Below are 72,089 nucleotides of genomic sequence, written 5' to 3' on the forward strand. Positions count from 1 at the left end.
CATTTCAATCCCAAAGAAAGGCAATGCAAAAGAATGCTCAAACTACCGCACAATTGCATTCATCTCACATGCTAGTAGCGTAATGCTCAAAATTCTCCAAGCCAGGCTTCAGCAATATGTGAACCGTGAACTCCCTGATGTTCAAGCTGGTTTTAGAAAAGGCAGAGGAACCAGAGATCAAATTGCCAACATCCGCTGGATCATGGAAAAAGCAAGAGAGTTCCAGAAAAACATCTATTTCTGCTTTATTGACTATGCCAAAGCCTTTGACTGTGTGGATCACAATAAACTGTGGAAAATTCTGAAAGAGATGGGAATACCAGACCACCTAACCTGCCTCTGGAGAAATCTGTATGCAGGTCAGGAAGCAACAGTTAGAACTGGACATGGAACAACAGACTGGTTCTGAATAGGAAAAGGAGTGCGTCAAGACTGTCTATTGTCACCCTGCTTATTTAACTTATATGCAGAGTACATCATGAGAAACACTGGGCTGGAAAAAGCACAAGCTGGAATCAAGATTGCCGGGAGAAATATCAATAACCTCAGATATGCAGATGATACCACCCTTATGGCAGACAGTGAAGAGGAACTAAAAAGCCTCTTGATGAAAGTGAAGGAGGAGAGTGAAAAAGCTGGCTTAAAGCTCAACATTCAGAAAATGAAGATCATGGCATCTGGTCCCATCACTTCATGGGAAATAGATGGGGAAACAGTGGAAACAGTGTCAGACTTTATTTTTGGGGGCTCCAAAATCACTGCAGATGGTGATTGTAGCCATGAAATTAAAAGATGCTTATTCCTTGGAAGGAAAGTTATGACCAACCTAGATAGCATAATCAAAAGCAGAGACATTACTTTGCCGACTAAGGTCCGTCTAGTCAAGGCTATGGTTTTTCCTGTGGTCATGTATGGATGTGAGAGTTGGACTGTGAAGAAGGCTGAGCGCCGAAGAATTGATGCGTTTGAACTGTGGTGTTGGAGAAGACTCTTGAGGGTTATTGGACTGCAAGGAGATCCAACCAGTCCATTCTGAAGGAGATCAGCCCTGGGATTTCTTTGGAAGGAATGATGCTAAAGCTGAAGCTCCAGTACTTTGGCCACTTCATGCGAAGAGTTGACTCATTGGAAAAGACTCTGATGCTGGGAGGGATTGGGAGCAGGAGAAGAAGGGGACGACAGAGGATGAGATGGCTGGATGGCATCATGGACTCGATGGACGTGAGTCTGAGTGAACTCTGGGAGTTGGTGATGGACAGGGAGGCCTGGCGTGCTGTGATTCATGGGGTCGCAAAGAGTCGGACAGGACTGAGCGACTGAACTGAACTGATACAAATTTTGACATATATAAGTTTCTGGGCTCTTAATTTTGTTTCGTTAATCTATCTGCCTAGTGTTTAAAAGCAAAATTCAACCAAGTAAATTTGAAGAATTACAATTGGCTTCATTGGGCGCTTCATGATTTTTGTAGAACCTCATTTAGCAACTAGAAGAACCTCCAAAGGTCTATACAAAATGGAAGGTTTTTATAGAAAGAAGGGTGGGGAAAGGGTTAAATGCTAAGTCGCTTCAGTCGTGTCCGACTCTTTGAGACCCCATGGACTGTAGTCCACCAGACTCCTCTGTCTATGGGATGGATTCTCCAGGCAAGAATACTGGAGTGGGTTGCCATTTCCTATTCCAGGGGTACTTCCCAACCCAGGGATCGAACCCTGTGCTCTTAAGTCTCCTGCTTTGGTAGGCAGGTTCTCTACCACTAACTAGCACCACCTGGAAGCCCCACGTTGGGGAAAGACAGCTATTAACAAAAGAAAAGACAGGATTATTTTTAGGCCAGGGCATCTATTTTAGAAGAAAAGGAATGGCAAAGGTTTTATCATGCAGACTGGCACTTCTTGAATGGAGGAAGAGGGGTGGAAAGGGAGAGGGCCAATGTGACAGATTACTTTACTGGTGCTGGATCTGAAAATTCCAGGCTGGTTGGTTCAGATTACATTTGTGGAAGAGGGTGAAACTTCAGTTTTCTTTTTGTTGTCCAGTCACTAATACATATCCAACTCTTTGCAACCCAATGAACTGCATCAAGCCAGGCTTCCCTGTCCTTCACTATCACCTAGAGTTTGCTCAAATTCATGTCCACTGAGTCAGTGATGCTATAAAACCATCTCATCCTCTGTTGACCTCTTCTCCTTTTGCTCTCAATCATTCCCAGTGTCAGGATCTTTATCCAGTGCGTCTGCTCTTCACATCAGGTGCCAAAGCATTGGAGCTTCAGCTTCAGCATCAGTCCTTCCAAAGAATACAGAATTAATTTTCTTTAGGATTGACTGGTTTGACTTCCTTGCTGTCCAAGGGACTCTCAAGAGTTTCCAGCACCACAATTTGCAAGCATCAAATCTTTGGCACACAGTCTTCTTTATGGTCTAACTCTCACATCTTCACATGACTTTTGAAAAATCCATAGTTTTGAGTAGACAGAACTTTGTAGGCAAAGTGATGTCTCTGCTTTTTAATACACTGTCTAGGTTGGTCATAGCTTTTCCTCCAAGGAGCAAGCATCTTTTAATTTCATGGCTGCTGTCACCATCTGCAGTGATTGTGGAGCCCAAGAAAATCAACTCTGTCACTGTTTTCACTTTTCCCCCACCTATTTGCATGAAGTGATGAGACCAGATGCCATGACCTTAGTGATTTGAGTTTTAAGCCATCTTTTTCACTCTCTTCTTTCACCCTCATCAAAAGGCTCTCTTGTTCCTCTTCCCTTTCTATCATTAAAGTGGTATATTATCTGCTTATCTGTGGTTATTGATATTTCTCCTGACAATCTTGATTCTAGCTTGTGAGTCATTCAGCCTGACATTTCACATGATGTGCTCTTCATAAAAGTTAAGTAAACAGGGTGATAATATATAGCCTTGATGTACTCCTTTCCCAATTTTGAACCAATCCATTGTTCCATATAAGGATATAACTGTTAATTCTTGTCCTGCATACAGGTTTCTCAGGAGACAAGTAAGGTAGTCTGGTATTTCCATCTCTTTTTAAGAATTTTCCAGTTTGTTGTGATCACCACAGTCAAAGGCTTTAGTGTAGTCAATGAAGCAAAAGTAGATGCTTTTCTGGAATTCCCTTGCTTTCTCTATGATCCAATGGATGTTGGCAATTTGATCTCTGGTTTCTCTGCCTTTTCTAAACTCAGCTTGTATGTCTGGAAGTTCTCAGTTCACATACTGTTGAAGCCTAGGTTGAAGGATTTTAAGTATAATCTTGCTAGCATTTGAAATAAGTCCAATTGTATGGTAATTTGAACATTCTTTGGTATTGCTTTTCTTTGGGATTGGAATGAAAACTGACCATTTCCAGTCCTGTGGCCACTGCAGAGTCTTTCAAATTTGCTGGCATATTGAGTGCAGCACTTTCACAGCATCATCTTTTAGGATTTGAAATAGCTCAGCTGGAATTCCATCACCTCCAATAGCTTTGTTTCTAGTAATACTTCCTAAGACCCACTTGACTTCACACTTGAGGATATCTGGCTCTAGGCACGTGACCCCACCACAGTGATTATCCAGGTCATTAAGATCATTTTTTGTAGAGTTCTTCTGTGTATTCTTGCCACCTCTTCTTAATCTCTTCTGTTTCTGTTGGGTCCTTGCTGTTTCTGTCCTTTACTATGACCATCTTTGCACAAAATGTTCCCTTGGTATCTCTAGTTTGCTTAAAGAGATCTTTAGTGTTTCTTATTCTATTGTTTTCCTCTGTTTCTTTGCATTGTTCACTTAAGAAGGTTTTTTTTTTTTAATCTCTTCTTGCTATTCTCTGGAACTCTGCATTCAGTTGGGTATATCTTTCCCTTTCTCCTTTGCCTTTTGATTCTCTTCTCTTTGCCTTTTCTCAGCTATTTGTAAGGCTTCCTCAGACAACCACTTTGCCTTCTTGCATTTTTTTTTCCTTTGGGATGGTTTTGGTCACCACCTCCTATACATTGTCATGAACCTCTGTCCGTAGTTCTTCAGGCAGTCTAACAGATATAATCCATTGAATCTGTTTGCCACTTCCACTGTATAATCACAAAGGATTTGGTTTAGCCCCTTCCTGAATGGTTTAGTGGTTTTCCCTACTTTCTTCAACTTAAGGCTGAATTAGGCAATAAGGAGCTCATCATCCGAGCCACAGTCAGCTTCTGGTCTTCTTTTTGCCGAATGTTTAGTGCTTCTCGGTCTTCAGCTACAAAGAATATAATCAATCTGATTTCAGTATTGACCATCGGGTGATGTCCACGTGTAGAGCTCTCTCATGTGTTGTTGGAATAGGCTGTTTGCTATGACCAGTGTTTTCTCTTGACAAAACTGTTAGCCTTTGCCCGGTTTCATTTTGTAGTCCAAAGCCAGTACTCCATGTATCTCTTCGCATCCTATTTTTTCATTCCAATACCCTATGATGAAAATGACATCTTTTTTTGCTTTTAGTTCTAGGTCTTGTAGGTCTTCATAGAACTGTTCACCTTCAGCTTCTTTGGCATTAATGGTTGGAGCATAGATATGCATTACTGTGATGTTGAATGGTTTGCCTTGGAAATGAACCAAGATCATTATGTCATTTTTGAGATTGCATGCAAATACTGCATTTTGGACTCTTGTTGACTGTGAGGGCTACTCCATTTCTTCTAAGGAACTCTTGCCCATAGTAGTAGATATATTGGTCATTTGAATTAAATTTGCCCATTCCTGTTCATTTTAGTTCACTGATTCCTAAACTGTCCATGTTCACTCTTGGCATCTCCTGCTTAACCGTATCCAATTTACCTTGACTCATGGACCTAACATTCCAGGTTACTATGCAATATTGTACAGCATCGGACTCTACTTTCACCATCAGCACACGTGCTAAGTCGCTTCAGTGGTGTCTGACTCTTTGTGACCCCATGGACTGCATCCTGCCAGGCTCTCTAGGCAAGAATACTGGAGTGGGTTTTCATGCCCTCCTCCAGGTATCTTCCCAACCTAGAGATTGGCAGGCGGGTTCTTTACTACTGTTGCCACCTGGGGACCAGACACATTCAGAACTCAGCAAGGTTTCCTCTTTAGCCTAGCCCCTTCATTCGTCATGGAGCTGTTTCTCCATTCTTCCTCAGTAGCATATTGGACACCTACCGATGTGGTCGGCTCATCTTCCAGTGTCATATCTTTTTCTTTTCATTGTGTCCATAGGGTTCTCAAGGCAAGAATATTGAAGTGATTTGCCATTCCCTTCTCTAGCGGACCACATTTTGTAAGGCCCTGATTAGCAGAGACATTAAATCAGGTATTAAATCTAGGCTTTGTATCATGGACTTTTAAGAGCAGTGATGCCGTTTTTAGGACTATGATTTTTCTTTTAACTTTCCTCATGTCACTTACCATACTGTTTTTGTTTTTCTATGCTTAACATGTTTAACTCCTAGAAGATATGGTCATCTTTTTTTCTCGGCTATTTTGTGGATTTTGTGCTATTTTTTGAGCAAAATAGCTTTGAGCTATTTTTTAGCACAATGGTTTTGAGCTATTTTGTGGATACGGAAACTGCCTCCAGGTGGGAGAAGTTAAGGTATGCTGCCCACAAGCATGTAGACCCTAGACCAGTTAAACCTGAAGGCTGACAATGTTGATTCCTACTTACCTCACCACCCATCCATCAGAAGAATGTCCACGAGCTGATCACGCCCTCTTTCACTATAAAACTTGTCACTATCTTCCCCAAGTTGGGACACATGGTTTTGAAGGCATTAGCCTGCTGTGTCCCCCTTTGCCTGGCAGAGCAACAAAGCTATCTTTTTCTACTCTTCCCCAAACTCTGTCTCTGAGATTTGATTTGACACAGATGTAACTTATACACTGAGCACATCATGAGAAATGCTGGGCTGGATGAGTTATAAGTTGGAATCAAGATAGGTGGGAGAAACATCAACAACCTCAGATATGTGGATGATACCACTTTAATGGGAGAAAGCAAAGAGGAACTGAAGAATCTCTCTATCAGGGTGAAGGAAGAGAGTGGAAAAGTCAGCATAAAACTAAATATTAAGAAAACTAAGATCATGACATCTGGCCCCATTACTTTATGGCAAATAGAAGGAGAAAGGTGGAAGTGGTGACAGATTTCCTCTTCTTGGGCACTAAAATCACTGCGAATAATGACTGTAGCCACAAAATCAGAAGACGATTGCTTCTTGGCAGGAAAGTTATGACAAACCTAGATGGTGTGTTGAAAAGCAGAGGCATCACTCTGCAACAAAGGTCCAGCTAGTCAAGGCTATGGTCTTCCAAGTGGTCACATATGGTTGTGAGAGCTGGACCTTAAAGAAGACAGAGTGCCAAAGTACTGATGCCTTCTAACTGTGGTGTCAGAGAAGACTCCTGAGAGTCCCTTAGAGACCAAACCAGTCAATCTTAAAGGAAATCAACCCTGAATACTCATTGGAAGGACTGATGCTGAAGTTGAAGCTCCAGTATTTTGGTCACCTGATGCGAACATCCAACTCATCGGAAAAGTCCCTGATGCTGGCAAAGATAGTGAGGGTAGAAAGAGAAGAGGGCATCGGAGGAAGAGATGGCTAGATGGTATCACCAATATAGTGAACATGAACTTGGGCAAACTCCAGGAGATGGGGAGCGACAGGGAGTCTTGGCATGCTGCAGGCCATGGGGTCACCAAGAGTCAGACACAACTGGCCCACTGAATGGCAACAGAGAAGCTAAGCTTTCAGCATCAAAAGGAATTCATAACATGTACATGGAACACTGGGTAAGTAGATGAGGCTTTTTCAGTCCAAGGTGATGGCAGTGGTAGGGAGCAAATCAGGCTACTCCAGGCCCTACTTCTGATGTGGGGGCTGAGGGAGCCACAGGTGGGACACAGTGAACCCCCACTGGGGCACATTATCTGGGAAGCTCTTCACTAGAAGGTCCACTCCTTTCCTCTCTCCACTTCTCCTTTCATTTCTGCTCCCCAGATTTGCTTTTCTTTCTAGACCTAAATATACCAAGCACATTCTCTTTCTTTCTTTATTGTGTGTGGCTGAGCTGGGTCTTTGTTGCTGTGAGCAGGCTTTCTCTTGTTGCAGCAAGGGGCGTCTACTCTCTAGTTTCAGTGCACTGGCTCCAGGGCTTGTGGGCTCAGTGCCTGTGGCCCACAGGCTTAGTTGCCCCTCACCATGTGGGATCTCTGACCAGGGATCGAACACTTGTCCCCTGAATTAGCAGGCAGATTTTTAACTACCGGACCACCAGGGAGGTCCCATATTCTCTTTGTAGGACCTTTGCATTTGCTCTTCCCTCTGCCTAGCTAGCTGTGGCCCCAGAAGTTCACACAGCTGGCTACTCATTCTCTAGCTCACTTGATGATCTTGCCTAAAGGACCACCCCTCTCCTGCCCCAAGTCATGTTGCTTTCTTGGTAACACATCTGTTTTAGAAACTCTCAGATGATATGTGTGTTTGTTGTCTTTCTCCCTACCACTAGAATGTAAGTTCCAAAAAGGCAGAAGTCAGATCTGCTTTGTTCTCTTCTATCGCCAGGGTCTTACTCAGTGCCCTGCCCGTGCACTCAATAAATATTTGGTATATGAACAAGGGAGTGGGCTTCCTACTCTAGATCTTGGAGGATATTTTTTATGACCACATCAGTTCTTATTCCCAGGTTGACCCCTCTGTATGCATCTACTTCCCACAACCAACCTCTCCTCAGTTTGATCAAAGGGCTGTTGGAGGTATTTGTCTAGCTATTTATGATTCCTGCTATCTACACTCTGTTTCATTTTTTGGGCATCTTGGCCACAGAGACACCACAGGACCTTATCATCCCCCTTGCAGAACCCAGATAATACTATGCCTGCAGTATTCTTAGAATCTATTCATTTAGTAACCTTATCAAAAACGGAAATGAGGTTAACTTGGCAGGAAATGAGGTCAGTTTGGCAACTGGTAGTGAAATACTGAACAATGTGAGAGCTAATAGTCTGAGTTAACAATGCAAGACACGCACAGCAGTGCAATAGAAAGATCAAATAGACTATAAGCCGTGCAGGGCAATTTGGGCTCAGAGAGAGAAGATCCCAGTAAACTGGTGATTGATGGCTTTCTCTGTACCTTGGGCAGGTGAGTATGTAGTGGAGCACTGCTGAGTCCTCCCAACCTGGGATAAAGATCTCTCAGGGTGTTGAGGAGGAATGGCTTCGGTTAAAATTGATAAGCACCACTTATTAAGCTTCCCATACCCTGTATTAAGCATCTGTTATCTCTACTTCTGCTTCTAATCCCTAAGTAGGTGATGTTAACCATTTCAGAGAGAATGAAATAGAATTTTAAATGACTAAAGGACCTAACTAGGGTCACTGGGTGCGTGAAAAGGCAGGGAGGGAATCCAGCCCACACCTCCACCCCAATTTGCTCCCCCCATTTTTTTTCTTTTTTTTATTATTTTCTTTTCATTTTTTTTTTCTATATTAAATGAGGTGGAAAATGCAAACATAGGGCTCTAATTTTTTTTTTTTTCTTTCTGGCAGCAATGTGCAGTATGTGGGATATTAGTTTCCTGACCAGGGATCTAACCCACACTCCCTGCAGAGGAAGTGTGGAGTTTTAACCAGTGAACTACCAGGGAAGTCCTCTAATGTATTTTTTAAAAATTAAAGTATGGTTGATTTACAATGTCATGCTAATTCCTGCCATATAGACTCAGTTATACACACACCTGCTGCTGCTGAATCGCTTCACTTGTGTCTAACTCTTTGTGACCCTCCGGATTGCAGGACTGTGAAGGCTGAGCGCTGAAGAATTGATGCTTTTGAACTGTGGTGTTGGAGAAGACTGCTGAGAGTCCCTCGGACTGCAAGGAGATCCAACCAGTCCATTCTGAAGGAGATCAGCCTTGGGATTTCTTTGGAAGGAATGATGCTAAAGCTGAAACTCCAGTACTCTGGCCACCTCATGCGAAAAGTTGACTCATTGGAAAAGACTCTGATGCTGGGAGGGATTGGGGGCAGGAGGAGAAGGGGACGACAGAGGATGAGATGGCTGGATTGCATCACGGACTCGATGGACGTGAGTCTGAGTGAACTCCGGGAGTTAGTGATGGACAGGGAGGCCTGGCGTGCTGCGATTCATGGGGTCGCAAAGAGTCGGACACGACTGAGTGACTGAACTGAACCGAAGGCTTCTCTATCCATGGGATTCTCCAGGCAAGAATACTAGAATGGGTTGCCATGCCCTCCTCCAGGGGATCTTCCCAAACCAGGAATCAAACCAGTGTCTCCTCCAGTATTAGTAGGCAGGTTCTTTACCATTAGGGCCACCTGGGAATCCACGAAAGTGAAAGTGAAAGTTGCTCAGTTGTATCTGACTCTTTCCAACCCCATGGACTATACATATACAGTTCATGGAATTCTCTAGGCCAGAATACTGGAGTGGCTAGCCTTTCCTTTCTCCAGGGGATCTTCCCAACCCAGGTCTCCCACATTGCAGGTGGATTCTTTACCAGCTGAGCCACAAGGGAAGCCCATACACACACATATATATCTTAAAATATTCTTTTCCATTATGGTTTATCCCAGAAGATTGGATATAGTTCCCTGTGCTATACAGTCTAATGAATTCTTTTGCAAGTAAATATTGGTTTGAATCTACCTACTTAAAAATGCTTAATTAATTCTGAAATGTATATTTAAGTCTTTGGAATTATTCTTGTTAATGGGCCAAATACTAAAATAGAAGTTAAGAGTCAAGAAAATCTACAGAAAAGTCTAAAATAGTTATTAAAGATGATCAACACACTCAAATTTCCAAATGTCACAGTCCATCAAAGCCAATAGCCATAAAAGCAATCAAAAAATATATACCCATAAATAAAAATAATGATGCTGCTAATGTAGATGAGGGATAACAGTTGAGCCCATTTACCTCTTGTTTCAGCCAAATCTTTTCTGAATTTGTGGGATCAATGAGGCATTTATAACCAGAAAGAAATGAGGCAGATTAGAATTATAACTCAATGCGGAGGACACTAAATGTTTTCATCGCAGAATCATATGTCCCCATTTCTTTTGTATTTTCATTGCCACTGGTTGCCTCCTCTTCCCCTCTGCTAACTAGCCCTCTATTTGAAAAGACCCTGATTCTGGGAAAGATTGAAGGCGGGAGGGAGGAGGACAACAAAGGATGAAACGGTTGGATGGCATCACTGACTCAATGGACATGAGTTTGAGTAAACTCCGGGAGTTGGTGATGGACAGGGCGGCCTGGTGTGCTACAGTCCACGGAGTTGCAAAGGGTCGGAAACCACTGAGTGACTGAAATGAACTGAACTGAACTGGCTCTCTGCACACCCCGCAACCTCACCTGCCCCACTCACTCTAGTTCTACACCAGGATGTTTTAATTGGCACTAGGGGAAGGAGTAATGTTCTTGGGTGGGGTAGCTGGAAGGTGTAGTCTGAAAACTGCCAACAGCTATTATTACATTCACTTGTAGTAACTTGTCTGCAAGAGAATGGTTAACATACAGAGAGTTGCACAGACAAGAAAAGGAAGGGGAGAGAGAGAGCCAGTCTTAGTTGTCATTGCCCTTGAGGCTCTTTCTGTGGTTATCTGAGCTAGTAGAACTGGGTTTCTTTCACTTGCAGCCAAGAGACTGACTGTTTACTTTTTCATTCCAAACACCTCAGCCATCAGCTTTCTATTGACTGTTTGAGGTTCATCCTCTCTGATGGGGGAGAATTCTGTTCTGTGTGTGTGTTCATGAGGCCCTACCATTCTCTCCTGGGAAATCTCCCTTCTAGGCTCTTCCCCTTCCAGCAATGTGTTTTCAGGGACTATATATAAGCTTTAATACTCATTTGCTTGAAATAAAATTAATTCTGCTTTTTGAGTCACCCTCATTTATTTAAAAATAATCTGTTGGTGTTTTTCTTTCATTTTATCCCTACAACTGGGTGTGGGCAAGCCTTGGCCTAACCTGTGTGGCATAGTAGATAAAGCACTAGAGTCAGAACTCAGGGCCAGAATCCTATGTGATCTTGAACAACTGTCTTGAAGGTTTTTGAATCTGTCTCCATTTGTTAAATGACATGAATATGTGTAAACCTCTAGTACAGTGCCTTGTACACACTGGGACGCTGAAAGTTCAGCTTCTCTGTAGGCAAAGGAAAGAAAGGAAAGTGAAGTCACTCAGTCGTGTCCGACTCTTTGGGGCCCCATGGACTGTAAGCATACCAGGCTCCTCCATCCATGGGATTTTCCAGGCAAGGGTACTGGGGTGGGTTGCCATTCCCTTCTCCAGGGGATCTTCCTGACCCAGGGATCAAACCCACGTCTCCTATATTGCAGACAGACGCTTATACTGTGCTTTGCCGGGCAAAGAAGGAGACAGCAGGCTTATGACCTCTACACCATGTGTTTTAACTTGGGGAAGATAGTGAAATTGGAGGAGGGATCACAGAAAAGCCTTGTGCCCAGGAGCCTCACAGGTCCCTGCATGGTGGCAATCACATGCTCAGTAAATGTCTGTGAAATGAATAATTTAAAGAGGGAATTGAATCCTAGTGTCCCCTTTTGAGTTTACTATATGGACAGTAAATTTCTTTTGGTTTTTAGAGCTCTACCCCTCTCTTAGTTCACTGAGACCAAAGGTTATACCCCTTCTCTCCTGTTTGTTCAAATAGCAATGCCCTGCGAGAGAGCATTTGATTGGCAGAGCTTCTGTCACATGCCCCAAGGGAACAGTAAGGGGAATTTCCTATTGAAAGTATCTTCTCCAGACACTTGCCACTTCCTGCTGATTAATTTATGCTTGGAATACCAGGGTGAACTTACCATAAAATTATCACACTACCAAATCAAATATATTCAGAGTCAATTATTTGTGCCTTTTCCCCACTCCTCTAAGAGAATAATCAGATTTGAATACAGAAAGTCAACAGCTTTCCCATCAACCAAAAACATTTATTAATATGAAGCTTCTCACTGTGGGAGAAGAACAGGGGATGTAAAGAGGTGGCAGGTCCAAACTTTAATCATGAAGACCTTGCCCATTCCAAAGAATATTTCTGCCGTAGTGTTCATTTGTAAATAAGCAAGTATGTTTCCTAAAGGAACATCTAAAATCTTCTAGGGTCTAGATTGGGATAGCAGAAGATTAGTTTTTTTTTTTGGGGGGGGTGCACACCAGGCAGCTTGCAGGATGACCAGAGATTGGACCTGCACCCTCAGCAGTGAAAGTGCTGAGTCCTAACCAGTGAACCATCAGGGAATTCCCAAAGAGGATTTTATTTTTTACTTTTCCCCCAGTCTTGTTGTGCTATAACTGACATTATATTACATTAAGGTATACAACATAGTGATTTGATATACGTAACTATTGCAAAATGATTACTGTTAAGTGAATTTGAAACACCTAATCTGGATAACTTTTATTTTTGGATCTGTAATTGATTTTCATCTCTTTATTGACTCTTGTACACTAAATTTCCTCTGATTATAAATTAATTTATCCATGGATTTCTTTTTAAGAGCTCCAAACTCTTTTTTTTTTCCTATTTTAATATTTATTTATTTGGCTATGCCAGGTCTTAGTTGAGGTAGGAGGGATCTTCGATCTTCGTTTTGGCATGTGGCATCTAGTTCCCTGACCAGGGTTGAAACCCGGGCACGCTGCATAGGAGCACAAAGTCCTACCCAGTGGACCACTAGGGATGGCCTGTCTATGGATTCTTATCCCACAGTGTACAGGATCACAATTAGATAAAGTACAGATGCTAACATAACTCCTTCCCTGGATGCCAGGACAGGCTCACACAGACACAGGTTTTGCTCAGCCCTAGCTGATGCGATCCTGGGCAGGTACAGCTAGGACCCTGAAGGACTAGCCTTCTGGCTAAGACTGGCCAAGCTTGGTCTGCTTCTGAAGTTAAGTCTAACAGGGCATTTTCCAAGGGTCTTTTTTAAACCAGAAATATAGATTTGCCCTTGTGGTCTAAGTAAACACTTTCCCCGTGAATTAGGCTCAGTGTTAAGCAATCGCCAGAGCATGTGATGCAGTCAACACCTTTACCCTGGTTCTCATCGCCTTGCAACCTGAATAGAGGAAGCAAAGTTCAGTTGGTGTGGGGTCCTGATCCTGGCAGAAGCGGTGCCCAGTCTCTCCTGGGGATACTTCTTTTACCAGTTGTTGACTTTTGAGTAGTTCTTTTCAGTAATCAAAGTTAGCCATATCCAGGGTGTCATCAGTTCTGTATTCTGATCCCCAAGCCACCAGTCCTGTACCTTGGAATGCTTTTACTTCCCAGGGGCCTCAGAAGAGTATGAAGACGGCGGCTCCTGCTGGGCCATTCCTGTGCCCTCGGGCTGTATCTGGAGTTTCAAGCTGTCAGCAGGACAGAGTCCTGGCAGAGCCTGAATAAAGATAGTGACTTCAAAGAAAGAGGGAGAATTCCACACTAGAGATAAACTCTAGAGAAAGTTAAAGCAAGAATGGTAAACAAAATTTAAATACTACTCAGTCTCCTGGGTTAAAAAATTAGTTACAAAGAGAAGGAGCTGAAGAGATTAACATTAGCATGTTAACAGATTCATCTTTTAAATTGCGATTACAGCTAATTTTTCTTTTTAAAAAATTATTTTTATTGAAATGTCCTTGATTTACAAGGTTATGTTAATTTCCGCTGTACAGCAAAGTGATTCACTTTTTTCTTTATATCCTTTCTATCAGTAGGTGTTAGCGTTTCCTTTTATAAAGTTTTTTTATTTTACTGCTCTGTTTATGGGGTTTTAGTTCATGACTAGGGATTGACAGAGAGAGCACCGAGTTCTAACCACCGGACCTCCAGGAAATTCCCTTAGGTTGTTTTTTAAATCATGAAAGTACTAGAGGATCATTGTAAAGTGTTCAGATCACACAGATAAGTGTATATAAAAAAGGAAAGGATCACTTCACCCAATCAATACCAGTTCCACCCTTCCCAAATTTATAACCACTGATAAAATTTTATTGTAATTGTATACATGCATGGGTATATATGGGCCTTTCCCAGTCGGTGCTAATGGTAAAGAACCCGCCTGCAAAATGCAGGAGTTGTACTAGACACAGGTTCGCTCTCTGGGTCGGGAAGATCCCCTGGAGTAACGGCAACCTACTCCAGTATTCTTGCCTGGAGAATTCCACAGACAGAGGACCCTGGTGCGCTAAAGTCCATAGAGTCTCAAAGAGTTGGACTCAATTGAAGCTACTTGGCACTCACTCATAGGCATATATATTTAAATGTATGATCAGAGTTTTTTCTCTTAACAGTGAGTATTGAAGACTTCTCAATGTTAGGTCTATCACTTTTAAATAGCTGTAAAGTATTTTGTAAATTAATATTGTAATTTGACTAAATATTCTCATTAATGTTTAGCTTATTTCAAAAACATTTTTCAATTACAAATTCTGTTGCATTCAATATTATTGCATGTACTAACCTGTGTACATCTATGTATCTTTAGGATCAATTTAGGGACAAAGAACTTATGGGCTAAAGATCTATCCACTTAAATTCTGGATAGAACTTGCTAAACTGCCTTCCAAAAGACTTACCAATTTATTTTCTGCTCAACAATAAAACAGAGCACCCATTTTTCCATAGCTTTGCCAGTAAGGGACATTATTGGATGTTTAAATTGTTGCTAATTCTGTCCTCTTCCCCCCAAGTCATCTTACACTATTTTAATTCACATTTCTCTGATTCCTAAGAAGGTTGAGTAACTTTTCATATCTTTATTGGATGTTTATATCTCTCCTACAGATTATGTTGTTGTTATTCAGTTGCTAAGTTGTGTCCGACTCTGCAACCCCATGGACTTCAGCACGTCAGGCTTCTCTGTCCTCCACTATCTCCAGGAGTTCAGATTCCTGTCCACTGAGTTGGTGATGCTGTTTAATCATCTCCTCCTCTGCTGCTCATTCTCCTCCTGCCCTCAATCTTTCCCAGCATCAGGATCTTTTCCAATTAATCAGCTCTTCAGGTCAGGTGGCCAAAGTAGTGGAGCTTCAGCCTCAGCATCAGTCCTTCCAATGAATATTCAGGGCTGATTTCCTGTAGGATTGACTGATTTGATCCCCTTGCTGTCCAAGGGACTCTCAAGAGTCTTCCCCAGCACCACAGTTTGAAAGCATCAATTCTCGGGTCTTCTTTATAGTCCAGTTCTCAGATCTATACATGGCTACTGGAAAAAACCATAATTCTGACTATATGGACTTTTGTTGGCAAAGTGATATCTCTGTCATCTAGGTTTGTCATAACTTTCCTTCCAAGAAGCAAACATCTTTTAATTCTATGGCTGCAGTCATTCACTGTCCACAGTGATTTTAGAGCCCAAGAACGTAAGATCTGCCGCTGTTTTCACATTTCCCCATCTATTTGCCATGAAGTGATGGGACTGGATGCCATGATCTTAGTTTTTTGAATGTTGAGTTTTAAGACAGCTTTTTCACTCTTCTCTTTCACCTCTTTCATCAAGAGACTCTTTGGTTCCTCTTCACTTTCTTCCATTAGAGTGGTATCATATACATATCAGAGATGTTGATATTTCTCCTGGCAATCCTGATTGCAGCTTGTGATTCATCCAGCCTGACATTTCATATGATGCACTCTGCATGTAACTTAAATAAGCAGGATAACAATATATAGCCTTGACAGGTGGATTCTTTACCTTCTGAGCCACCAGGGAAACCCAAGAATATTAGAGTGGGTAATCTATCCCTTCTCCAGGGGATCTTCCTGACCCAGGTATCAAACTTGGCTTTTGTGAATTGCAGGTGGATTCTTTACCAGCTGAGCTACTAGGGAAGCCCCACACTCTAGAGGGCTGACTAAAAAGTTGTGGCACCTGGGCTCAGTTGCTCTGTGGCATGTGGAATCTTCCTAGACCAGGAATCAAACCAGTATCCTCTCCATTGGCAGAATTCTTGTCCCTTGCACCACCTGGGAAGTCCTTCCTTGTGTTTTAAGTTTTGTTTTTTTGACCACAAGGCATATGGGATCTTAGATCCTCAAGGAGGGATGAAACTTGCACCCCTCAAGTGGAAGCATGGAGGCTTAATTACCAGACTGGCAGGGAAGTCCCTTTAATACTTTCTTGGGTTTTTATATTGCACTTTTAAATCTGTCTGGAATTTTTGACATATAGTGTGAGGTAGAATGTAATTTCTAAATATTCAGTTTTCTAACACCAGTTGTTTTTTTTTTAAGATTTATTTATTTATTGGCTGTGGTTGGTCTTCGTTGCTTCAAGTAGACTTTTTCTAGTTGTGTCTAGTTATGGCAAGTGGGGTCTACTCTCTGTTGCGGTGTGCGGGTTTCTCATTGCGGTGGATTCTTTTGTTGAGAAGCACAGGCTCTAAGCGTATGGGCTTCAGAAATTGCAACGCGTGGGCTCAGTAGTTGCGGCAGACAGGTTTAGTTGCTCCACGGCATGTGGGATCTTCCAGGATCAGGGACTGAACCAGTGTCCCTCGTGTTGCAAAGGAGATTCTTAACCACCAAGGAAGCCCCTCGAACATCAGTTTTTTACTGCGATTTGCTATTTGATAAGGCAGCTTTCCTCATTATTGATCATTTTTTAAAAACGTTCTTTTCTGTACTCTTGATTTTCAACCTGAACAACCTTTGAGACTCAAAGCTTGAGGATGACTTTATGGTCATTCCAATAGATGTCAAAATAGCATTTGATAAAATTGAAAATCTACAATATGAAATATACAGTTGTCTAAGATAAAGAGAGACAAAGAGCAAGAAAAAGAGCTTTTTGTACCTTAATGGAAAGAACTTTAATACAAGTTAAGAAAGCAATAAAACAATGCATCTTATGAATCCTTTAATTAAAGAAAAGTTATGTACATATATGCCTGTGTATGAAAATATATATGAATTCCAAGGTCTGGAGGGATACATGTTTCAATGTCAAGGCTTTTGTTTCTGGGGAGAGATTAGGAGGGTATGAATGTCCTGGATACTGTGTGGTGTTCTGCGGATGCCCTTTCTTGGGACCAGCACACTTCACCCAGTTGCGAGAAATGTTGCCTATTGCCAGCTTATACAGAGTGCCTCTCCAGACGGTGCCCTCAGCTGCACGTAGCTACCTTGCCGAGCTGAAGTTCCTCCCTGGGGACAGATTGCATCCAATGACTGGCTCTTATGTAGTACAAATGCGTGTGCCCTTTGCTTCAGTTTGGCACAGTGATGAAGGGCAATCCTAGCTTCAGAGCTCCCCACAGGGATTGCTGCAACCTCTGTTGCAACCTGCAACTACTTGGCAACCTGTTTTCTCTTGGCTTCATCTTGCTCCTCTCTTCCCCTCCCAGAAGTTTCTGAGAGTACTTCCCAATAACTCGCGCACAAGTTTCCTTGAGAGTTTATATCTTGGGATACTCAGCCTACAACAATGGGCAATACATTATTGAGTGGTGGAGGGTAGGTGGGTATATTTTTTTTGCTTCACATTTTGCTCTCTTACTTAAACTGGAATAATTTATTTATAAGACTTGAATAATTTTTACTTTGTGTTTAAATATTACCATTAAATAGAAATCTAACAAGGATGTTGAACTAGCTTTTTAAAAGGAACTCTCCTGCCATGCATATCTTTACCCCTTCCCACCCAGTAGTCTTACTCCTTAGCACAAGTCATTTTATTTCTATGTACTTCCCTGAGCGGGGATCACACACAGCCTGGCTTGCTGTGGTGGAAAGAACAATACGATAATAGACAGTTTTCATACAGGTGGACATTTCAGTGCTGTATAAGAATGATACAAAAGCAAGGCATCATTGAACCAGAACAGCCATTCAAAGCATTCTGAGGGCTGTTGACTCTGCCTTGGATCCAGAGCAGGTGAGTGAGCCGCATTCCACGAACAAGATTCCTGGAGGAACTTCACATCACAAACCTCTGAGCTAAAGCACCAGAACTGAAATCCAGGGTTCTGAGCTTCAGGTTCTCAGTGTAGTTTTCTTTCCACTAAAGGAAGTCTCCATTTTCTACAGACTGAATATTCTCTGATTAGGATCTGCCTCCAGATGAACACAGCAGGTAAATCAATTTTCTGACAAGGGTAGAGGAATTCTTGTCCTTTGAAAGGAAGGGAATAAAGAAAGTTATTCAACCTGAGGAAGTAGTTGTGTATTCCACAGGGCTGAATATCCCTTGAGTGAAGTGAGTGAAGTCGCTCAGTTGTGTCCGACTCTTTGCAGCCCCATGGACTGTAGCCTACTGGGCTCCTCCGTCCATGGGATTTTCCAGGCAAGAATACTGGAGTGGGTTGCCATTTCCTTCTCCGGGGGATCTTCCCAACCCAGGGATTGAACCCAGGTCTCCCACATTGCAGGCAGACGCTTTACCATCTGAGCCATCAGGGAAGTCTTATTCCCTAGCTGCTCAGAAATTCCTTCTTCCTCCAACTTTTCTCCAGAGAAAAGTTTTCAAGTTTTCAAGTTTCTCTGGAGACTGATCTCCAGAAGCTGTAGGGAAATACTCTCCCACTAGTTATTCTCACACTTCTGGGAAACCTCCTCTTTAGGAGCCAAGAGCTCAGATTGGCCAATGAAAACTTAAGCAGAATGAGGTAGTTGGAGACTCCTAAAAAATGAGGAATCTCAAAATTGTCCTGTTTATTGATCCAGGACAATTGTGTTTTATTCTTCCTCAAACAAACTTCATACAACTCCAAACACAGCAAATAACAAGTCCTGATGAGGATGTGGAGAAATTGGAGGCTTTGTGAATTATTGCTAAGAATGTAAAATGTTCCAGCCTCTGTGGAAAACAGTATGACAGTTCCTCAAAAAATTAAAACTAGAATTATATGATCCAGCAAACCTACTTCTGGGTATATACTTGGAAGAATTGAAAGCCAGGTATCAGAGAGATATTTTCATGCCCATGTTTACAGCAGCATTATTCACAATAGCTAAAATGTGGAAGTAACCCAAGGCTCCACCAATGGATGAATGAATAAACAAAGTGCGGTATATACATACAATGGAAGATTATTCAGCTTTAAAAAGGAAGAAATCCTGTCACATGCTACAACATGGATGAATTTTTTCTTTATAAAATTTTATTGGAGTATAGTTGATATACAATGTTGTGTTAGCTTCAGGTGTACAGCAAAGTGAATCAGTTATACGTACATATTAATCCACTTTTTATTTTTAGACTCTTTTTCCACATAGGCTATTACAAAGTATTGAGTGGAGGTCCTTGTGCTGTACAGCTGGTTCTTATTAATTACCTCTTTTATACATAGTGGTGTGTACATGTCAATCCCAATCTCCCAGTTTATCCCTCCTCCCTTCCCTCCATAACAATGTTTGTTTTGCTCTGCTTTTATTTTGTAAATAAGCCGTTTGTACCTTTTTTTTTTTTAAAGATTCCACACATAAAAGATGTCATATGATGTTTGTCTTTCTGTGTCTGACTTACTTCACTCAGTATGACAATCTCTAGGTCCATTCACGTTGCTCCAAATGGCATTATTTTGTTCTTTTTTATGGACCAGTAACACCCCATTGTATACATGTACCATATCACCTTTATCCATTCCTCTGTCGATGGACATTTACATTGCTTCCATGTCCTGGCTATTGTAAATAGTGCTGCAATGAACATTGGAGGGCATGTATATTTTCAAATTATGGTTTTCTCCAGGTATATGCCCAGGAGAACATGGATGAACTTTGAGGACATCATACTATGTAAAATAAACCAATCACAAAAAGACAAACACTGTATATGTGATTCTACCTATATTAGGTATTTAAATTAGTCAAAGGTATAGTTTCAGAAAGTTGAAAGGTGGCTGCCAGGGCAAGGAGAAAATGAGGAGTTGTTTAATGGGTATAGAGTTTCAGTTTTACAGAATGAAAAATTTCTGGAGACTGGTTGCACCAGTAATGTGAATATGCTTAACATTACTGACATGTACTCTTAAGAATGGATAAGATGGTAAATTTTCAATTATGTGGTTTTTCTTTACAGTTAAGAAATATATGGAATTCCCTGGCAGTCAAGTGGTTAGGACTCCATTATTTCACTGCCAAGGCCCCAGGTTCAGTTCCTGGCTGGGAAACTAAGATCCCACAAGCCATGTGGCATGGCCAAAACAAAATCAAACAAATACATAAAACACGAAATGAACAGGTCAAAAAGCAAATTAAATGTTATTGAAAAGGGAATTAATAAAATAGAATACACAACTGCTGAAAGTATTCTGAATGCAAGACAGAGGAACAGATGTTAGGAGACATGAACTACGCAATGAGAAAGCCTAACATATAGACCACTGGGTTTCAGCCGGAAAGGAGAAAATGAAAAAGAAATATTATTCAAAGACAAAATGCTTGAGAAAGTTTCCAGAATTGATGATGAGTCCTTTGATTTAGAAAAGAATGAATCTCAAGAATAAAAATAAACCCACATCTACACTTTTCATAGGGAAACTACAGAATATTGAAGTCAGGGAGACTATACTAAAAGTATCTTGAGAGCTACCCAGATGAATGATCAACTAGCGAAGGCAGTAGGTAAATGGGTAAATAGGCAGCGGTACATCATACAATGGGTACATTGTACATCAGTGCATGAAATATTTAGTGCTCAAAAGAAATGAGCTATCATACTTCCCTGGAAGTCCAGTGGTTGACTCAGCACTTCCTGTGCTTCTGCTGCATGGGGCGAATGTTTGATTCCTGGTTGGGGGAACTAAGATCTGCATACAGGACATGACAAAACATTTTTTTTTCATAAACAGACTTGAAGTTGCCAAGTGGGGGGAAGGGTGGGAGAGGGATATATTGGAGTTTGGGATTAGTAGATGCAAACTATTGTATATAGAATGGATGAACAACAAGGTCCTACTGTATGGCATAGGGAACTATATTCAATATCCTGTGATAAACCATAATGGAAAAGAATAAGAAAAAGAATTTATATACGTATAACTGAATCACTTTGCTGAAAAGCAAAAATTAACCCAACAATGTAAATCAACTCTACTTCATAAATTAAAAAAAGAAGCAAGTATATTTATTATCTAAATTTGAAAAGCTGTGAAAAAAATTTTAATACACATTAAAAAGAAATTTAAAAAATTTTTAATACACATTAAAAAGGTTGGTTATTGCTATGTATGGTCATGCCCTATTCCCTATTCCCTTCCTCTTACCCTCTGTCTTCATTAATGTGGATGATAGCTTTAATTTTGTAAGTAGAAGAAGGAATGGGCCAAGGTGCAGGAAGAGAGGAGAAAGTTTATTCAAGGAGGAAAGGGTGTTTGGTTTTAAATAGTGATATTGACCTTGGGAGAGAAGAGATCCAGAAAGGCCATTGGTCTATTTTCATTTAGGGGGGTAAAATTCATTCTACTTCAGTCTCTATGGGGCAGGGGACCACTGCAGACAGTTACAATGCTGGTGCCCATTTATGGGAGCTTAGAACTCTAGATATATGGTCATCTCTGAGAGAAGTAGTTCAGCAACTCTGTCAGACAATGTCAACCACAATCTTTCTAGATATCTTGGTTGGTCTATATTATCTGATATGTATTGCCTGAAATTTTGCAGATTCCAAATTTTTTTTTGCTTGTGAGCAGAGCAAGGTAGGATAAGGTTTTGAAATTTTTTATCTGCAGTTTGGACCTTTCTCAGAAACTCCAGACTGCTAATTGAATACTATCATTAGAATGTCTAAAGAAGCATCTCAAATTTAATATGTCCAAATATCAAGCCCTTGATTTAATACTTTCAACTTGCTTGTCTTGCTGTTTTTCCTCTCAGAAAATGGCAACACCACCCTTTCAGATACTGAGGCCCAAAACTTGCAAGCCTCTCTCTCTTCTTTCATCTCTCATACCTTATGTCCACTGCTTCAGGGAATTTTGTTGGCTCTATCTTTCAAAATACATCCAGAGTCCACCCACTTCTCATCACCTCCACTATGATCACACCGGTCCAAGTCTTTTTTCTTTTTTTTGGCTGCGCTGGGTCTTGGTTGCTGCAAGGGCTCTTCTCTAGTTGCAGTGAGTGGCTTCCCACTGCAGTGGTTTCTGTCGGTGTGAAGCATGGGCTCTAGATGCACGGGCTTCAGTACTTGGGGCACGTGGGCTCACTAGTTGCAGTTCCTGGCACAGGCTCAACAGCTGTGGCATACAGGCTTACTTGCTCCGAGGCATGTGGGATCTTCCTGGAGTAGGCTGGTATCCATGTCTCCTGCTTGGTAGGCAGATTCTTTACCACTGAGCCACCAGGGAAACCCTCCATCATGTCTTACTTGGATTACTGCAATAACCTCCCTAACAACCACCCATGGTAGGACCTGAGCAAATAGTTGTTGAATGAATAAGTGAAGCAGTTCCTACATATGAGTTATCTTTGGTAGTTTGATGGCTCATAGTTACTTTTGAAACCCCTTGCCATATTTTGGAGAGAGAATAGGAAGAAGTATATTTGGGCAGTGAGTACTGTGGGCCCATGGAGGAGACAACAGGGAGGAAAGTTGAAGCAAGCATGAAAAATACAGGAGACTGATTCATGGCGATGTATGGCAAAACCACTACAATATTGTAAAGTAATTAGCATCCAATTAAAATGAATAAATTTATTTAAAAAAAAAAATACAAGAGAGCAGAGTCAGTGGAATTGGGAGTCTGAGTGGGAACCAGCAAAGACAATCCAGGTCACTGAGTGCCCCTGTCCCTGCTGTTGTGATTACCTATTCTTTGCATGTATAGAGAGCCTAACTGGATACCGGTTTCTGCCTGCTGACCCATCCAACCTGGGGTCTGTGAGGTGATCTCCATGAAGTCTGGACAAGTGAATGACCCTCATGGAAGATCAGGTGAAGAGCGAGTTTCCTTCTGAGCTTCAGAGAAGCATTCTCTAGAGGGAGGGAATTGAGTAGATTAAGCAAGATCTCAAAACTGGGGCTGGAGAGAAAGGTAAGGGAGACATCTTGGTATGGCTTCACCTAGGATTGCTTCCTCTCCTCCTGGGGAGCCCTGTGACCCTTTCTTCTCCCCGTTCCCGTAGGAGTTCCAGCAGCTGCCTCCAGCAGTCTAGGTCTTCTGCCTATGTTGAGTCCTTCCAGAAGTTCATCCTTCTATCCCTTAACTCTTCTTAGTCATTCTTCCAGTAGGCAGCTAAGGTGTGGTCCTGTCCTCTTGGTCACTCAGAGACTCGTCTCCAGACTAATGGCTAATGGATTATGCTTCAGGGAAAGTGCTTGGCTTGGTCCCCTACATGTGAGTTCCATTTCCTCCCTTGGGTGTGTTTTAGTTTCCAACTGGGATCTTTGCCATAGTAATTATAACAATCACACTCTGCATAGAAGATCTTAAAGCTATGTAGGCAAACAAACATAAAGGGATTTTTTTTTCTTTTTAATATTTATTTCTTTGGCTACATCAGGTCTTAGTTGTGGCATGGGAGATCTTAATTATGACATGTGGGATCTAGTTTTCTGACCAGGGATCAAACCCGGGCCCCCTGCATTAGGAGCATGGAGTCTAAGTCACTGGACTACCAGTGAAGTCCCCAGAAAGGAATTCTTAAGGAAAGTCAAGTAGTTGTCAGAATCTCCAACTCCACCAGACCCAGAAGCTTTGTACTCACCTGCCAGTAACTGCTTGGTGAGGCTTATTTAAGCAGCTTGAAATTCTTTCTACAATCACATTGAAATAGGATATCCTGAGGGAAAGGGAAGTTTCCCACCCCAACCCTGCTCCTCCCCAAGCCTTTCCCTTCCAGCCAGTAACACTGTTATTCACCTGACTGCTTGAGAGAAAAGCCTAAAAGTTTACCTTCATTCTTCCTTATCCCTCACCTCTCATCCTCTCTATCAACAAGGCCTATGGTGTATGCAACTAGAGATTATCACACTAAGTGAGTAAGTCAGAGAGAAAAAGACAAGCACCATATGATAGCACTTATATGTGGAATATAAAATATGGCCCAGGACTTCCCTGCTGGTCTAGTGGTCAAGAATCCACCTGCTAATTCAGGGAACACGAGTTCAATCCCTGGTCTGAGAAGATCTCACATGCTGAGGAGCAGCTAAGCGCATGTGATGCAACCACTGAAGCCCGTGAGCTCTAGAGCCCATGCTCCGCAACAAGAGAGTAGCCCTCACTCACGGCAACTAGAGAAAGCCTGCGTGCAGCAACAAAGACCCAGCACAGCCAAAAATAAAATAAAATGTGCCCAAAAGAACCTGTCTATGAAACAAACAGAATCAGGAATGTAAAGAACAGACTGGTGGTTGCCAAGGGGAAGGGGGCTGGGGGAGGGGTGGAGTGGGAGGCTGGGGCCAGCAGATGTAAGCGTTTATATATAGAATGCAGAAACAACAAGGTTCAACTGTATAACACAGAGTACTACCTTCAGTATCCTATGATACGCCATAACGGAAAAAAGTATACAAAAAAGAAATGTATATATATATGTATAACTAAATCACTTTGCTGATAGCAGTAATTAATGTAACATTGTATATCAACTATACTTCCATTAAAAAATTGATTAAAAACAAAACAAACAAAACCCACGACCTTTTGTCTACAAAACATGCCCAGAATCTACTTTCTTCTCCTCCCCACTTAGTGACCTTTGCATTCAAGTTGAACAGCTGCAGTGATGTGCTAACCAGTCTTCCTGCTTCTACACGTCTTGCTCCAGATCACCCTCTCCAGAGCAGCAAGAGCCATTTCTCAGGGACAAGCCCCTCCCACTATTCTGCTCATAACCCTCCAGAGGCTCCCACAGAACTTTTGACACATTTCAAACTTCCTACCATGGTGCAGGAGGTGCTGCATGATGAGCCTCCAGCCTTCCTCTGTAGCCACCTGTCTTACTGCTCCCCTCCTCGGCCTCGAGCCTTGCCTGCTCCTTCAGTGTGCTTAGAGCCATGGGATCTATTGCCATTGTTGCTGGCAATGCTTAAAAGGCTTTGTGAAGATTTCTTCATGAATGGCTCCTTAGTATTTAGAACTTAGCTCAGCACTATAGATCCCTAATGAAATACCTCTGAACTCAGTGGCTTCAAAAGAGCAGCTCTCTATTTCACTTACCATCTCTCTGTAATTCAGGCAGGGCTTCAGGAGGAAGATGCATTTTTGTTCCACTCAGCATCAGCAGGGGCAAATCAACCAAGGAACTACTTCTAAAGTGGCTCACTTCCATGGCTGGCCCACTGGGACTGGCAGTCACCTGTTAGTTAAACCAGGGTTGAGGGCAAGGGATCTTGGTTGGGTCCCAGAGAAGTCAAGTGGAAGCTGTGCTGTCTTTTCATGACAGACTAAGAAGTCACACAGCATCACTAACATTGAACTTGGTTATTAGTTATGCAAACCGAAACACCTGTACAAGTTCAAGTGGAGAAAACAGACTCTACCACTTGAAGAGGGAGTGGCAGAGTTCTGCAACAGAACACAGCAATAGGAATATCGCTTTTCTGGATGATTCTATCTGCTGTTACCTCCTCAGTGCAGCCTTCTCTGACAGTCCTATATAAATTATCTCCTCCCCCTCACCCCAAATAGTCATTCTTACCATTGCAGTCTCTAGTGACTTCATAGCACATTAAGTTATTTTGCCCATTGTTGGCTCATGTGCAGCCTATTACAAGAATATAGCCCCCACCTTTCCCACCCAAGAACAGGATCCTTGCCAGAAGGGAAGCCAGACCAGAGGCTGTTGCATTAGACTCTGGCACATGCAGTTGGAGAGGTAAAGACTATTTCAAGATATGTAGAGGTGGAGATATTGGTATTTTTGATTGAGGATGTAGGGGATGAGGGGGCTTCCCTGGCGGCTCAGCAGTAAAGAATCCACCTGCCAATGCAGGAGACGTGCGTTCGATCCCTGGGTCAGGAAGATCCCATGGAAAAGGAAATGGCAACCCACTCCAGTATTCTTGCCTAGAGAATCCCATGGACAGAGGAATCTGGGAGGCTACAGTTCATGGGGTTGCCAATAGTTGAACATGACTGAGCACACCCACAGAGTATTCTTGTCTGAGAAATCCTATGGACAGAGGAGCCTGGCAGGCTACAGTCTGAAGGGTCGCAAAGAGTTGTACACGACTGAGTGACTGAACATACACAGAGGGGATGAGAGGAGAAGGGAGGACACTGGGTTGCTGGTCTGTCTCAAAGCGAGGAACTGCATGAAATTGGGGGTATTCATGGCTTAGGGCTGCCTCGCAGAGGCCACGCTGAGCCTTGCATCACTAGAGGGGTGAGGGGTGCTAGGTGTGTGCCAAGCCTAGTTGGATGCTCAACATATTCCTTTCTTGTTCCTCCCAGGCTTCCAGGCTCATCTCCCAACTCTCCTGCAGTTGGGTAGGGGCCAGGTGAAGCTGAAGTATACCACTGTCAGGCATGGATTAAAAGCCAATCCACAAGATCCTGCATATTCTCTTTCCCTTCCTTATAGGAGGCGTGTGAACCACGGCAGCATCACGAATGAGAGAGGCCCGAGTTCCTGCATGACAAGTAGAATAGAGAACCACCTCTTCATAACCTTTTAAAATTCATGACGCAGCAGTTTTGAAGAGACTAGGACAGTCATAGAATACTGCCGCATTCAGGATTTGTCTCAGTGTTTCTTCATCTTGTTTAACTTCCTCCTCGATTCCTTGTGTTTTCTGCAAATGGAAACCCAGCTCTGTAGTGTGGTTCCATTCAGGTTAACTTTTTTTCAAACATGACGTCATACTTTATACTGCATCCAATCAGAGGGACATCAATGCCCAGGCTCCCACCTCCCATGATAACTATGTTTGAAGACTGAGCTCAGATGGTGGCTGCAGATGTCTCCACTGTAAAGGCACTTCCCACTTTCACAATGAGTATGTAAACTGTGGAGTACCTCTTGGTCACTATCCTGACATCCTGTTCCTGAACAACATTTCACCCAATATTTTCAGCATCCATTGTGGTGCCTTCCCTCACCTGTTTATATTTAGCATTTATTGAGCAATTTACTATGTACTAGGCTCTCTTCTAAGGGTCTGCATTGCTTGGCCTATGGTCCCCTTCCAGCTTCAATGCCAGCAGTGATGGGTTGAGTTCTCATATAGCAGCACTCTGAGCTTGCTTCTATTATCACATCTTTTCTGAGTTTGACTGAATCTCCTTCAGTTTCCCTTGTCCATTTTATATATATAGCAGCACCTGGACTCTTTGATCTTCATTACAGCATGTGGAATCTTTTTACTTGCAGTATGGGGGATTTTTAGCTTTAGCACACAAACTCTTAATCGCAGCATGTGAGATCTAGTTCCCTGACAAGGGATCGAACCTGGATCCCTGCATTGGGAGCAGAGTCAGAGCCACTGGACCACCAGGGAAGTCTCTCCTTCATCCATTGTTAAGGACCCTTGGGATTACATTGGACCTACCTGCATAACCCAGAAAACCTCCCTGTCTTAACACCAGTTGATTAGTCACCTTAACTCCACTTGCAACGTTAATTCTCCTTTGCTATGTAACCTAATATACTCACAGTATCTGGAAATTAGGGCATGGACACCTTTGGACAGGCCCTCATTTTTGCTACCACAGAAGGTGAGTAACTTTCTTTCATCACACAATTAGCAAGAAGCAGAGATGGGGTTTAGGCTCTGGAAGACTGATTCCAGGGCCTACATTTTTAATTTGTATGTTTTGATTTTTATTTTTTACTGAAGTATAGTTAATTCGATTCCTGTGTATTATACTTCCTATGCAAATGTACAAAGTAACAGGTTTGGAATAGTTTATTATGACTTGCACAATCCCTCTAGATACCCTCTTCTCCTGATTTCATAAGTTATCATGAAATTCCCTATTGCAGTTTGACTTCCCACAGTATGCTAGCTTATCTAGATCAGTCTGGAGCTAGCTGGATTAAGTCATTTACTTGCTGCATGATTTGGGCTCATTATTAAAGTTCTCTGTGCCCTAATTTTCATAATATAATGTGGAGAATTAATGATATTTATTCTATAAGTATGTTGTGAGGATAAAGTCATTATAATTAAAATGTTTACACTCTCAGTCATGTCTGAGTCATGTCTCAGGTCTCTTTGTGACCCCATAAATTGTAGCTTGCAAGGTTCCTCTGTTCAAGAGATTTCCCAGGCAAGAATACTGGAGTGACTTGCCATCCCTCATCCAGGGGATCTTCCCTACCCAGGGATCAAACCAGTGTCTCCTGCTTTGTAGGTGGATTCTTTTCTGCTGAGCCACCAGGGATGCCTTAAAATGCTTAGCAAGTGCTATGTATTAGCTAGGATTGCTTATTATTTCTGTATAGTCCTAAGAGATCACGAGGCCAGACTGGTTTTCTGACCCTTATCTTTCATTTGCAGTCATCAAGAGAGGCAGTCACACAGGGAACAATCCTGTGCCCCAACTCACAAAACTTCCATAAGAAACAAATGGCCTCTTACAGCAACCACCAGCACTGGCATAAACAGCCAATGCTAAACTTTTGGGGCGTAAGCACCAGAATAAATTTTATCTCTTTAAAAAAAAAATCTGTCAACTTTTATAATTTTGGAGAATACTGACATATTTGCAGCATTGACTTTTTTGTCATTAAATTAAAAAAAATACTTTTTTTTAAATAGCAGTTGTGGATTTATATAAAAATTGAAGAGATAGTATAGAGAGTTCCCATACAGCCCAAACCCCCAGTTTCCTCTATTATTAACATCTTATATTAATATGCTACATTTGTGCCAATTATGAGCCAATATTGATAAATAATCATTAATCATTAACTATGCTTTATTCATATTTTCTTTAAAAATTTTTATTGGAGTCTAGTTGCTTTACAATGTTGTATTAGTTTTTGCTGTACAGCAAAATGAATCAATTATATGTATACTTATATCCCCTCTTTTTTAGATTTCCTTCCCATTCCAGTCATCATAGATCACTGAGTAGAGTTTCCTGTGCTACACAATAGGCTCTCATTAGTTATCTATTTTATACATAGTAGTGTGTATATGTGGAGAAGGCAATGGCAGCCCACTCCAGTACTCTTGCCTGGGAAATCCCATGGATGGAGGAGCCTGGTAGGCTGCAGTCCACAGGGTCGCAAAGAGTCGGACATGACTGAGCGACTTCACTTTCACTTTTCACTTTCATGCGTTGGAGAGGGAAATGGCAACCCACTCCAGTGTTCTTGCTTGGAGAATCCCAGGGATGATGGGGCTTGGTGGGCTGCTGTCTATGAGGTCACATGGAGCCGGACACGACTGAAGTGACTTAGCAGCAGCAGCAGTGTGTATATGTCAATTCTAATATCCCAGTTCACCCCATCCCCTTTCCCCCTTGATAACTATAAGTTTGCTCTCTACATCTGTAATTCTATTTCTGCTTTGCAAATAAGTTCATCTGTATCCTTTTGCTAGATTTCACATATAAGCACTATTATATATATTTTTGTCACTTATACTAGGTCTGTCCATGTCTTTGAAAATGACACTATTTTTTTCCTTTAAATGGCTGAGTAATAATCCACCATATATTTCTACCACATCGTCTTTATCCATTCCTCTGTTAACGGCAGATTTTCTTAATTTTTACCTAATGTCCTTTTTCTGATTCAGGACACCACATTAGATTGAGTTATCATATCTCCTTAAGGCTCTCGTTGGCTGTGAGAACTTCTCAGACTCTTCCTGGTTTTGATGACCTTGACAGTTTTGAGGAGCATTTGTTCCCTTCATACAATCAATGTTCCTCTATTGGAATTTGTCTGTCTTTTTTCTCAAGGTTAGACAGGAATTATAGGTTTTTGAGAAGACCACAAACATAAAGTCCTATATTCATTGTATCATAACTGTGTACACTACCCACCTGAGTGATCACTACTGACATGACCTTGATCATGAGGCTGTGTCTGTCAGGCTTCTCTGTGGAAAGTTACTCTCTTTCCCCCTCTCCCCAGGGCTCCTTGGAAGGAAGTCACTATGCCCAAAGCACACTTAAGGACTAGGGAATTACGCTGTAGCTCCTTGAGGAATGCCTTAGTTTCTTAGATTTGTATAACAAAGTACCACAAATGAGTGGCTTTAAGTGACAGAAACTTATTCTCCCACGGTTCTGGAGGCTGGAAGTTTGAAAGCAAGTTGTCAGCCAAGCTATGATCTCTCTGAAGCTGCTAAGGGAGAATTTGCTTCAAGCCTCTGTCCCTGCATCTGGCGCTGCTGGCAACCTTGATGCTGCCAGGCTTGTAGACACACTACTCCAACGTCTCCACCGGCACAGAGTGTTCTCCCCCACCCACGCTGTCTTTGTGTCCCTCTCTTACAAGAACACCAGTTATGTTGGATGCGGCCCACCCTAATGACCTCATCTTAACTGGGTTGCATCCGCAACACTGTTTCCAAGTAAAGTCACAGTCACAAGTACTGGGCTTTAGGACTTAAACATAATTTTTTGAGGGACACAATTCAACTCATAACGACAGGGAATATCTATTATATATAAATTATCTGGAATTCTTCTGCATAGATTTATCACTTCCATCCTACTTATTAAGTATTTATTTTAGTTTTATTGAATATAAATTCAATTTTATTGACTATAAATACAATGTTGTGCTAGTTTCTGGTGTACATACATCAGAGTGATTCAGTTATACATATATTCATTCTTTTTCAGGTTATTTTCCCATGTAGGTTATTACAGAATATTGAGTGGAGTTCTTTCTGCTATTTAGTAGGTCCAACAATTGATAATTGTTGATTATCAATTTTAGGTACGTGAAAGTGTTAGTCGCTTAGTCATGTCCAATTCTTTGTGACCCCATGACTGTAGCCCACCTGGCTTCTCTGTCCATGGGATTCTCCAGGTGAGAATACTGGAGTGGGTAGCCATTCCCTTCTCCAGGGGATCTTCCCAATCCAGGGATTGAACCCAGGCCTCCTGCATCACAGATGGATTCTTCAGTGTCTGAGCCATCAGGGAAGCCCCATTTTATGTATGGTAGGGTGTATATGTTAATCCCAACTCCCAACTTTCCCCTTTGGTAACCATAAATTTATTTTCTAAGTCTGTGTGTCTGTTGCTGTTTTGTAAATAAGTTCATTTGCATCATGTTTTAGATTCAACATATAAGTAACATCGTACAGTATTTGTCTTTCTATGTTTGACTTAATTCACTTAGTGTGATAATCTCTAGGCCCATCCATGTTCATTTATTAATCATTTATCTATATCAGTATGAACTGACATCTTGCTATACCTGTTAAGTAGCTCCAGAAGTTGTTTTGGGATTTTCTTTTTGTTAATTTTATGTAGGACTGCACTGGGTCTTCTTTGCTATGTGTGGGCTTTCTCTAGTTGTAGCAAGTGGGGGCTACTCTTCATTTTACAGTCTGAGGGCTTCTCATTGCGGGGACTTCTCTTGTTACAGAGCACAGGCTCTAGGCACTCGGGCTTTGTAGCTGCAGCATGGGGGCTTAACTGCCCTGTGGCATCTGGGATCTTAGGTCCCCAACCAGGGATCAACCTCGCGCCCCCTGCAGGAGCAGGTCAGAGTTTTAACCACTGGACCACTGGGGAAGTCCCTATTGTCTGATTTTAACTGAGCATTTTATATAATTCCATTTTAAATTTTATCCCTTTTTGAAGAAAAGCTTTGCTGCTATTAGTTACATTCAGTCAGTTAAGTTCAGTTCAGTGGCTCAGTTGTGTCTGACTCTCTCAGTTCAGTTCAGTTCAGTCGCTCAGTCATGTCCGACTCTTTGCGACCCCATGAATCGCAGCACGCCAGGCCTCTCTGTCCATCACCAACTCCCCGAGTTCACTTAGACTCACGTCCATCGAGTCCGTGATGCCATCCAGCCATCTCATCCTCTGTCGTCCCCTTCTCCTCCTGCCCCCAATCCCTCCCAGCAGCAGAGTCTTTTACAATGAGTCAACTCTTCACCTGAGGTGGCCAAAGTACTGGAGTTTCAGCTTTAGCATCATTCCCTCCAAAGAAATCCCAGGGCTGATCTCTCAATTGACAGTAAGTTTGCTCCCTAGGTGACCTCTGACAGTGGCTGGCAACATTTTTGGTCATTGTGATATCCAATAAGTGAAGACCAGTGATCTTGCTAAACCTCCTGTAACGCAAAGTTCTGTCTCTCACAGCAGTGATCTGATCCACAGTGGCCAATAGTGTGGCTATTGGCAAACACTGAATTAGGTAAAAGAATCAAAGTGTATTAGTCAGGAAATTGTTAGGGTTCTAAAAAGGATTCCTTGAACCTTATTGACTTGGAGCAGCTTAGTTCAAGGAAGCAATCTTGCTAGTGTGCCTGGAGGTAGGGGAAGTAGATGAAAAACATTATTTGATGAAAAACAGTAGTGACTATCGCACAATAACACAGGCTTTTTCCTTTGGTTGCAGAGAATTTTCAGAACAATGTTTTACACATAGTGGTGATAGCATTTGTCTTAGTTCAGGTCTTCCAAGTAGAGGCTAAGATGAGGTTAGATCCCAAGAGATTAGCCAGGAAAAGACCTGAGAGGGAAATGGTATGGAAACTAGAGGAGGTTGAGAGAGCCTCAGGCCTTGAGGAGGAGAGGGGAAGGGGAGGGAAGGGTAGACAGGAAGTCTTAGAGTAAAGTGCACTTCTAAAAAAGTTTTAGCTCTGCTGCTGAGGAGTCCTTGAGCCAAAGTTGCCCGTCAGAAGACTCCCCTGTCTCCAGGGTACAGCCCTGCCTGGAGGTCCCTGTTGTGCTTAGTCACTGATTGTGACAGCCTGAGGGAAGTCATTATGGTCAAACATACTCCTGCAGGGTGGAGACCTGAGAGGCACTATCTCCTTGCTGCTTCAGTCTACCTCCTTGCACTGCACAAATATGCTTTCCCAGAGGTCCAGGGGGCAGCTCCTGCATGGCTACTTCAGGCCTCTCTTTCTGAGGGGAAACAGAGGGAGCTTATCTGACAACTACAGCCCCATTCTTGGAGCTGATTTCTGGTTTACAACTGGTACTTATCTTCTCTCTGATCCACTACTTCCTCTAACTTTCACTCACTTTCACTGGTCATCTCTGCAGGTTGTAGCTTACCTGGTTGTATGACTCCTATTAACTGTGGACAAAGAATGTCACTTGCCATATCAGTCAACAAAGGTTGTTGGTCCATCAAGCCCCCAGTCACTACAGCTGCCATGCGTACTCCCACCCCCAAAGGTGAGCCCTGAAGGAACTCAGGGTGGACATAGAACCATCAAGCAAGCTATCAACCACTGCAGCAACCCTCAAAGCTGCACCCTGAGGGAAACCAGGATGGGAAAAACAGGCTACATACCTTAGATAGATAAGGTGCATATCAAAGGAATGATTTCAGAGTCCTGACTCTTGCATCTTCCCTTACAAATAAAAGCACTAAATTCATTAACTTGATGTCTGGTTTTCTTTAATGAATAGTGATCTTTTGATGTTCTGATTATCTGGTTTCTGTTGCAAAACCCCTGTATGTCCTGGCTCCTCCCCTCCCTCTTCTGAGCAGTCCCTCAGAGCTGTCTGAGAAGCTGCCTCCTGGGCTTGAAGTCCTCAAAGTTTACCAAATAATACATAAGTCTCAACTTTGGGGCTGAAGATTTTTTGCATTTTTTTTCCAGTCGATATAATCATAACCATCTCAGGCTGGGGTTGCTGTATCCATTCATAGGGAGTAGCAAGGGGCACTGATGTGAATCATGTGGATTCCATGTGTCGCCTCCCCACCCCACCTGCTTGTTATGGTATAAAGGCAGTTCTGCCTCCTTCTGCTCATCAGGGTCAATGTCTCTTGCCAGTAGGAGGAGGAACTGTAGCTTGTAGTTCAGTGAGATCCTGGTCATGTGCCCTGGCAAGAGTGCAGCCTCTCAGGGGTCAGAACCTCTAGAACCCAGAGTCGCAGGCATGAGAAGCACAAATGTGGGTCCTGGGAGTGATGGTGAGTAGGGAGGACCACTCTTGCTTCCCCTCTTTGGGGCCCAGACCCAGAACCCTCTGGTCCACCACAGACCACTTTCTCCAGCTTGGCTGGTCTGTTACCTCTTGGCAACCTGCACCCTAGTCTCACCCTGTCTGTTAACTCAGTGTCCCCTCAATCAGTTTCGACTCCTTGGGTTGCCTCTAAGCTCCTGCCACCAGGTCCCTGGCTTCCTGCCTCACTCATGCCTCAGGGCGGGCCCAGCCCAGCAGGAGCTCAGGAAGCTCAGACTAGCACCTGTTTAAGACCTTAAGTCTAGTGTCACCCAATGGCTCCACCAAACTTTGCCAGTCAAAATGTCCTGGGACAATACACAAAACAAGAATAGAGCAGACTTTGGGAGAAGGGACCCCCCATTGCTGAGATTATCTATCTGTCTGAGTCTTGTTATGTTAATACTTTGGTGAGAGTGAGGTATTTGATAGAAATACACAGAGAGCCCTGCCAGGGCTGCTTGTTATGTTTGTTGTGTTTTGAATAGGTAATTATTTACAGGGTTCAAAATCCAAAAGCTACAAAACAATATCCAGTGAAATGTTTCCCTACTACCTCTATTTTTCAGCCACCCAAGTTCCCCTTTCCAGGCAGAACAAATGCCTTCAGTTTTTCCAGATACTGTAATGCATACATTTATATTTGTTAACCAAGATGGCAACATACTATACGCATTGTTCTGAACCTTGTGTGTATGGTTTTAAAAATCTATCACTGTATTTTAGGGATTATTTCATTGTATATTTAGCAATGCTTTGTTTTTTTGTGTGTGAATGTACCATAATTTATTTACCCAGTCTACCAATGGATGGGCATTTAGTTGTTTTCTAATCATTTGAGATTGCAGAGTGTGGTGAATAATTGTGTACATCTCAGGTATGTGTAGAATAATTTCCTAGTGGAGCAATAGCTGCGTTAAAGGGTATTTACATTTGTCATTTGAGAGATAGTTGCTTCCATAGAGACTGTACAAGTTAGCCTTCTGCCTTCATGTGAAAGTGAAAGTGAAGTTGCTCAGTCGTGTCCGACTCTTTGCGACCTGTGGACTGTAGCCCACCAAGCTCCTCCATCCATGGGATTCTCCAGGCAACAATACTGGAGTGGGTTGCCATTTCCTTCTCCACGGGATCTTCCCGACCCAGGGATCGAATTCAGGTCTCCCACATTGCAGGCAGATGCTTTAAGCTCTGCACCACCAGGGAAGCCCTTCAAAGTCCATGTTATTTCAGAGTTTTACCAACATAAGGTGTTTACAAATCTTTTTCATCTTTGCCAAACGGAAAGGATAAAACCGTATCTCTATCTTGTTTTAATTTGTATTAATATTAGCTGTATGAAATTGTTGTGACCTTTAGGTAAAAATAATTGTTGACTCTTGGCAATTTTACATGGTTTTATTTCTCTCACTGTAAGATTGAGAATATTTTAATCTTTGAGTTATTTATGGGGGGTGGAATGGATTGGGAGATGGCGATTGGCATATATGCACTGCTGTGTATAAAAAGGGCTTCCCTGGGGGCTTAGCGGTAAAGAATCTGCCTGCCAATGCAGGAGATGGGAGTTCAATCCCTGGGTTGGGTGGATCCCCCAGAGAAGGAAATGGCAACCCATTCCAGTAGTCTTTCCTAGGAAATCTCATAGACAGAGAAGCTGGTGAGCTACTCAGTCCATGGGGTTGCAAAGAGTTGGATACGACTCAGTGACTAAATCATCACAACCACCACATGTAAAATAGGTATGTAATGAGAACCTACTGTATAACACAGGGAACTCTACTCAGTGGTCTGTGGTGACCTAATGGAAAGGAAATTTTTTTAAAAAAAGAGGGGATATATGTATATGTACAGCTGATTTACTCTGTTGTGCAGCAGAAACTAACACATTATAGAGCAATTATACCCCAATTTTAAAAAAAGGAATTTAACATTCTATGTTAAATTTTTTTTTAAAAAAAGTCAATTTAAAAAAGTCATTTATCTATACCTTTTTTCAGAACTTTTGCCATTTTAAAATTTAGGGGTTGCCCTTTACCAGTTTAGAGGATCTCTTTCTATATTAGAGAAATTAAGCTCTTCTTCTGTTATATGAATTAAAAAATATTTTCCCAGTTTGCTATTTGTCTTCTGAATTTGTTTACAATCAAGGTTTTCAATCAAGAATTTAAATTTTTTAAAATTTTAGTTGAATTTATCAGTCTTCTATTTTATGGATTCTGGATTCAAATCATAGTTAGAGTGAAATGAAAATACCTCCTGTCATATTAGTGAACAAGAAACGTCGCAGCCATCAGTGATTTCTGGCCTCCAAATGTGAATGAGAGCTCCTAAAACTGTGATACATCAAATGCTGCCAACCCCCACCCCACGGTAACTGCTGAGGTTCGAGGGGAATGCAAGAAGCAAGGTGAGCAAGGAAACAGGATTGGCCCCAGATAGCTGAGGTGCGTAAGAAAGGAATGAATTCAGTGAGCCCAGAGGCTTGCATCTTCCCATACATAGAATGTTAAATTCCTTAACTTGATACCTGATCTTTGATGTTCAGACTGCCTGCTCCCTTTGTTGCAAACTTGTATATAGCCTGACTTCCCTCTGCCTCCTTGGAACAGTTTTCTCAGAGCTACTGAGATTCCCTCTCCCGGGCTCAGAGTCCTAAACACTCCCACCAAATAAAATAACTCTCTACTTTCAGGTTGTGACTTTATTTTTTAGTCAACATTAGCAATGCTTTTCTTTTTCTCCTCCAAGATCATATGGGAATTTTGTTGTGATTGCTTCTCATAGTGGGGCAGGTGTACTGCGTGAAGTCAGTCATTTCGGGAATCACTGCTCTGGGACTGGAAACTGCAGCAGCAAGGGACCTACCTCACTTCATTTAAAGTTCATGGACTTCAGGACATCGAAGGGGAAGTTCTGAGTGTCTGGAACTGAGATGGCCCTCTGCCAGCCTAGGAGCCGGAGGCCAAGACTTATAGAAACCAGTTAAGAAAAAGAAGGGGGTGACAGAGGATGAGATGGTTGGATGGCATCAACGACTCAATGGACATGAGTCTGAGCAAACTCCAGGAGATGGTGGACAGGGAAGCCTGCAGTCCATGGGGTTGCAAAGAATCAGACATGACTTAGAGACTAAAGGACAACAAGAAGCTTCAAAGCATATGTACGGTGAGAAAGCTGAGAAACCCTAGGGCTGGGCTAGCCATGGAAGAATGGATCAATGTGTCTTGCTGCTGCTGCTGCTGCTGCTGCTGCTAAGTCACTTCAGTCGTGTCCGACTCCGTGCGACCCCATAGACAGCAGCCCACCAGGCTCTCCCGTCCCTGGGATTCTCCAAGCAAGAACACTGGAGTGGGTTGCCATTTCCTTCTCCAATGCATTAAAGTGAAAAGTGAAAGGGAAGCCGCTTAGTCGTGTCCGACTCTTAGCGACCCCATGGACTGCAGCCTACCAGACTTCTCCATCCATGGGATTTTCCAGGCAAGAGTACTAGGCTACCTCTAAGCTCTTGTGTTTGCTCCAAATCTACCACTAGCTGCTGCAGCCCAGCCCCAAGCACCAGCAAGAACAAGGAACAGGAGCCCTGGGGTCTGCACCCCCAGCCAGCTTGCAGGCTCACAGAGCTCACGCTGGCATCACTCCAAGGGGTGCCCTGTCAGATCCTGTCCTGTCTGCTTATGGTGAGGTTCAGAGGACCTGCAGCCTGTCTCATGCTCCCCCTTTTCTCGGGGTGCTCAGTAAATACCTGTCCTGTCCAGTTCTGTCCTGGGCACTGAGGGTGGAGAGAACAACAAAGCAGAATTTGATCGGTTCTGCCCTCAGGAGCTCAGCACTATGAGAGCACACCGCCTCCAGGGGTCCCCAGGGCAGCCCCATTCCCCTCAAATTCTTCATGACTCTCATTGTGAAGGCCTAGGCTGTTCTTTCTTTTCTTTTTCTCAAACTGAGGAATAATTTTACATTCAATAGAATGAACAAATCTTGAGAGTTTTCTGACTTTTGATAACGCGTACACCCTTATCATCCAAATCCCACAGAAAGTTCTCGGTTGATTTTCCATTTAAACATGCCCTGCTGCTTAGTCACTCCGTCATGTTCCACTCTCTGAACTCATGGATTGTAGCCTACTGGTCTCCCTTGTCCATGGGATTCTCCAGGCAGAATACTGGAGTGGGTTGTCATTCTCTAGGCAAGAATACTAGAGTGGGTTGTCATTCTCTTCTCCAGAGAATCTTCCTGACCCAGGGATCGAACCCGGCTCTCCCACATTGCAGGCAGATTCTTTACCATCTGACCTACCAGGGAAGCCCAGTTAAACATCCCCAACCCCAATTCACTGGTCAGCTTTCTATCACTTTAGCTTAGTTTTGCCTGTTATAGAACTTCAAAACATGGAATTGTTTTTGTGCTAGCTTCTTTCACTCAGAATAATGATTTTGAGATTCATTTGCATGGGCTTCCCTGGTGGCTCAGACAGTAAAAAATCTGCCTGCAATACAAGAGGATTGTATTGGATTCCATCTCTGGGTTAGGAAGATCCCCTGGAGAAGGGAACGGCTACCCACTCCAGTATTCTTGCCTGGAGAATTCCATGGATCAAGGAGCCTGGCAGGCTGCAGTCCACGGGGTCTCAAAAAGTTGAACACAACTGAGCGACAAACATTTGCATGCAGTTGCTTATGGGCAGTTCTTCTTCTTCTTTTTTTTTTTTATTGTTGGCTGGGAGCTGTAAGTTCACAGTGGTGAAGTTCTGGAGGCAGAATACCATTTTTATAGTTGAGTAGTTTTAACACAGTCCATTTACCTACTTATCTCCTGATGATCTTTTGAGTTGTTTCTAGTTTGGGGCTATTACAAATAAAATTGCTATCAACATATGTGTACGATATATGTACAAATTTTTATTTCTCTTGGATAATACCTAGGAGTGAACTTGCTAGATCTCTGCTTACATGTATGTTTAACTTTATTTAAGAACAAACAAACAAATACAACCTGTTTTCTAAAATGGTTGTGTCATTTTATACAACCACTGGGAGAGTATGTAGGCTCTAGTTGCACCACAGTTTTATAAACGTTTGGTGTAGTCAGTTTTTAAAATTTCAGCCATTTAAATGGGTATGAAGTGGTATCTCATCATTGTCATGTTGTGTTTTTAAATTAGTGCATCTTGGGGATTTTTCCACTTCAGCACATATAGACCTGCTTCATTAACTTTAATGGCTGCTCAATCTCTCACAGGATGGATGCATCATCATTTATTTAACTAATCCTCTGTTGATGGACGATGAGGTTGTTTCCGTCTTTGAGAATGCTGCCACAAACCTTCTTGCTGATAAGTCTTCGTGTAAATGTGCAAGTATACCTTTAGGATACCTGCAAGTATACCTTCCAGGATAAGCTCCTGGAAGTAGAATTTCTGGGTCAAAAGATATTTGCACGTAAAATTTTGGATTGATATTGATGGACTGTTCATGTGACAGATCAAATTAGCTCTTATCAGAGGAACTAAGATCCCCAGAGCCAAGTCTTCCCCAGTCCTCCCATGATACACGTCCCAGCATTCCAGAAGACTCAACACTTTTTGACATTTGATATGATATGATGTCTCTCTTTGACACAATCTTTCTAAAATTACATTTTCTTCTATAGAATGGATGTACTATAATCTGCTTAGTCATCTCCCTACAGTTGGATATTCACTGCTGCTGCTGCTGTTGCTGCTAAGTCGATTCAGTCATGTCGGAGTCTGCGACTCCATAGACGGCAGCCCACCAGGCTCCCCCCGTCCCTGGGATTCTCCAGGCAAGAACACTGGAGTGGGTTGCCATTTCCTTCTCCAATGCATGAAAGTGAAAAGTGAAAGGGAAGTTGCTCAGTTGTGTCCGACTCTCAGTGACCCCATGGACTGCAGCCTACTAGGCTGCTCCGTCCATGGGATTTTCCAGGCAAGAATACTGCAGTGGGGTGCCATTGCCTTCTCCGGAGGTTGCTCTAATCTGGAGCTCACTGCAGAGAGGATTGTGGTGAACAAGTCACCTTGAACTTTTGGGACTTCCCTGGTGGTCCAGCGGTTAAGACTTCATCTCCCAATGCAGGGGGTGAGTGTTCGATCCCTGATCAGGGAGCTAAGATACCTCTTGGGCAGAAAACCAAGACATGGAACAAAAGCAACATTGCAACAAATTCAATAAAGACTTTTGAAGAAAAAAAGAACAACCCTGCACTTGTGTGCAAACAGTTGCCTAAGCAAATAATAATGGCTAACATTTATTGAACACCTGCAATGAGACAGGTACTGCTCTAAGCCGTTTGTGATGTATTTTCTCAAAACAACTAAAGGCTAGCTATTATTATTAGCTTAGTGTTACAGATGTGAAAGCTCAAGCACAGGTGAGCAGTATTTTCAGGGTCCTAGGGCTGATAAGAGATATTAGTGCGTAGAGCTTAGTTGTGGCCAGCTCTTTGTGACCCCATGGACTGTATCCCACCTGGCTCCTCTGTCTATGGGATTTCCCTGGGCAAGAATACCGGAGTGGGTTGCCATTTCCTTCTCCAGGGGATCTTCCCGACCTAGGGGTTGAACCTGCGTCTTCTGTGTCTCCTGCATTGGCAGGCAGATTCTTTACCAGTGAGCCACCTGGGAAGCTGATATGAGATGCTGCTGGAGTTAAAATCCAGTCAGTCTAGCTCCAGTCAGTGGTCCTGACCACCATGCTGAGAGGCCTGGCTTGGAGTCCCAGACTGAGGATTTGGTTCCAAGTGTGCCTACATTTAAACGTGAGATGCTGTTAAATCACTTCCCAAGAAGGCTGTGTCATTCTCTGATCCTACCAGAGTGAACATGAAGGTCTCTTTCCCCTCCAAGGAGTATGTTTTCTTCATTTTCATACCCTGGGTTTGGGTATATAGGAATGCAATACACCCAGCATAAGGTCCACCATAAAGGTAGGTGACTGAGGCTGCTGACCAAAGGAATCGTTGGGACTTCCCTGGTTGTCCAGTGGTTAAGAATCCGCCTTGCAATGCAGAGGTTTGGTACCTGGTTGGGGAACTAAGATCCCCAGTGCTTCCAAATAAATCAATAAAAAATTAAATAAATAAAATGATTGGATGGATGAAGTGGGGCAGACAGGTGTGACCTATATCACATCAGGAGTGCCAACTTGCCCAGTGTGGGGTCTTGCCTTGATGTGGACATTTTTAAAGTCTTTATTGAATTTGTTACAATATTGCTTCTGTTTTGCCTCTTGGCTTTTTGGCAGAAGGCATGGGAGATCTTAGCTCCTGGATCAAGGATTGAACCTGTACCCCCTGCACTGAAAGGGGAAATCTTAACCACTGGACCACCAGGGAATCCTGCCTTGAATATTAATTCATTTAATACAAGTGTGAAGTGTTCCTTATTTTCCTTTTCTCTTCTTACCTCAGATTGGCTGCTCTCTGCCCCTGATGAAGTGTTTCCTTCTGCTAAGAAAGGCCTTCTGTGACCATCCTGTATAAAATAAGAATCCCCACCTCACCCTACAGTTCCATAATCCTCTTACTCTGCTTTTTCTCCATAGCACCTATCCCTTTCTGACACCTATTTACTACTTTTACCACTTCTATTTTATTGCTTATCTCCTTGGTCTCCCCATCTCTCTTCCACAACAGAATATAAGCTTCACAAAGGAAGTGGTTTTGTTTTTTTTTTGATCACTCATTTATCATCAGTGCCAAGGACATTTCCTGGCCTTACCAGAAGTTCAGACAATATTTGGTGAAGATGGCGCTTATTCTTCTCTGTTCCAGGAGCTGGAGCTGCAGCAGCCAGTGGGACAGAGGACCTGCCCTCAAGGCCCGACAGGAAACCTGACTGGGCCTAGGAGCCTGGAGATGCTCTCGGGGCGGGGCTGAAGGTCACGTGCATCTTTTAAGGAAATTTCTAGAAGAGGCAGCAAGTGCTCTCAGAGACTCGGCCCGCCCGCCCCACAGCGCCTCCTGGCGGCCTCCCTGCGGGCGGAGCAGGAGCCGCGCGGGGAGGGACCTCCCTCTTGTTTGCGCACTGGAGACCCGGCGAGCTCTCCGGCCGCTTCTTTCCGACTTTCAGATACTTCTGTCTTCGGCCGGAGCGGAAAGAGGAAGGAGGACTGGGGAAGGGCGAAGTGAGGGGCGGGGCCGACAGGGAATTGGGAGGGAGGTCAGAACCTTGACGACTTCTTCCTCCGCGTCATCCGCAAGACATGTTTATTCAGTTTCGAGGTCCCCTCATTTTGGGACATCCTTGCTTTTCCTCCAGACCTCTTCGAGTCTTATCTTCGTTCCCTTCCTCCCACACCTCGCGAGGCGAGGAGCGAGGTCAGAAGGCGGAGACGAGTGCCGTGCTTATGTCCTCCTGGGACACGAAGTCCCTCGGCATTGTCCTGGGCTTTGAGATCAGGCAGGCTGGGCTTCCGTGTTTGCGTTCAGGCTCCACGGTCGGCGGGCACTGGGCGCGTCCCTTCGGGCTTGGTTTGGTGGAAGCCCTGCCCTACGACCTACTGGGAGGGAAGAGCCTGCCCGAGCCGAGGTCAGGACGCCACCTGGCGGCCGAAGCCCGCGTCCCGCAGCCCGTGTGCGCCTTGTACGTGCATGCTGAGCCGCTTCAGTCTTCTCTGACTTGATTCCCCACGCAAGAATACTGGAGTGGGTTGCCATGCCCTCCTCCAGGGCATCTTCCCCAGCCAGGGATGTCTCTTACCTCTCCTGCATTGGAGGGGCTCCTTGAGCACAGGGATCCCGGTGTTGGCGTCGCTTCCCAGGCTCTGCCCTCCTGCCCTTAACACAGGATCCCTGGGTCTATTTCACTTCGTGATTGGATCATTTGGAATAGGCCTGTTAAGGTGGTATTAGGTGCTGTTGTTGCTAGGTCGTGTCTGACTCTGCGATCCCATGGACTGCAGCAAGCCAGGCTTCCTTGCCCTACACTATCTCCTGGAGTTTGCTCAAACTCATGTCCATTGAGTCGGTGATGTCATCAAGCCATCTCATCCTCTGTCACCCCCTTCTCTTCCTACCCTCAGTCTTTCTGGGAAAGGGTCTTTTCAGGGTCTTTTCCAGTGAGTCACCTCTTCATGTCTGGTGGCCAAAGTATTGGAGCTTCAGCTTCAGCATCGTTCCTTCCAATGAGTATTCAGGGTTGATTTTCTTCAGGTTTGACTATATTGATCTCCTTGCAGTCCAAGGGTCTCTTAAGAGTCTTCTCTAGCAATTTGAAAGCATCTGTTCTTCAGCACTTAGCCTTCGTTATGGTCCAACTCTCACATCCATACATGAATACTGGAAAAACTATAGCTTTTTTACTAGACAGACCTTTGTTATAAAGTGATGTCTCTGCTTTTAGTATGTCCGAGTTTGTCATACCTTTCCTTCCAAGGAGCAAGCTACAGTCACTGTAGTCATGGCTATAGTCACTGTCTACAGTGATTTCGGAGCCCAAGAAAAGAAAATCTGTCACTGTTTCCACTGTTTCCCATCTATTTGCCATAAAGTGATGGGATCAGATGCCATGATCTTTGTTTTTTGAATGTTGGGTTTAAAGTCAGCTTTTTTACTGTCCTCTTTCACCCTCAAGAGGCCATCTTTAGTTCCTCATCACTTTCTTCCATTAGAGTGGTTTCATCTGAGGTTGTTGATATTTCCCTGGCAATCATGATTCCAGCTTGTGATTCATCCAACCTGGCATTACGCATGATGTACTCTGCATGTAAGTTAAATAAGCAGGGGGACAATATAAACCTTGACATACTCCTTTCCCAATTTTGAACCAGTCCATTGTTCTATATCCAGTTTTATCGATTTCTTCTTCTTTTTTTTTTTTTTAATATTTTTTTTGTGTATGTGAACCATTTTCAAAGTCTTTATTGAATTTCTTAACAATATTGTTTCTGGTCTGTGTTTTGTTTTTTGGCCGTGAGACATGTGGGATCTTAGCTCCCCAACCAGGGATCGAACATGCACCCCCTGTATTGGAAGGTAAAGTCTTAATCACTAGACTGCCAGGGAGGTCCCTAATTATTTCTTCTTGGCTTGCATACAGGTTTCTCAGGGGACAGGTAAGGTGGTTTGGTATTCCCATCTTGTTAAGAGTTTTCAACGGTTTGTTGTGATCCGCAGACAAAAGCTTTCACGTAGTCAATGAAGCAGATGTTTTTCTGGAATTCCCTTCCTTTCTCTATGATCCAATGGAGGTTGGCAATTTGATCTCTGGTTCCTCTGCCTTTTCTAAACCCAGTTTGTACATCTGGAAGTTTTCAGTTCATGTTCTTCTGAAGCCTAGCTTGGAGGATTTTGAACATTACCTTGCTACCATGTGAAAAGAGTTCAATTGTACAATAGTTTGAATGTTCTATGGCATCTTCCTTCTTTGGGATTGTAATGAAAGCTGACCAGTCCTGTGGCCACTTCTGAGTTTTCCAAATTTGTTGACATATTGAGTATATAACTTTAACAGCATCCTCTTTATGATTTGAAAAAGCTCAGCTGGAATTCCATTACCTCCACTAGTTTTGTTCGTAGTAATGCTTCCTAAGACCCACTTGACTTCACACTCCCAGATGTCTGGCTCTAAGTGAGTGACCATACCATTGTGGTTATCTGGGTCATTATGGCCTTTTTTTGTATAGTTTCTCTCTGTATTCTTGCCACTTCTTCTCAATCTTTTCTGCTTCTGTTAGATCCTTACTAATTCTGTCTTTGTCATGCCCGTCTTTGTATGAAATGTTCCTGTGATATCTCCAATTTTCTTGAAGAGATCTCTAGTTTTCCCATTCTGTTGTTTTCCTCTGTTTCTCTTTGTTGTTCCCTTAAGAAGGCTTTCTTGTTTCTCCTTGCTATTCTCTGAAACTCTGCATTCAGTTGGGTTTATCTTTCTCTTTCTTCCTTGCTTTTTGCTTCTCTTCTTTCTCAGCTATTTGTAAAGCCTCCTCAGACAACCACTTTGCCTCCTTGCATTTCTTCTTCTTTGGAATGATTTTGGTCACTGCCTCTCAATGTTATGAACCTCTGTCCGTAGTTCTTTAGGCACACTGTCTAACAGATCTATTTGTCACTTCCACTGTATAATCGTAAGGGATTTGATTTAGCTCATTCCTGCATGGCTTACTGGTTTTCCCTACTTTCTTCAATTTAAGGCCGAATTTTAAAATAAGGAGTTCATGATCTGAGCCACAGTCAGCTCCAGGTCTTGTTTTTGCTGACTGTATAGAGTTTCTCCATCTTCGGCTGCAAAGGCTAACAGTTTTGTCAAGAGAACATACTGCAAAGAATATAATCAATCTGATTTCAGTATTGACCATCTGATGGTGTCCATGTGTAGAGTTGTCTCTTGTCTTGTTGGAAGAGGGTGTTTGTGATGACCAGTGTGTTCTCTTGACAAAACTCTATTAGCCTTTGCCCTGCTTCACTTTGTACTCCAAGGCCAAACTTGCCTGTTACTCCAGGTGTCTCTTGACTTCCTACTTTTGCATTTCAATCCCCTTTGATGAAAATGACATCTTTTTTTGGTTTTAGTTCTAGAAGGTTTTATAGGTCTTCTTAGAACTATTCAACTTCAGCTTCTTTGGCATTTGTGGTTAAGGTGTAGACTTGGATTACTGTGATGTTGAATGGTTTGCCTTGAAAATGAAGCAAGATCATTCTGTCGTTTTTGAGATTGTATCTAAGTTCTATATTCTGTATCTTTTGTTGACTTTTGCTACTCCATTTCTACTTGTAAGGAATTCTTACCCACAGTAGTAGGTACAATGGTCATCTGAATTAAATTCACCCAATCCTGTCCATTTTAGTTCACTGATTCCTAAGATGTCAATGCTCACTCTTGGCATCTCCTGCTTGACCATGTCCAATTAACCTTCATTCATGGACCTAACATTCCAGGTTCCTATACAATATTGTTCTTTACAGCATTGGACTTTACTTTTGCCACAAGACACATCCACAACTGAGCATTGAATTGCTGAATGAATGGTTCCTTTTGGTGCTGGTACTCAAATTTTCTGCCTTCATGGATGGTGTGAAGACTCCATCCATGGATTGTTAACTCCAGGATTGTTAATCCAGGGTTTACATTTCCTTCCAGGTGTTGGTAGGGCTGGTCCATCTGCCCCCAGGGCTGGAAACTACACTGGAGGCAGCTGTGGAACTAGAGGAGTGGCCACAAAAAAAAAGGGGGGGGGGATAGCACGGGAAGAGCCTGGTGGCGGTCGGGGAAAAGGCAGGGCCTTCCCTCGGGTTTTCCACTGTTCTCTTTTTTCATAACTTGATTATAAACATTTTTTGTCCTTGTCAGTTTCTTACCTACTCAAGGACAATTTTTTTTTTTATTGAAGTAGTGTTACTTTGATATACTAGCAGCCACTAATGCCATGGGTGAGCCCCTTTCTCAGTTGATCTGAATTGCTTACAAAGGGCCACCTCCGTGATGGGACAGCATTGCATATGTAGGGTGCCAAAGGCCAACTCTGTAGCCTCCTCTCCTGGTTTAGTCAAGGGTGTCCAGTCCCAGAAGTCCAGGTTCCATTAGTAGCAAAATTATGCTCATTTTCTACTTTACATAGTACAAACTTGTATTTATTTTTTCCCAATAAACACCTTAAAATACCCAGTTCAGCAATTCTGAACAGATAATGGTGGAAAGGGAAGAGGAACTAAAGAGCTTCTTTTTTGTTTGTTTGTTTTTCTTTTTTTTATTTTTTAAATATAAATTTATTTATTTAAATTTATTTTACAATATTGCATTGGTTTTGCCATACATCAATGTGAATCCGCCACAGGTATACACGTGTTCCCCATCCTGAACCCCCCTCCCTCCTCCCTCCCCGTAGCATCCCTCTGGGTCGTCTCAGTGTACCAGCTTGATGAAGATGAAGGTGAAAGAGGAGAGTAAAAAAGCTGGCTTAAAACTCAACATTCAAAAAACTAAGATCATGACATCTGATCCCATCACTTCATGGCAAATAGGTGGGGAAAAAAATGGAAACAGCAATGGACTTTATTTTGGGGGGCTTCAAAATCACTGCCGACAGTGACTACAGCCATGAAATTAGAAGACGATTGCTCCTTGGAAGAAAAGCTATGACCGACCTAAACAATGTATTAAAAAGCATCTCTTGGCCGACAGAATTCCGTCTAGTTAAAGCTATGGTTTTTTCCAGCAGTCAGGTGTGGATGTGAGAATTGGACCATAAAGAAGGCTGAGCGTTGAAGAACTGATGCTTCAAACTGTGCTGTAGTGTTGGAGGAGACTCTTGAGAGTCCCTTGGATTGTAAGGAGATCCAACCAGTCAGTCCTAAAGTAACTTAGTCCTGGATATTAATTGATGGGACTGATGCTGGAGCAAAAGCTCTAATACTTTGGTCACCTGACGTAAAGAGCTGATTCATTGGAAAAGACCCTGAGGCTGGGAAAGATTGAGGGCAGAAGGAGAAGGGGGCAGCAGAGGATGAGATGGTTGGATGGCATCACCGACTCAATGGACATGAGTTTGAGCAAACTCTAGGAGATAGTGAAGGTCAGGGAAGCCTGGTGTGCTGCAGTCCAGGGGTTCCAAAGCGACTGAACAACAAACAGCAACAATGCTCCAAAACAGATATCCTCTTTCAAAGAGCTGACAGCTTATGAGTATCACATAGTTCATTCAGGAGCCTGTGGGTGGACAGGGTGGGGACAAGTCTGCGTGCAGAAGGTGACATTTCCAGAGATTCCTGCTTATATGTGGCCCCAGGTCATTGTCCTAGAGTGGTTGTTCCCAGGTTTTGGAAACCAGTGAAATATCCCCCAAAGTTACTGGGGAAACTCTATAGATTTGACTGTCCTTGGAATTTCCTAGGCATGAGAACTGGAGCGGGTTGCCATTTCCTTTCTGCAGGGGATCTTCCTGACCTAGGGGTGGAACTTGCGTCTCTTGCGTCTCCTGCATTGGCAGGTGACTTCTTTACCATTAGTGCCACCTGGGAAGCCTGTTGTTTTGGTACATCAAGATATTAGTGTCAACTACAATTGTCAATTGCCATCTGCCTCTACAAGGACTGAATCATATGCTGCTGCAGCTGCTGATTTTCAACACCCCCTGAAGGGTGGAGAGCAGAAATAAGGCACTCTGTGCTCAGGGAAAAACTGGCAAGACAGGTCTTCAGATAGTTAGATATTTTCAGGAGCTGATTTTATGAGCCCAATTCTTGTATCTCCTCATGTCTAGAAAACCACTAAAATTCTTCGTGGTGATGACTGTTCCTCATGACTAGCAAAAGCCTCATGAGACTAGTAATAAAACGTTTGGAAAAATAAGTGCTTGATTGCATGTATTCCCCCTTCACAAAAATCATATATATATACTAAACTGTCTCCATTGCTGCTTTGGAGCAGTTTCTCAGAGGTATCTGAGGTTCTGTCTCCTGGGCTGCAGTCCTCATTTTGCCCCAAATAAAACTTAACTCACAACTCTCATGTTGTGCTTTTTTAAAAGTTGATATTGTCAAAACAAAATTCTGTGATCAGTTTAGAAAAGAAAGGATATTTTAACCCCAAGAGTTTTGAGAAAACTCAAAACATGAAGTTTTTCTCATTTTACCAAGCCCCTTTTCCATTTCACCTGAGCCCCTGCAGGCTTGCTGATCTAGAAGGGATATCCACCCAGGGTGTAAGTCTCTGAGAACACAGACACCACTGTATAAAATGCAGTGTTCCACCTGCCAGGTCTGTGGCAGTTCACCCACCATCTCTGGACTCTGGGACCTTTGGGACAGCTGTCTGTCACCACCTTCTGCACACTGCTTTGCTGTTCTGATCGCCCCACTCAAAGGCTTACTGGCTAAAGACAGGAGCTGCGTTAGATCTGGCTGCTGGCTGCCCGGCGCTGTGCCCAGCTCTCAGCAGGTGCTCACCAAATGCTTATTGCCCGAATGAATTAGAGACCATTTCACTCTTTTGTATTTCCAATTAAATAATTAAGGAAGTCCTCACTGTAAGCTACTTCAAAATCAGAGGGGAAATAGCTAATTTCATGCTGAGAGAGGAAATATAGTTGCTAGTTTTACCCACAGGCTATTTTATAGCTACTTGATTTCCTTTTAGGCTGTATATTTTCTGTTGGGCAACCTACACTCCAAAACAAAGAGGAACTCGTGCCTTTCACTGTGACACCTTTTAGAACCGGGATTCTCAGCCTGGCTGCACATTAGAACCAATAGGAAGGAGTTAAAATACTGATTCTTGGGCTCACTTCTGACCAGTGGAACCAGAATGGGGTCTGAGCATTGACTTTTTTTTTTTTTTCTGGTTTTGTTTATTTTAATTTGTTTTGAATTTTAAAAAAATTATTTATTTTTACTTTTTATGATTAGCTCTCAGAGGGATTAAGAAATACACATAACAGAGAAACAGAAGAGGAAATCGGAATATAAGTGCAGCCTCACAGTTTCTTTTTTCTAATTTTTTAAAGAAATTTTTCTAATTTTCAAAAATAATTTAAAAATCAAAATTTTTTTCTTTAAAAATTTATTTTGCTGCACTAGATCTTAGTTGCAGGACACAGGATCTCTACTGCATCATGTGAGATCTTTTGTTGCAACACACAGACTCTCAAGTTGTGGCGCACAGGCTCAGTATTTTCAGGGTGTGCCATGTGGGATCTTAGTTCCCTGATCAGGGATTGAACCTGCATCCCCTTCACTGCAAGTTGGATTCTTAACCACTGGACCACCAGGGAAATCCCTAAAACTCTTTCTTAATTAATTTTTTATTGGAGTATAGTTAATTTACAATGTTGTATCTTTCTTTTTTAAAATTGAAGTATAGTTGATTCACAGTGTTTCAGCTGTACAGCAAAGTGATTCAATTATATTTAGTGATATACATGTATGATATATATAGCAGTTATTTTTCAGACTCTTTTCCACCATAGGTTATTATAAGATGTTGAATGTAGTTCCCTGTGCTGTACAATAGGTCCTTGTTATTATCTGCTTTACATACAATAGTGTGTTATCTTTGGTTTTTAAAGGGGTTTTCCCCAGTGATTCTAAAGTGCATCAGTGACTGAGAGCCTGAAGCCTAGAAGCACCTTTTTGTGCTCTAGCAACTGAGTGAGAGGAAACGATGAGGTAGAGGGAAGTTGTGAACAAGGAAAGGAGACTGGGGTTCCAGGCATGGTCCACAGTTTCCTGTGGGCTTATCCCCTGGCTTTTCTTCTGTGAGATGGGGATGATGCTGGCTGTCTCATAGGGTTGTTTGAAATATCTGAGTGCCTGGCACAGAGTAAGTGCTTGTGATGGATGGTTTTATGTGTCATGGTCTAGGTGATGGTTTTATGTGTCGTGGTCTAGGTGATTTTTTGGTTCAACACCAGTCTAGATGTTGATATGAAGTTATTTTTTAGATGTGGTCAACATTTAAATCAGTAGAGTTGTGTAAAGCAGATTATCTCTCATTGTCTGAGTGGCCTTCAAACAGTTGAAGGCCTTGGAGGGGAATGAATGAAGTCCTCCTGAGAGAAAGCAACTCTGTCTTTGGACTGAAGACTGCAACGTGGATTCCTGCTGAAATTTCCAGCCTGCTGTCATGCTTTGTGCATATCAGAATTTCAGATTTGCCACTGAAATTCCCCCACTCCAGTACTCTTGCCTGGAAAATCCCATGGACGGAGGAACCTGGTGGGCTACTGTCCATGGGGTTGCTAAGAGTCGGACACTACTGAGCGACTTCACTTTCACTTTTCACTCTCATGCATTGGAGAAGGAAATGGCAACCCACTCCAGTGTTCTTGCCTTGAGAATCCCAGGGACGGGGGAGCCTGGTGGGTTGCTGTCTATGGGGTCGCACAGAGTCGGACACAACTGAAGCAACTTAGCAGCAGCAGCAGCAGCAGAAGGCTGTATATTGCCACCCTGTTTATTCAACTTCTATGCAGAATACATCATGAGAAATGCTGGGCTAGAAGAAGCACAAGCTGGAATCAAGATTGCCAGGAGAAATATCAATAACCTCAGATATGCAGATGACACCACACTTATGGCAGAAAGTGAAGAGGAACTAAAAAGCCTCTTGATGAAAGTGAAAGAGGAGAGTGAAAAAGTTGGCTTAAAGCTCAACATTCAGAAAATGAACATCATGGCATCTGGTCCCATCACTTCATGGCAAATAGATGAGGAAACAGTGGAAACAGTGTCAGACTTTATTTTGGGGGGCTCCAAAATCACTGCAGATGGTGACTGCAGCCATGAAATTAAAAGACGCTTACTCCTTGGAAGAAAACTTATGAGGAACCTAGATAACATATTGAAAAGCAGAGACATTACTTTGCCAACAAAGGTCTGTCTAGTCAAGGCTATGGCTTTTCCTGTGGTCATGTGTGGATGTGAGAGTTGGACTGTGAAGAAAGCTGAGCACCGAAGAATTGATGCGTTTGAACTGTGGTGTTGGAGAACACTCTTGAGAGTCCCTTGGACTGCAAGGAGATCCAACCAGTCCATTCTGAAGGAGATTCGGCCCTGGGTATTCATTGGAAGGAATGATGCTAAAGCTGAAGCTCCAGTACTTTGGCCACCTCATGCAAAGAGTTGACTCATTGGAAAAGACTCTGATGCTGGGAGGGAATGGGGGCAGGAGGAGAAGGGGATGACAGAGGATGAGATGGCTGGATGACATCACTGACTCGATGGACATGAGTTTGAGTGAACTCCGGGAGTTGGTGATGGACAGATGCTGCAATTCATGGGGTCGAAAAGAGTCGGACACGACTGACTGAACTGAACTGGATTGAAATGAATTCCTTAAAATCAATCTCTCTCCCTCCCTCTCCTTCTTTCTCCCTGTTGGTTCTATTTTGCTGAAGTATCCTGACTAATACTAGTGCTCAATGAATGATAGGTGCTGTTGTTACCATGTTACTGAATTCTGGCTATTTATTGCCTGAAACCAGCCTTAGCCAGAACTCAGTTGTCTCTTTCTTCTTCTGAAACATGGAGATTCCCTGGTGTGGGGAGGGGGTGTCCTGAAGCCTGGGGCACAGAGACCCAGATCTGGGGCTGGGAGGCCTGGTTTTGGCTCCTGGCTGTGCCACCAACTCTCTGTGTGATCTTAGGCAAATCCCTTGCCTTCTTTGGCTTTTAGCTTCCTAAATGGGTTGGGCTTGGTGATGCGTGAGAGGCTTTCCATCTCAGAGCCTCTGAATCTAGAATTTCCTCTCATGCTTCCATGTGCAGAGCAGGTTTCCTACCACTCTGTTAATTTATTACTGGAGTTTGGTTTCTGCTTCCTCAGTGGTTGCAGGTTGGGGCACTTGCCCTTTAGCTCAGGAGAGAGCCCGAGTGACTGAATTATGGCTACCCCATGCTGGCTAAAAAGGATGCTTCAGGCCTCACACCCAGGCTTCTAGGGACAGGGGCCCTGGCATAAGGGAAAGCTGGACTTCTAGGAGTCTCTCCTGCTGGGATCCCCTTCCCATCTGCTCAGGTGCTCAGGGACCTTTCTTTCCCTGACAGCTTGCCCTGGACAGGCAGAAACCACACAGAGAGAACGGAATGCTCTTCCACAAACTCAGGTGTGGAAGAAACAGCACAACCTGTGGTCCTCTTCAGTTCTGTCTAATCCCTTACCTTGCCTGATGTCTGGGGTCTTGGTACATCAGTTCTCAGAAGTTACCGCCAAATTGCTTGCTCTCCCAGGCTGCACGGTCCCTTTGGGCCTGGCGTCTCTGCTGTGTCGGCGCCATGTTGGTGAAGCTGGGGACCTCAGTTCCCAAGTCACAGATGTAGACCGTGGTCATCGCCTCTGAGGAGGTCATCTGCTGCCTCCTCAGGGCATCTTCAGGGAAACTTACTGAAACTTAGCGCCACAAAGCCTTTCCTATGTGTGGGAGCTAAGGGCACTCAGGTCTGACTCCAGCTTGGATGGCTACATTCTCCATCTGCGGGATGCAAGACCTTGACTTGCTGCGAAACTGCCGGTTTTTCTTGCTGCCGGGGTTGCCAGGCAACATTTCAGGAGCGCTCACACATTGCTTTCACCTTATACTCAGGTCTGCCCTGCCCCCTGGTGGAATTTGACTGCCAGAGAAACCACTTCAGGGTGGCAACTCTTCACGGCCATTGCTGCCCAAGTCTGCGATGACTGAGAGGCTCTTCTCCTGTCCAGGGGGCATCAACCAGCGTCTCAAAGCTGCAGACCTTGAGGATCCAGGGGTCCACACAGTTGTGGTTTCCTTGAAGCCAGGCAGCGACCTCAGCAGAGGTGGGAGGTTGCCCCCTTGCTTGGTCTGCATTGCACCTGGTGACCTGGGCACGGATGTAGTGCTGACTGTTGTCCTGGGTTCTTAGCACCCTTCTGAGAAGGACTCTACTGCCTCAGTCTATGGTTCCATAGGACCCTGCCATACATTCATGATGACCTAACTCCTAAGAAAGTTAGACTCATTTGAAAAGACCCTGATGCTGGAAAAGATTGAGGGCAGGAGGAGAAGGGGATGACAGAGGATGAGATGGTTGGATGGCATCACTGACTCAATGGACACGGATTTGGGTGGACTCCAGGAGTTGGTGATGGACAGGGAGGCCTGGCGTGCTGTGGTTCATGGGGTCGCAAAGAGTCGGACATGACTGAGTGGCTGAACTTAACTGAACTGCTGTTAGTCACATATTAGTCATGAGTCTGCTGTTCACAATTGATGGAAACTCAACTCAAGCTGCCTCCTTGGTTTTTAAAGGAAATTTATTGATTTAGGTCACTGAAAACTCATTGCAAGTCTTCAGATATGGCTTGAACCAGGGACTCAAATAATGTGGTTGGAATTCAGTCTCTTCTATTTATTCTGCTTTCCATTGTGTTGGCTTCACTCTCAGGCAGACTTTCTCCAACTGCATGTCTGCATAAGTTCCAGGCTTATGTCTTCTCTAGAGCTATCAGTCTTGGTAGAAAGAAAGCTTCTCTTTGCCCTCAGTGCCTACAAATTTCTGGAATTGGGTTTCCTTACCTTAAATCACTTGTCTGCCATTGAAGCAATCCCTGTGGGAGATGGGGGGTGAAATATACATCCCCTCCCATGAGAGTGAAGGTGGGAGTGTGTATGGCTCCATCTGAACTACTGGAATGAGAGTGAGGGAGAGGTGGTTCCCCCAGAAAAATCAAAGTTCTCTTAGAAGGAGAAAGGAGAGCAAATGCGAGGAAGGACCAAAATTTCAGGTGTGTTATACACCCAGGCCCACCTGCATCCCTGCATTGGGGGCAACTGAGGGTCATGCTGGGGTCCCAGCTCCCACTAAATACTAGTAGAGATGAAGGGTGAGGACCCCTCAAATGAGAAGCACAGAGAGCGAGGACTCTGAGAGCTCAGAGGATGGAGTGAACATACATGTAAATCACTTGGGACCCTGTTAAAATGTAGATTCTGATTCAAGGTCTTAGGTCAGTGGTTCTCAGCCAGGGGTGACTTTGGCTGTGTCTGGAGACATTTTTGGTTGTCACAACTGAGGAAGGGGACTCTTGGCATCTAATGGGTGCAGACCAGGGCTGCTGCTCAACACCCTCCAGCAGATAGGGCAGCCCTTCACAACCAAGAATTGCCTGGTCCAGAATGTCAGTAGTGCTGAGGTAGAGTGGAGCTCATGGAACCATGGGAGGGCATTCCTAGCAGAGGACGTGCCCAAGAGAAAGTACTGCAGGAGAAAGTATCCGGTCAGTGGGGGCAGGTCATAGGCAGCCTGGCAGGAGGGGAGGGTGCATGCTGCCAGAACCCTAAAACCATAGATATCTGGGCTGAAAGGAAATCCTGAGGTCATCTACAACCTTGTGCCACAGATATGCTGGAGCTGCCTCCTGTGAGCCTGAAGAAGAGACTGTAAGAAACGCAGTGCTCAGGCCCCACCCCCGCTGTTCCGAATTAGAATATGCATTTTTAACCATCCCAGGTCATTTGCACGCACATGAAAGTTGGATACAGAGTGGCCTATAACAGCCCCTTCCCTGGTAGCTCAGCTGGTAAAGAATCTGCCTGTAATGCAGGAGACCCCGGTTCAGTTCCTGGGTCAGGAAGATCCCCTGGAGAAGGGATAGGTTATACTCCAGTATTCTGAGCTTCCCTGGTGGCTTAGATGGTAAAGAATCTGCCTGCAATGTGGGAGACCTGGGTTCGATCCCTGAGTTGGGAAGATCCCCTGAAGGAGGGCATGGCAACCCACTCCAATATTCTTGCCTGGAGAATCCCCATGGGCAGAGGAACCTGGTGGGCTACAATCCATGGGGTGCCAAAGAGTTGGACATGACTGAGCAACTAAGCACAGCACAACACATAACAGCCCTTTAGGATGAGAAGACGAGCCACCTTGCATTTATTGAGCACCTACTGCGTGCTCAGATTTGAATGAGATTAAGGAGCTGAACTACCAGTGCCGGAGTCCAGCTCCAGCAGCCAGGGAATCAGCCTGAATGGGTGATGCGGCCTCTGACTCATAGTATGGAACTACATGTTTATTTCAAGCTTCAGGTTTTCTTTTATACTTTGACAAAAGCATTAGGTCAGAGGTTGACGTTTTTAGTTTCCCCCACCCAGATTTATTGTCTCCAGAAATCACTGTTGTCCTACAGAGTTTCTCCTTCAGTGATTCTCTCAGAATCGGCTTTACTATCTATTATCTACTTTCTCTTGTGTGTCCTATACTTAAGTTGTGATTACATTGTAACTCAAGCCACAGTCCTCAGTTTATTTCTTATCTTTGTAAATCCTGTTTGCCCCTAGCGTCTTAAGATCACTATCTCCTAAAAAGGCTTCTAGCTATTCTTAATTATTCCTAAACCCTAAACTCAGCAGACTACTTTTGCCATAAATATTTCCCTCACAAACAGGTCTCAGAAAACAATCCTTCCCATGGCCTCAAGCTGCAGCCTACGTGCTCATCCTGGGACATTCTTTGTAAAGCTCCTTGAACAAATGTCAATGGTTATTGTATAGATTATTTTCTGGGCACAACTGCAGAAGGCTTTGTGCTTTCTCATGCTTCTCTCAGGCATCTTAACATTCTTTCCAGCCAACTCAACCGAAGAAAGGAAAGAACAAGTCAGAATCACAAGGCCTAACTCCTTCATCCCGGGACCGTGCCTGCGAGATGAGGAGAGGGGGTTGGGGCCATGCCTCCATTTTATCAGTAATGCCTAACACGGCTCCCGACATACCAGGAGTGTAGGTTTGGCCACAGAAGAGCAAAGTGAACTCCAAGGGTCAGACCTTCTAATGGGATGTGCCCAGCCTCACCATCCCACCCCCATCTCATCACACCTTCATCCCCACAGCTAAGGCCTCCCCATAGGTGCTGATCTCAGCAGTCAGCTTTTGTAACAAGTGACCCTGCTTCCTTCCTCGGTCAGCCAGATGGACCTAGGGTAGCTCATGACCCCATGGTGGTCACTCCAGATGCTGAGGTAGCTGTCTTGACAGGATGAGCAGCCCAAACAGTCACTCTCTTGGAGAGTGGGAGTAGGAATTTTCAAGAGAGGCTGTTAATTTGCAGTGGGAGTGGCCACCAAATCCAGGGGGCGAAGCAGTGGCTCAAGGGAGCAGTTGATAAGGAGAGGGAGGGGGTACTTGCAAGTGAAGCCAGAGTGGTGGCGGTGGGGATGCTGGGAGAGACTAGGCAGTTGAGAAGAGAGACAGGATCAGGGAGCAGAGGAACCTCTGATCCAGACAGCAGTTCAGTCTCAAGACCGCACAACTAAGCCCCTTTTCTTTCCCCGGTCACTTCACAGTCTAACTAAAACACAGTCATTTGACAGTTTAACCGTTTTGTTAATACTTACAAGTTTAAAAACAGATAATAATATTCCAAGTGGAGGGAGGAGATTTTCAAATTAATTTCACTTTAGCTCACATATATTAATTTATATTAATGTATATTTCCCCCTTTTTTAAACAATGGGGAAGATGAAGTCCTCCCTTGTGTTTTCTTTTCTTTTTTAAAAGTTGGGTTTTTTATCTGGTTGTGCGGGATCCTCACTGCACCACGCGGGCTTTCTCTAGTTGCACCTGGTGGGGGTCACTCCTCTTTGTGGTCCCCAGGCTTCTCGTTGCAATAGCTTCTCCTGTTACCGAGCGGCAGCTCCAGGCCCACGGGCTTCAGTAGTTGTGGCACAGTTGCTCTACAGAGTGTGGGGTCTTCCCGAGCTGGGGATTGAACCCGCATCCCCTGCATCGGCAGGTGGAAACTTATCCACTATACCACCAGGAAAGTCCTACATTTCCCTTTCAGATTATTGTGTTAGCTGCCCCTCTAACAGCCATCTCCCCCTCTCTTCCTTCTTCAGAGAATCCTAATTTTCTCCAGTGATGCAGGTAACTCAGATACTGCTGAGACCCTGGCCCCACTCCTGGGCAGACCACAGTTAGCTGGGCCAGTCATAGTGCTCTCATCTTTTTGTCAGCAAATAGGAACAAGCATGTGGGTCAGTCCTGGCCCATGAGATGAGTGGGGAGTCTACTGAGGGTTTCTGGGTAAGTGGTCCAGATTCCTAAGAAAGAACCTGGAAGAAATGGTTCCTTTTCCCACGGACATTTAAAAATAACATGATGCTTGGACCAGCTACAGTCTACAAAGGAGAAAGATGACAAGGAGCAGGACTCATACTCAAATCTTTGAGTGGTTACTCATAGCCAGGAGCCGCTAATCTCCGAGTCTTCTCTTTCATGAGATTATAAAGACCTCATCGTTAAAGTTCTTTTTAAAAAAAATCCAAAAACATTGTAACTGATGCAGAGATACAACGGGTTATTATTAATAACAACCAGATTACTATAATCCTGAACCAGTAAAGATTTTAGAAGCTGTCTCCCAATACAATTCTGCTCTTAAGTTCACACAATGGAAAGGGCATGAATGTGAAGTCAGTTCTCTCCCAGGGCTGCTATTTACAAGCTGAGTGACCCTGCATAAATTGTTTAATCTTGCTCAGCCTCACTTTCCTCATAGAGTAAAAGGAAATAAAGTATAGGAGTGGGAATTCAGTATGATAATGTATTATGTCTGGAACAGACTGTTGTTGTTCATTTGCTAAGTCATGTCCCACTCTTTGTGACCCCGTGGACTGTAGCATGCCAACCTCCCCTGTTCTCTACTGTCTCCCAGAGTTTGCTAAAATCATGTCCATTGAGTTGGTGATGCTATCTTACCATCTCACCGTCTGCTTCCCCTTTCTCCTTTTGCCTTCAATCTTTCCCAGCATCAGGGTCTTTTCCAATGAGTCAGCTTCTCATATCAGGTGGCCAAAGTCTTGGAGCTTCAGTTTCAGCATCAGCCCTTCCAGTAAATTTTCAGGGTTGATTCCCTTTAGGATTGACTGGCTTGAACTCCTAGCAGTCCAAGGGACTCTCAAGAGTCTTCTTCAGCACCACAATTCAAAAGCATCAATTCTTTAGGGTTCAGCCTTCCTGGCTCAGACTAGGCACCCAGTAAAAACTAGCTCTTATGATTATTATTGAGATGAAAAGGGTATAATCTTTGCTTCAGTAGCATTACAATCAAAGACTATGGAAAAGACAAACAGCCATTAAATACAAAGCAAGACCTGACAAATGAAAGGGTGTGAGGTTGTAGGAGTACAGGGACATGTGCTCAGTGGTGAGAAAAACTTGATGAACAAAAGGGGATTTGGAATTGCAACTGATTTTTTTTTTTTTTTGGCCGAGCTGCCCATCTTTTGGGATCAGTTCCTTGACCAGGGATTGAACCCGGGTCATGACAGTGAAAGGTTGGAATCCTAACTACTAGGCCACCAGGGAACTCCCAATAGTTGATTTTTATAACGTTCTGAACTTTTCAAATTCCCTGTAAAAAATCCATTGCCTACTTGCATAAACATTATTAAAATACACTATACATTTTCTTATTTTATTTTATTATTCTTCAACCAGTGTTTTCTTTTTATAATGGTGAAAAACTTGGGCCCATCATAAATGGCAGAGTAAAATATATCACATCCACATGGCTGAATATCACACACTTGTTAAATAGTTGTGAAATGTGTAGCAAAATGGAAAAATGAAAAGAATTGCTTTGTTAGTGGTCAGACTTTGGATGACTGTTGGCTTTCTCTCCTATTTTAAAGTTGTTGTGATTATTAGAATATTGTTTGTGCAATAAAAAAAGAAATGAGATCAAAGAAAATAAGTGTGAAGTTGAACGGGACTGTGATGGCCATTTGTTACACTTTGGTGGTTGTTGGGGTGTCCGGCTCTTTCCCAAGCACTGACAGGTCCCCAGCACAGAACTTTTGTCACCTTGGGGACACCAGGATGTGGCAGGCACAACCGCTTCATTTGGCTCCCATCCCTTCTTAAATAGGTGGTGCTAAGCTTCAAGGTCACCCTTGTCTGCAGAGGATATTAAGGCAGGGGGACTGACTGGCTTTTCCTTCTTAATCTTATCAGTGAGGTTCTATACTGTTCGTAAAGTGAAAGTCGCTCAGTCATGTTCGACTCTGAGACCCCATGGATGGTTCATGGAATTCTTCAGCCTGAAACACTGAAGTGGGTAGTTGTTCCCTTCTCCAGGAGATCTTCCCAACTCAGGGATCGAACCCAGGTCTCTGGCATTGCAGGTGGATTCTTTACTAGCTGAGACACCAGGGAAAAATGAATACCAAAGTAGGAGAAAACCAGGTCAACCTGTTTTCCCTGAGCAGTTGTGTAGGGCCTGGGCTTAGGTGCTGTTAAACAGGTAAACTGGAAACCTTTCCCTCTCCACCTAGGGAATCCCTGTGGAGCTTTCCCCGGTCAGGGGACACTTTCGGTAGGCCCATGTCTGAAATCTGAGAGCCCTTTGAACTTACTTCCACTGAAGAGCTAGGGGCCTGTACCTGCAGTTTTGGACCACAACCTGAGCCCTGGTGGCTCAGAAGGTAAAGAATCCGCCCAGAATGCAGGACACCTAGGTTCAATCCCTGGGTTGGGAAGATCCCCTGGAGAAGGGAATGGCAACCCACTCCAGCATTCTGGCCTGTAGAATCCCCATGGACCGGGGAGCCTGGCAGGCTACAGTCCACGGGGTCGCAAAGAGTCGGACACGACTGAGCGGCTAAACGCACAGCCTGAGCCCAAGAGTGCCCTCACGATGTAGCTGGAGGCGCGGGGCAGCCAAGCAGCGGAGGCCAGCTCTTGGGACTGCCAGGGTTCGGCTCCAGCTTCTCGTCTTCATCTGTAACGGGGTAGAGGGTGGGTCTCTGGATGTCGCCGCGCAGGGGTGGGTCAGCGTCAGTATCCTCGGCGGGACGGGCTCAGCGCGTAATGGGGACCATGCCAGCCCTAATGGGAAGCAGCCGCCGCACCCCGGCCGAGAGCCTCTGAGATAAAACGGAAGCGCCGCAAGAGGCGCTTTGATTCCAATACGAAACAAATTATTCCTCCCGGAACGGAACAAAACAAATCAGAGTGGAGTCTCACGGCCGTCATTCCAACCCGCAAGGCCTCTGCCGGCGGCCGCGGGGCCTGACGACCCCGCAAAGCTTCTCAGGGATGGTGCGGGGGCGGGGGGGCGCTACTCGCCCCTGCACTGCGGCGGGGATGGGGGTAGGGGGGGTCCTGGCCCGCGGGGCTCCGAATCCTTCCTGTCACTTGAGCACCCCGCTTCTGGGTGGGCTGCCGGTTGAGCCGAAATCGCCCTCAGGCCAGTGGTCCTCAAACTTGGGCTAGGGTGTCCCAGAATCTTCCAGAGGGCTGGTTAAAAAGCACATTGCCGAGCCCTACCGCACAATTTCAGACAGGGTGGGGTTCAGGTAGGGTGGGGTCTGAGAATTTGCATGTCCCAGGTAAGGCTGGTGCGGCTCGTCCAGACACATAACTTTGAGAACCATCGGACAAATATGACATTCAGATGGCTGAGTCCCACAGAGGTCTACAGGGGGTCAGCTATCCAGGAACTGCTCAAAGGACATCTGTCCAAAAGTGAACCAACCAAGTCCTGCTCCAAAACTCCCTGTCTGGAATTTCCCAGCAGCCTGTGAGGGTAAGTGGGCAACTGCCAAAGGCCTTTGAAAAAAACTGATGCCAGCTCTGGGATTCTAGGCAGCTTCTCTGGGTGATGCTTCTGTTCCAGCTTCTTGGCCTCTAGAGAAGCTCCTGGGCTCTGTGTTGTCCTGCCTGGGCCAGAGGTTCCTAGTAGGGGGTGTGTGTGTGGGAAGGGGAGTGGAGTATGCCGGGTGATCAGGTGGATACTGGAGAGGACAGGAGCAGTAATTCTTACTGGGGTGTTATCTCTGAGGTCCTGCCTGGCTTCATGGAAACCATTGAGAGACCTGGAAGAGTTAGACTTACTAAATCTGGAAAGAGTGCCTGCAGCCCCACTGATTCTCCAGCTACAGTGCACCACAGTCACCTGGAGGATTTGGATTGCTTCCCACCCCCACCCCTGAGTTGCTAATTCAATGGGTTTTTCAATAAGGTCCTAGGTGATGCTGATGATCTGGGTTCCATACTTTGAAAACCATTACCCTAGGCTTTGTTTCCAGGTGACTCAGTGGTAAAGAATCCACCTGCCAATGCAGGAGACACAGGTTCAGTCCCTGGGTTGGGAAGATCTCCTGGAGAAGGAAATGGCAACCCACTCCAGTATTCTTGCTTGGGAAATTCCTTGGACAGAGGAGCCAAGCAGGCTACATGTCCATGGGGTTGCAAAGAAGTTGGATGTGACATTGACTAAACAATAATAGCAACAAAGCCCTTACTGTAGCTGCAGAATGGTCATGGTATGTGTGCTCAGCCCCATCCTCTGTATATCCTTCATCAGTCACTGGCCTTTGTGTTGACTGCCTTTCCAGCTTTCAGAAGCAGTTTGGTCTTACTCTCTGTGCTGTCTGGTTCTTGGGGCAGGAAACAGTTCTCAGGGTGATTCAGGCATGGGAAAGGCATGCATTCCCCACTCCCATTCTTGCACACAACCAGGTATCACAGCTCCCTTCTACTTCCTGCTATCCCTCACCCTCTAGATGTGCTTGAGTCCCAGTTGGGGTGGAGGCAGGGGCTGGAAAGGGCCCTTTAATGTACTCCTTTGGATCCATGCAAGGCTAGGCCCAGAGGGGTCGCTGTTGCTCTTCTGCCAGCCACAGAATGTCTGGAGAGTGACACTTTTCCCTCCCCTGCTTTGTACATAATAGCGATTTATGAAATATTTGCTGTTCAGCTGATTAACTGTTTAGGGAAACTTAGCAGAAGGGGAAACAAAACAAAATGAAGACCTTCCTCAAGTTTTCCATAGACTAGGACAAGGTGTTTGGTATTTTTTTGGCCGCTTTGCACATCTTGTGGGATTTCAGTTTCTGGACCAGGGATTTGAACCTAGGCCTACTGCAGTGAAAGTGCCAAGTCTTAACCACTGGCTCACCAGGGAATTCCCTAGGACAAGGTTTTGATCAGCATCCTTCAGCTTGGCTAAGGAGGCAAGGTCTCTCCTTTATAGTCTCCTGTGTCAGAGGCTCCTGGGTGGGAACCCTGAAGCACAGATGTGGGGTGGGAGCCAGCAAAGTCAGTGTGCTTCGGCGCTGGGAGCTTTGAGACTGCCCCAGCAAGCTGGAGACCTTGGAAAAGAAAGGGTAGGTAGTCCCTGGGAGGCGGGGGTCAACCAAAGCCACAAGGAGGCATCCTTTGGTTTTTGTTGCTCAGGATCTCCAGAAAAGGCAAGTTTCTTTAGGAATGTGACAACATTTGCACCAAGAGGTTTAGAGAATGTCAAATGTGAATAATCATGGCATTTAACATTGGGATTAGGTTGTCAGCCTCCAATTTAGATGAAAATAAGCAATGGTAACCCACTCCAGTACTCTTGCCTGCAAATCCCATGGAGAGAAGAGCCTGATAGGCTGCAGTCCATGGGGTCGCTAGGAGTCGGACATGACTGAGCGGCTTCACTTTCACTTTTCACTTTCATGTGTTGGAGAAGGAAATGGCAACCCACTCCAGTGTTCTTGCCTAGAAAATCCCAGGGATGGGGGAGCCTGGTGGGCTGCCATCTATCTATGGGGTCTGAAGCGACTTAGCAGCAGCAGCAGCAACCCATTAGGTTTTCATACTTTTCTTCTTAATGAGTTGTACTTTGAAACTGTGGATTTAGGAAATGGCTAAATTGGCTCTAGGTTCCCTATTTAGTTATCGCTATTGTGTGTTGTAATCACCAGGGTTGCTTTGAAAAATCCTGATGCCCTGCTTACATCCCATATGTGGAGCCTGGACACAATGTTTTTTAAGGCTCCCTGGGTGATTTTTGGAGTGCAGAAGCTCTAAGCCACTGATTGAGTGGTTGGAGGGGCCAAGCTGAAACAAATTAGGCTTTGGGGGTGTCTGCTTAGCCTACAATGAGCATCATGACTGCTCTCTCCCTGCAGGGAGGAACCATCCAACACTATCAGACTCCCCCACCCCCTTCCCCGTCCCTCACCAACAGTTCCAGTTGATAGGACCCAACACTGGTAGGCCAGTTTCTCTCTTTCAAAGGAAAAGAGAATTGGGATTCAGAGATTTGAGCTATGACTAGGCTCCTCTCTAGAACACAGCAGAGGAGAGGCCTGTTCAGAGCAAAAAGAAACGTCAGTCTGTAGAGGAAATCTACCTGGGTTCTTGCCATCACCTCAGCCTCTTTTTTAAACAATCTCACCCCACCCCCTCTGTTTGGTTTAAGCCAGCTCCAGTGGGTTTATGTTACTTATGACCAAAGAGGCCCGACACACCCACAGGCAACAGTACAACAAAAGCCCACAAAAACAAACATGTATTCACACCCCCACCCCCATCACACGCACACACACACACACACACTCACACACACACATGCACACACACACTCACACACACACTCACATGTACACACGCACACTCACTCACACACACACATGCACACACACACTCACACACATACACTCACATGTACACACGCACACTCACACACACATTCACACACACATGCACACACACACTCACTCACACACACACTCACATATACACATGCACACACACTCACGCACACACGCACACACACACTCACGCACACACACACTCACACACACATTCACACACATACACTCACATATACACATGCACACACACTCTCACACACACACGCACACACTCACACACACACACATTCACACACACATGTGGTGTTTGAATCAGGCTCTTTGTAACTCCATGTGGTCCCAATGGAAGATTCTTTGGAATCTGTATTTTCCGGCGTCCACTAGGAGAAACCTCAGCTTTCAATTCAATTGGGAGCAGCAGTGGTTCCATAATGTGGCTCCACGGGCCTCATCAGAATCACCTGGAGAAGCTGACTTCGAGATACACATGCATAGATCAGCAGCGCCAGCCTCAGAGAAGCAAAAGCTGCCCAGTATGGAGGGCATCAGGAAATCTGCCCTTTAAAATCTGTCTTTGTGAGATTTTGATATGTATTTGCATCTACTGGTATCAGGCTGGCTGAATTAATGTAACTTATGAAATTCTCTCTGAACCTCTTTTCTAATTAGAGGCGGTATCCCCCTATCATGTCTGGGAGATGGCTTTTGAAGTCATTTTTTTAAAGGGATGGATAAGATCCTGTATGGATAGAACAGAGCCCAGTGAAGTTCAGGCTTGTTGAACTGGTCAAATGAATTAGATCATTTACTTTGCCTGTAGACACAACTCCCTCCCCACCAACACACACACACACACACACACACACACACACACACACACAGCATTTGTCTGTGTGAGTAAAGCAGCAAATGTACTTTTTATTTTAGAAACAAAAATATCATTTCTGACCCAACAATAGCCGGATCCTTGTGAATGAAGGGTTTGCATATTTTCCTGTTTTAACGGTTCTAGTATAAACAGCCCAAGCCCAGGCCTGATTGTCAGTAGGTCCTGAGCAGCCCAACCAGAGTGCTGGAAACTCCAGCCCTGAGAACCTGGACCCGGCTTAGTGCCAGGATTCAGCCTTGTGTTTAACAGTAGCAGTGGGGTCAGGAGTTGAGGGAGAGGGCAACTGCAGTGATCCCTGAGACCAAAGTAAATGCCAGAAGCAATAGCAGCAGCTGCTGCAGAGGCAGTAGCTACTATGTATTGAGAATTTCTTGGTTCAGGTACCAGGCTAAATGATGTAATCATTTAGTGGAATACTTAAAAAAATCTCAGTGTGATAGCATTATTATTGCAATTTTTTGAATGAGGTTCAGAGAGGTTGAGCAGTTTTTACGAGGTCACACAGCTTCTAAGGGAAGATCCAGGATGCAGATAAATGCATGTTTGACTCCTGTTATAAGATACTGCACACAGAAACCCAGGTCTCACCTACCTTCTTGAGTGCTAGCTGGGGATTCAGGGCTTTGGTCCTAGAAGCAGTCCAGGGCAGCTTTTCAGACACATTCCTCATCCCTGTTTTCTTTCAGAACATTTCAACCAGCACCCCAGCTCTGCTGGTCTCCAGCAGAGGGAAATAGCTGTCAGCAGGCTGTGGAAGGCTCTCTCCCAGCTCAACGCAATTTCAAATTTCTGGGTGGATCCTTTGTGCCCTGAGAGTGGGACCACAACACTCCTTTTTGGGCTAGCAAAGGACTCAAGATCTTTTTTTATCAACTATTGATTCTGTATTTAATGACCAAGAGAGTGTGTTTCCTAGACCTAAAACAAAGTGGCTTAGTGCCGTTATATTAAAAAATTATGGCTCACCTATTTGATGGATTATTAAACATTCATTGAAAATCCTCTTTCAAAGGATCAGATGTGGAGAAACCCTCTTGGTGAAAGGTAAAAAGAAGTACTATACAAAATGGCAAATTCCATATAAAATATATTCTTTTAATTATGTAAATTAGATTTATTAAAATAGATGGAAGATCAGAGGAAAGTCATCAAAATATTAACTGTGGTTACACAGCGGAGGAGGGGTGCGATCACTGTAATTTTTGTTCTCTTTTTCTCAATTTTAAAAATCTGGATTAGCTTTATAAATGAGAGAAAAAGTGAAAACATGCAAAATCCTGATATGTAGCACTGGAAGGGAAGGGCACAGGTATGATTACTGAATAATTTTTATCCCACCTTGGATTTCAGCAGGCGGAAGAGTCTTCCCACCCCACTGCCCAGGGCTTATTTTCAAGAGTAAGGCTCGGCAGACTCCAGGCAAGGCCGCGCGGTATATATAGGCTGGGGACCGGTCCTTTCGATTCTTTGAAGCACCCTAATTTGGTTGAGGAGACAAGTGCCCTGAGAGAAATAGAGGTAGCCAGGCGCCAGGGCGACTACATAGTGGAGTTGGAAGTCGAGCGGAGTGGGAGGGCAGTGTTTTCTGGGTCTTGACCCAGGGTTGCCAATGAATGCCATGATGCCGAAAATCAAGGAGCCTGAGCACAGTCTGGACTCTTCCGAGTCCGCCAGTGGCCTGCTGTGACGCGCCTGGTGGGCGCCTGTAGGTTGTGGCGTACCCCCGCCCCGAACCCCAGCCTGCTTTCCCGGAGGCACGGTGAGTTCGGGACCTGGGCAGAAACCCCAGGTCAGTTAGATTGCCAGCACAGAGCTTTGACTTTCTGAGCGGCTCCGGATTGGAGCACGCGGAGTGTCCGGTGCCAGCGGGCAGCAGGGACCAGAAGCTGAGAGGTATCAGAGGGTACCGGCAGTGGTTGAAGGCGCGTCGGCCACTCCCGGGATCCGGCTAGAGTGGTATCACCCACTCGGCGCTGTGGGGTTGTCTTGCCTTGCACGGGCCCCTTCTTGTCGGCTCAGGTCCGGGGCCGCCGAGGGAGGCGGCGATGATGTCGTTTAAGGCCAGCAGAGGGCAGCCTCGAGGCTGTGAGGCCGCCGGGCGACCTCGCCACGCCGCAGGCTCCCTTCCAGCGCCCCAGCTCGGCGGGGTGCGGGCGGCCTTGGAGCCCGGAGCCCAGCGACCTCAGCCTGCCGGAGCCGGGCTCCGGGACCCAAGGGCACCCGGCGAGATGTGGTCAAGCTGCAGTCCTAGGACAACCCCAGTCTCAGGAGTGCGAAGGCTTGGGGCCGGGAAACCAGATAACCCAGGAGAAGAAGCAAAGCCCGACACACACAGGGATGTTGCTATATTAGCAACATGTTACAAGCGTGTAGGAACCTTTTTAGTGATGTGCGTGAGAGCTAGAATAGTCTTTGCGTCCTTGGCGACGGAAGTCAGAGGCTAAGAGCCGGGCGACTCCGAACCGCGCGCAGGAGACTTGGAGCAAGGAGGGACCTGGCGATCCGGGTTGGAAGCAGAGGAACCGCGCTTTAGGATCCAGACTCGGCTAACTGGGGATTTCCGCCCCGACCCCGGCCACTTCTCGGCTGTTGAATCTGGGGCAACTTACTGTACCTTTCTTGCCTCCGAATAATCACTTCTGTAAATTGGGCATGGTGGGCTCAGGGGTTTGCAGGGCCATTCGAGATTTGAGACAGCAGAATTCGTTCGTTACTGTTCCTGCTCTGGCACAACTCAGGGCTCCTGGGCTTGCGGCTGGGGTGAAAGGATCGCGCATTTGCCTGTTGTGGCTGTCGTGAGGACGCAGGCCCGCCAGGCTTTGGGGACCCAGCTGGGTGTGGGCGGTCACAGCCCTGAAATCTTCGGCGCTCTTCCGCGGCACTCCGGCGAGCCCTAAGCTCCCCTGCCCTGGGCACCGGGGTCACAGCTCCGGCAGAGCGCACTTATCATCAAACGAATTGAGACCAGACACCCGGCGCGGTGGGTTTCCCGGGAAGCCTGGCCAACGGCCAAGGCCAGCCGGGCCTGGGGGTAGCTTAGTGAGCTAAACAGGCCAACCTTGGTGCGCCTCTAGCAAACACATCCACCTTTAACAAACTGGCCAGGTCTTTGGCTGGCCCGGGTCTCTCAGGGTCTGTGTGAAAACGGCACCCATTAACTTGCCTGGGCTTGTTTCCCCATCGAAAATTCGGAAGGGCAATATTCTCCGCGTGAGTTGTAAAAATCCTGATTAGAAACTGTCAATGCCTGTGTAAATGTGAGGCATAATTGCCACTCACCAGCAGCCGGCTCCATCAGCGTCTGCACAGCTCACGAACAGGACAGAGGCAAGATGAGTGTTCAGATATATGCACAGGTATATCACACGTGTGTAGATGTGTCTGTCTCTCTAGGCTCAGATGCACACACGTGTGCATGTACATGCACACAGATACGGGATTCTCTCGTGTAGATGTGTCTATGCACATTCCGCATGCGGACGCTACTGTTTGTGTCTGAAGGCAGAATGTGCACACCGTTCAGCTGACCGTTTCTCTCAAACTGAGTCAGTGCCACCTGGGGAAGTAGGATCTCAGGTGCTGTTCCTGGGTGCGAGAAAGCCCGGATCCGGTCCGTGCTTCGGCGCCGCCGAGCTCCTTTATCTCTCATCAGACTGCCGCTGGCCAGCTCCAGTTTCAACAGGGACCAGGATCCCCGAGTCGGCTGGAGGGAGCAAGGGTGGAGAGAAGGAAGAGGTGGAGGGCACTCCGGCACGCGAAGCCTGGGGACCTCACTTCCCTGGTCTGTAGCCTGTCCTCTTCCTCTCCAGGTCGTGTCTCGGTGGAAGATTAAAGTGGGGCCCGGATCTTCCATTCGGCTCTGGAAAGGCGGCCCAGGCCCCTACTCCACAAGCCATCACGAAGGGAGGGGAACCGAAGATTCGTCATCAGCTTGGGAAAACGTGCTCCTGCAGCACTGGCCGGGGGCCCCAGGGCACAACCTGGTGTTCATGGGAGGCGCGCAGTGTGGCTGCTGGAGACCGCGCTATCTGCTCGTGCAGTCGCCGGGCTTCTCTTCCCCTTCTTTCTTTGGAATAGTTCTAAGCTGCGAGGCACTCCCATCACCTGCGTGTGTCTGCGGAGAAACGGCCCCAAGCAAGTACCCTGGAAAGCCCCAGGCCGCCGCCTTGCAAAGTCAGTATCGCCGCGGCTTGAGCTCCGCTGCTACCCACATTTCACATCACAGAGAGCAGCAGAATAAGGTCACAAACGCTCTCCCGTCACCACCGCAGACCAGCTCCGCCGACAGGAGGGCGTGACGCAAAAAATTTGAGGCCAAGAGCTAGAGGAGCCTCAGGTCTGCTCAGACCTGAGACAGTGGCACAGAGGCTCCGCCGCGAAGGCAGGGCACGGGTTCGGATCCTGTGGGTCAACCGAACCCAGCGACCGCAAGCGCCAGAGATGCAGCAGAAGTTGCTCGCAAGTCCAGAGGATCAAGTCAGGAAAAGTCCGTCTGGGCGGGGAGCGGGCATGGCCCCCACCTCTCTCCTGGAGTCCTTAAGTAGGAAAATGTAATACTGGTGGGGCTGGGTCCAGGAAATTTAGCGGCTGAAGACGCAGGGCAAGTTGAGAAACGCAGGTCCATGCCTCAGTTGGGCCTGGGGGTTGGGGAGCAGCCCCTAGCCGAGTAGCCCCATTCCAGCAAGGCTGGCCTGTTGGAAGTGGCCAGTGGACGGCCCCGAGGCCCCCTCCCTCGGGATTCCACAGGGCTCTGACCTGGCCTTTATCTTGGCGAGGTCAGCAGTCATGGGGGCTTCAGGAAAGAAGACAAAGGCCCGGTGTCACTGCGGGCGGGGGCTCGGTTTCCTGACTCTCTGCTCACACTCAGACTTTTAGGGCTTGTTGCGGGGAGACTTTTAAAAATATGTGTCGAATTTCCTTCTTTCTCCCTAGAAACAAACAAAAAAGCAAGAAGCACATTCCCCTGCCCTGTTTGTCCATTAATATTCCCGGGATTCTGTCCTTTTCTTTGTCTGCCTAAAGAAAACTTTCCGTGGAGAATTTGGGAAAGGTTTTATTTTATTCGGTTTGATAGGGCCATTATTAAGGACGAGGGGTCAGGTTGTGCTCCTAACATGGAGAAGCGGAGTCGGTCTCCCGGCGTGGCGGGAACTCCGGTGGCCAATGCCGAGTGCGCTTAGCCACCTCCGGGGACCATCAGGGCCTTCTGGGCTTCCCCTGCCGGCTCTGCCGTCGGTAGCACCCTGAGCTCGGACGGGCCTAGCCCTTCTCCCCGAATTTGGTTTAGAACTGCTAGGTGGAGCCGGATTCTCTCCTGACTATCCGCGCTTGCAGCGCCGCCACCAGGCCCGCAAACAGGAGGCTCCGGCGCCCGGGCTGGTGTGCGGGTCCGCGGCACCATGCGGTCCTCGCTGCCACATGCGGGCAGCATGTCTGCCCGCCGAAGCTCGACCAACCCGCTTCCTGCGTTTACCCTCGGGTTTCCCGTGTCTCCGCAAAGACGGAGGGCACCCTCTCCTGCAAGCTGATCTTCGCCAGCTCCCGCCAGGTGGCTACCTATTGTTTTTCTGGAAAAAAGGAGAAAATTTCTAACAGCCTCGCGTTCTAGAGGGAGGTGCCTGAGGGCGGGAGGGGTCTGCCCCAGAGCTTGAGAGTGGCGGCTGTGTCCGGACCCAAGCGCCTGAGTCAGTGACTTTTCGCAGGTCAGCGGGCCTTTCTCAGAGAAAACCTCATGTATCGAAGAGCGCCTTAGGAGAAAAGAGAGGGCGGTTGGGGGAGCCCTGAACTGGGCTCTCGGTCTGTGCCCTCAAGACTCGGGTATTCCTGTAACAGCACGCGGCTCAGCCCCAGGGCTGGGTCAGGGTGGAAGCAGTCGGCAGAGCCCCTCCGTGGGAAGGTGATCGGTGGCCCGGGCTCTTGGGGAACGTTTGGGTGGCCATAGCCGCTGCGTTTGAAGGTCAGACCCCACAGAGTTACTACCTAAGGATTTTCCTTTCTTCCTACCTTCCCCCTCCTCCCCTCCCCTTTTCTTCCTTTTCTCCATCCATTCTCTTTCTTTCTTACATTCCTCTTTCAATAGGGGAAGGAAAACCATATTGACCATCTACTGTAAACTGGGCGTTTTGACAGTAGAATATTTAATTATTTCAATAACCCTGCAAGGTATATATATATTCTATTTTACAGATGATAAAACTGAAGTTCAGAATTATTATTATTTTTTACCAACATCCTACAGTTATTAAAGGTCAGTGGCCTCCACACTAGTCCTTCCAGGCTGAACAGTCTCTGTCATTGCCCCATCCTGCACCTCCCTGGGTGACCTGGTCCCAGGACAGGTTTGTGAGAGCTTACCACCGAGCTGGAGCCTGGGCAGCAAACAGCTGGCACAACAGAAGTTTCCAGAGTACAGTCAGTCCACGGCTCAGATCCAACCCTGTGCTTCCTTCTCCTCTGGCTGGCTTCCCCTTTACCCACTTAGCTCTCCAACACAGTCAGCAGGGCTGAACTGGGCTCAAAACTCTCAAGTCTCTCCTGAAAATTTCTGAGGCTGTTTGTCCCACAGACAGCTGGGTGACCTCTGGCTGGCCCCTTCTCTTCTCAGGACCCCAGATTCCTTAAATGTAAACAAGATTTGGGGTCTCTGGGGCCCAGTCACTCTTGTGACACAGTGGAGCTGTCTCTCCAGAAAGCAGAAAGCTAATCAGACCACTTGGTTTTAAGAATCCTTCACTTTCTGGTACTCCCTAACATAGTCTTGGGGCATGAAGACCATTTTCAACCACTCCAGGCCTCTGGTCCCCACCACAGAAGAGAGGTGAGGGCTCCTGGGCCCATCTCTTCCTACAGGTTCCACAGGCTACTCCCAGAAGTAGGGGCTGACCTGTGGAGGCAGCAAGACAGAGAAGGCATAGTCACCACTGGCTTACAGAGTGGGAGCACTGCAGGACTCCTGAGCCTGACCAGGCCACTTCCTGGCCCCTGACCTGCTCCTGGAGGCCTCGAGCCTGGCTTAGCAGTTCCAGTGCTCCAAAGCTCCATTAAGGGAAGAGCTTATTCACAGGCAGATGGTGTTGGGTCTGACCCAATTTCCTGGCCCATCCTCTCCTGTCCTTGTGGGTGCAAGAAGCTCTGGTCTGCCCCTGGTTTCCACCCACCACCAGGGGGCTCTTCCCAATCTGTAGCTCCAGCCTCCCAAAGTGAGAGGCCCAGACAAGGACCGGAGGGCACCTAACCCTAAGGTGAAAGGTCTTGGGCCTCCTGCCTACCTAAACCCAGGATGCAGAGCAGTGAATGTTTTATTTAGGAAAGGAGGAAACAGGTCCAGAACAGCCTCTAGAGTAGGATGC

Source organism: Oryx dammah, unplaced genomic scaffold (genome assembly GCF_014754425.2).
Source record: "Oryx dammah isolate SB20612 unplaced genomic scaffold, SCBI_Odam_1.1 HiC_scaffold_2, whole genome shotgun sequence".
In the NCBI taxonomy this organism is placed as follows: Eukaryota; Metazoa; Chordata; class Mammalia; order Artiodactyla; family Bovidae; genus Oryx; species Oryx dammah.